General features: G+C 51.6%; 2 protein-coding genes across 5 annotated transcripts; both read left to right on the top strand.

Annotated features, from left to right (window-relative positions):
- The first annotated feature begins 7,737 nt into the window (after positions 1-7,737).
- Positions 7,738-12,894, top strand: ndufb3 (NADH:ubiquinone oxidoreductase subunit B3). The gene is made up of 2 exons (XM_038787919.1): positions 7,738-7,918; positions 12,602-12,894. The coding sequence occupies exons 1-2, from the start codon at positions 7,806-7,808 to the stop codon at positions 12,756-12,758; spliced, it is 270 nt and encodes an 89-aa protein (XP_038643847.1). The 5' UTR covers positions 7,738-7,805; the 3' UTR covers positions 12,759-12,894.
- A 4,590-nt stretch (positions 12,895-17,484) lies between these two features.
- On the top strand, positions 17,485-50,877 carry LOC119959854 (CASP8 and FADD-like apoptosis regulator). Of its 4 annotated transcripts, none has more exons than XM_038787915.1 (11): positions 17,485-17,584; positions 18,736-18,860; positions 20,449-20,877; positions 24,811-24,916; positions 29,847-29,988; positions 35,498-35,607; positions 38,769-38,868; positions 39,466-39,548; positions 40,376-40,454; positions 43,251-43,764; positions 48,188-50,877. In XM_038787915.1, the coding sequence occupies exons 3-11, from the start codon at positions 20,585-20,587 to the stop codon at positions 48,315-48,317; spliced, it is 1,557 nt and encodes a 518-aa protein (XP_038643843.1). In that variant the 5' UTR covers positions 17,485-17,584; positions 18,736-18,860; positions 20,449-20,584; the 3' UTR covers positions 48,318-50,877. The 4 variants fall into 4 exon arrangements, with proteins under 4 accessions (XP_038643843.1, XP_038643845.1, XP_038643844.1 ...); XM_038787917.1 differs by having other exon boundaries at positions 20,444-20,877; XM_038787916.1 differs by lacking the exon at positions 17,485-17,584 and adding an exon at positions 17,663-17,890 and having other exon boundaries at positions 20,444-20,877.
- The last annotated feature ends 19,935 nt before the right edge of the window (positions 50,878-70,812 follow it).

Here is a 70,812-nt window from a genome sequence, read left to right as displayed (position 1 = left end):
ACACTCCCCAGCCCTATCCCATTAAACCCTTCATCTAACCTACACACGGTGGCACAGTGGTTAGCACTGCAGTCTCAAGGCGTCGAGATCCCAGGTTCGATTCCAACCCTGGGTCACTGTCCATGTGGAGTTTGCACATTCGCCCCGTGTTTGCGTGGGTTTCGCCCCCTCAATCTAAAGATGTGCAGGGTAGGGGGATTGGCCACACTAAATTGCCCCTTAGTTGGAAAAAATGAATTGGGTACTCTAAATTTATTTTTAAAAAAGGAGTCAAGGGTTGATGCACGATCAATTGCACGAAAGACTCAGATTGGTACAACTGTGGCTTTATTACAGTCAGATGCGTGGCCTTCTGCTACAGCTGGCGAAATGGCTGATCAGAAGGAGGACACGCATATTTATACAGCTCCTAGTGGGCGGAGCCAGCCGGCAGGGGCTACTGGCGAACCTGTAGTGCAGGTCCTACCGTACATCCCCTAATACAAGTGCACAGTGGTTCACCACATTCACCCCCTGTTACAAATGAGTCCGGCGGGGGTGGCATGGAACTATATACAGTTTTGCAAATAATTTACAGTGGGGAGGGGATAAAAATGTCCATTTTGATAGTCCGGTGTCCGTCAGAGGTTCAGTCGATCCGGTGCTCTGACGGTTCGCTGGGGGCGACGTAACGGTGGCGGCGATGTCGGTGCTGGTGGTGCTGGTGTCGCTGACGTCAGTGCTGGCGGTGTTGGTGCTGGTCAGTAGTAGGATGATTCCGGGAGCGTGCCAAAATCTTCCTCGTCCTCTTGCATGGGCGGGGGAAGGAGGGATGGACCTGGTGGGGCTAATGCTGGTAGCGCCGGGGGAGGGGAGGGTGGCGCATGGGTGGGGGAGTGTATTGAAGTGGAACCTGAGGAAGTCAGGTACCTGAGGGATACAATATCTTGGGGGCCGTCGGGGAACTCCACGTTGAAATACTGGGGGTTGGCGTGGAGCAAGTGTATCCTGTCAACCAAGGGGTCCGCCTCGTGGAGCCGGACATGCCTACGTAGAAGGACCGGTCCTGGAGCTGCGAGCCAAGTCGGGAGCGACACCCCGGATGTGGACTTCCTAGGGAAGGTAAAAACACGTTCATGTGGCGTGCTATTTGTGGCGGTGCACAGTAGTGACCGGATGAAGTGCATGAGGACCTCCTGCCAGCGAGAGGCTGGGAAGTTCCTTGACCATAGGGCCAGCTGGACGGCCCTCCATACCGTCCCGTTCTCCCTTTCTACCTGCCCGTTTCCCCGGTGATTATAACTGGTCGTCCTGCTGGAGGTGATACCCCTGCTGAGCAGGAACTGACGCAGCTCATCACTCATGAGGATCCCCTGTCACTGTGGATGTAGGCGGGGAAACCGAACAGAGCGAAGATTGTGTTTAGGGCTTTGATGACGGTGGCAGACATCATATCAGGGCATGGGACGGCGAAGGGGAATTTGGAGTACTCTTCGACCACCCTGAGGATATACATGTTGCGGTCGGTGGAGGGGAGGGGCCCTTTGAAACCCACGCTGAGGTGTTCAAAGGGGCAGGAGGCTTTCACCAGGCGCGCGCGGTCTGGCCGGTAGATGTGCGGCTTGCACTCCACTCAGACCTGGCAGTCTCTGGTGACTGTCCGTACTTCCTCGACGGAGTAGGGCAGATTGCAAACTTTGACGAGGTGGTACAGTCGTGTGACAAAGGGTGTTGTGTAGGGCCCGGAGTCGGTCTACTTGTGTGCTGGCACATGTACCTCGGGATAGGGCGTCTGGGGGCTCGTTGAGTTTGCCGGGGCGATACAAAATCTCGTAATTATAGGTGGAGACCTCGATTCTCCACCGCAAGATTTTATCATTTTTGATCTTGCCCCGCTGCGTGTTGTTAAACATGAAGGCTGTTGGTCAGTGAGGAGAGTGAATCTCCTGCCGGCCAGGTAATGCCTCCAATGCCCCACAGCTTCGACGATAGCTTGGGCCTCTTTTTCGATGGATGAGTGCCGGAGTTCAGAGGCGCGGAGGGTGCGGGAAAAGAAAGCCACGGGTCTGCCTGCCTGGTTTAGCGTGGCAGCAAGGGCGACATCTGAAGCGTCGCTTTCTACTTGAAAGGGCAGTGTCTCATCTACTGCGTGCATCCCGGCCTTGGCTATGTCTGCTCTAATACGGGCGAATGCATGTAGTGCCTCGGCTGCGAGGGGGAATTGAGTGGACTGTATGAGTGGGCGGGCCTTGTCTGCATAGTTTGGGACCCAATGGGCGTAGTAGGAGAAGAACCCCAGGCAGCGTTTGATGGCCTTGGGGCAGTGGGGGAGGGGGAGCTCCATGAGGGGGCGCATGCGGTCGGGATCGGGCCCCAGAAGTCCGTTTTGGACTACATAGCCGAGGATGGCTAGGCGGGTTGTGCTGAACACATACTTCTCTTTATTATACGTAAGGTTGAGGAGAGAGGCGGTGTGGAGAAATTTGGCAAGGTTGGATTCGTGGTCCTGCTGATCATTGCCGCAGATGGTGACATTATCTAAGTACGGAAACGTGACCCGCAAACCGTAGCGGTCGATCATTCGGTCCATCTCCCTTTGAGAGACCGAAACCCCGTAAGTGACACCGAAGGGAACCCTAAGAAAGTGATAGAGCCGATCGTCCGCCTCGAAGGCAGTGTATGGACGGTCTGATTTACGAATGGGGAGCTGGTGGTAGGCGGATTTCAGGTCAATTGTTGAGAAGACCCGGTGCTGTGCAATCTGATTGACCATATCAGATATGCGTGGGAGGGGGTACACGTCGAGCTGCGTGGACCGATTGATGGCCTGGCTGTAGTCCACGACCATTCTGTGTTTCTCCCCAGTTTTAACCACTACCACTTGGGCTCTCCTGGGGCTATTGCTGGCCTCGATGATACCTTCCCGAAGCAGCCGCTAGACCTCGGACCTGATGAAGGCCTTGTCCTGGGCGCTGTACTGTCTGCTCCTGGTGGCAACGGGTTTGCAACCCGCAGTTAGATTGGCAAAGAGGGAGGGGGGGGTCAACATTGAGGGTCGCGAGGCCGCAAACGGTGGGTGGAGGTAGGGGCCCGCCGAATTTGAGGGTGAGGCTCTGGAAATTGCACTGGAAATCCAGGCCCAGCAATAGTGCAGCGCAGATGTTAGGAAGGACGTAGAGGCGGAAGCCAGTGAATTCTACGCCCTGGACTGTGAGATTGACTGTGCAGAACCCTCGGATGCGGATAGAGTGGGATCCGGAGGCCAGGGAGATCCTTTGATTGGCGGGGTGGACCACGAGGGAGCAGCGCCTTACCGTATCCGGGTGTATGAGCTTTCAGTGCTCCCAGAGTCCAGCAGGCAAGAGGTCACGTGGCCGTCGATTTTCACCGTTGTGGAAGCGGTGGCCAGGTTGTGTGGATGAGATTGGTCCAGCATCATCGAGGCGAGCTGCGGGTGGTCGTCAGAGGTGTCGGATGGACCCAGATCATGATGTGTAGTTGGCGTTCCAGCCCCGTGAGGAAGACAAGATGGTGGTGTCCGGAGGTCCTGTGAGGAACAAAATGGCGGTGCCCATTGCGGGGGCGGGGCAAGATGGCGGCGCCCAGTGGTCGCAGGTGGCCCTGTGAGGAGAAGATGGCAGTGCCCACTGGCCGCCCGCGGGTCTGGGAGGAGAAGATGGCGGCGCCCACTGGCCGCACGTGGCCCTGGGAGGAGAAGATGGCGGCGATCATTGTGCGTGCGGCAGTTGTGATTGTGGGCGCGATAGCGGCGACTGCGCGGGCCTGGCACACAGCTGCAAAGTGGCCCTTTTTACCACAAGACGTGCAAGTGGCGACGCGGGCTGGGCAGCGTTGGCGGGGGTGCTTCTGCTGACCGCAGAAATAGTAGCGGGGACCCCCAGGGTGCGCAGATTGGTGGGCGGCACAGGCGTATTGACTAGGAAGGGCCCGAGCCAGGGGTGTCATTTGTGGGGTCCAGGAGGGGTAGGACGGGTGGGCCGTGCTGCGGGACATTACGAGACGCAACCGTCATGGAGAGCGCTAAAGTTTTGGTCTCCGCAAGGTCAAGCGTGGCCCCTTCCAGTAGTCATTGTCAGATGGAGTCCGACACAATCCCTGTTACGAAAGCGACGCGCATGAGGAGATTAGAGTGTTTGGTGGCCGTAACGGCCTGACAGTCACAGTCCCGTACGAGTGGGATTAGGGCCCACCAGAAGTCTTCGATTGACTCACCGGGTAGTTGAGAGCGAGTGGCGAGTTCGTGCCTGGCGAAGATTGTGTTTTATTTCTGCGCATAGTTCTCTTTTAGGAGTGCCATTGTTTCCGCGTAATTCGGGGCGTCCTGGATCAATGGGAACACGCTGGAGCTCAACCTGGAGTATAAAACTTGAATCTTCTGAGCTTCCGTTGGCGCGGGGGTCGCAGCGTTGATGTAGGCCTCAAAACAAGCCAGCCAGTGATTAAAATCCTTTCTGGTGTCGGGCGAGTGCGGATCCAGCTGCAGGCAATCTGGTTTGATTCTGATATCCATGTCTTAGAAAATCTGACTGTAATAAATTGATGCACGATCAAGTGCACGAAAGACTCAGGTTGGTACAACTGTGGCTTTATTACAGTCAGATGCGTGGCCTCCTACTGCAGCTGGCGAAATGGCTGATCAGGAGGAGGACACGCATATTTATACGGCTCCTTGTGGGCGGAGCTAGCCGGCAGGGGCTACCGGCGAACCTGTAGTGCAGGTCCTACCGTACATCCCCTAATACAGGTGCACAGTGGTTCACCACAATGGTTATGGGGGAAAGTAGAATTGAGACCGAAATCAGATCAGCCATGATCTTATCGAATGGCAGAGTGGGCTCTGAATGACCTCCTCCTTGTCCTTGTGTTCTGGTGATGGCCCATTCGGCGAATGGCAAGGTAGGCCCAGCGGGAAGCTGTGGATTCATCTAACATGGAATCAAGCCTGAGATAGCGGCCGGTGAGCAGCAGTCGAGCAGCTATGAAGGGTTGCGGCGGGGAATTTGGGAGGGCAGAGTACGTGGGAGGAAGAAATGAAAGGAGAGAGAGAGATTGAAGAGGATCAGAAAGAAAATAAAAAAGAGGGAGGAAAATAGTAATTTGGAAATGGAAACGATGGGCTGGCGTCAAGAGCAGCAACCGAGGGCGGCATGTGGCCTAGTGTTAGCACTGAGGACCCGGGTTCGAATCCCGGCCCTGGGTCACTGTTCGTGTGGATTTTGCACACTGTCCCCATGTCTGCGTGGGTTTCATCCCCACAACCCAAAGATGTGCTGGTTAGGTGGATTGGCCACGCTAAATTGCCCCTTAATTGTAAAAGAAAAATAATTGGCTACTCTAAATTTAAATTTAAAAAAGAGCAGCAGCCAATGTGAGCACATGAATGGACATGTGAAATATAAGTTATGTAGGATGGTTATGTAGCATTAATTCAGATAAAACCATAGTAGTGAGCAGGGAATAGAGAGGAGATAAGAGGCGTTAAAATCCAAAGTTCCATGATGGATTAAAGTTGAAAATAGATGACTGGAGTCAGTGTGGAGTATTGACAAATCATTGTCCAAGTTCGGAGACAGCAGTGGCATCAAGTGAGGTCAAGAGACCATTTGAAGGGGAAAGTGGATGCATTGATGGATGAATTCCCATTGGGTGAAGATCTAGAAGGGGATGGAGAATCTGTTATAGGGTAGAAGATGACGATCACTGGAGGGATATAGAGAACTGCAAACAGCTCAAGGTCGTTCATCGGGCTCACATGAGTGGCCCGGATGAGCAGATTCTTTGGGGTGGAAATGTGCAAAGTGTGCGGGAGGACCAGCGAACCATGTCCACATGTTTTGGGCATGTCCGAAGCTTAGGGGATTTTGGCAGCGGTTTGAAGATGTCATGTCCACGGTGTTAAAAACAAGGGTGGCACCGAGTCCAAAGGTGGCGATTTTCGGGGTGTCGGAAGATCCGGGAATCCAGGAGGAGAAAGAGGCAGACGTTCTGGCCTTTGCTTCCCTGGTAGCCCGGAGACGGATACTATTAGCTTGGAGAGACTCAAAGCCCCCAAAGTCAGAGACCTGACTATCGGACATGGGTAGCTTTCTCTGTTTGGAGAAAATCAAGTTCGCCTTGAGAGGGTCACTGTTGGGGTTCACCCGGAGGTGCGAAGTCATCGACTTCTTTGCGAAAAATTAATCGTCAGCAGAAGGGAAGGGGGGGGGAGGGTAGTTTCGTTTAGAGTAGGGGGTTAATAAAGGTGGGACCTGTAAGGGAGGGCGACGTTTTTTGCACTATGTTTATAGAAGCAAGTACATTATTTATTTTGTTGTTGTAATACCAAAAATACCTCAATAAAATGTTTATTAAAAAAAACAGCTCGACAGGCACCGAAGCGTGGCAACCAGGGGCTTTTTACAGTGACTTCAGTGCAGCCTTAATGTAAACCTACTTGTGACAATAAAGATTATTATTATGCATTTAGAACCTTGTAGCACTGGGAAGGTCACACTGCCATCTGTTCCCCAACCCCATTGCCTGTTGCTATTTCAATTCCCTGACATTTTCCTGCTCCCATTCCCTTCAAATTTATTCTCCAATAACAATTCTCAATTATTCTCCAATTTCCCATTCAGAGAGAATGTCCCAATTCTTTTCCAGGTGTCAGTCTCATTCCAGGCACCAAATTCCTATTCCCATTTCTAATAACATTCCATACTAATCCATTGCACCCTCCAACCTATTTTCTACACCCAATTCCCAAACCGATTCCCTATATCAAACACCATTCCCAATCCCATTCCCTATATCCAACATCTGCCCCAATCACATTATCCAACACCATTCCCAATTCCTGCCCCCAACCCTATCCCTTTAGAATAGAATCATAGAATTTACAGTGCAGAAGGAGGCCATTTGGCCCATCGAGTCTGCACCGACCCTTGGAAAGAGCACCCCATTTAAGCCCACACTTCCAACCTATCCCCATAACCCCAACTAATCATTTTTGGACACTAAGGGCAATTTATCATGGCCAATCCACCTAACCTGCACATCTTTGGACCGTGGGAGGAAACCAGAGCACCCGGAGGAAACCCACGCAGACAGGGGGAGAACATGCAGACTCCGCACAGACAGTGACTCAAGCTGGGAATCGAACTGGGATCCTGGAGCTGTGAAGCAACTGTGCTAACCATTGTGCCACATTGCAGCCCCATGTTATCCAACACCATTCCAAATCCTTGCCCCGACCCATTCTCTTTATCCAATACTATTCACAATCTCTGCCTCGATCTCATTTCCTTTATCCGACACCATTCATAATCCCTGCACCAATCCCATTATCCAACACCACTCCCAATCACTGCTCCGGTTCCATTCACTTTATCCAACACCACTCCCAATCCCTGCCCTGATCCTGTTCCCTTTATCCAACACTATTCCCAATCCCTGCCCCAAATCCCATTCCCAATATCCAACACCATTCTCAATCCTTGCCCCAAATCCCCTTCCCTTTAACCAACACCATTCCCAATCCCTGCCCCAATTCTGTTCCCTTTATCCAACACTATTCCCAATCCCTGCCAACATTCCATTCCCTTTATCCAAAACCATTCCCAATCCCTGCCCCAAATCCCATACCCTTGATCCAAAACTATTCCCAATATCCTACACCAGCCCCAATCCCAAATCCCATCCCCAATATCCAACACTACCCTCAATCCAGTTGAATGAGTGGGCCTCAGTGCGCAGGCGCGGGGGCGACCGGACGTTTATCTTTGCTGTGGGCATTGTTTCCGGGTCAGTTGGAGGTCACTCTCACCATGGGAACCGGACCGGAGCTGCCGGATTCTCGGAGCTGGAGCGCGGAGGGGACCCCGCTGGAGACTGTGCAGGAGAGGCTGCAGCGGCGGGGCCTGAGGGACCCCTGGGCACGGTGGGTAACACACACAGAGAGAGAGAGAGGCCGGGGTTGGGGCTTCCCGCCTGTAGTCTCTGATCTCTGTGTGTTGTCTCCGACGGGACAGTGGTGTAAGGTTGTGTGAGATGATTATACCGAGTGTAGCACAGGAACAGCCCGTCTACTCCACACACAGCACCCCCACGCACGCAGCCCCCCCACCCCCACGCACGCAGCCCCCCCACCCCCACGCACGCAGCCCCCCCACCCACGCAGCCCCCCCCACCCCCGCAGCCTCCGCACAGCCCCCGCACAGCCCCCCACACAGCCCCCCCAACCACACACACACACCCACCCACAGATGTGTGGGTATTGTCTCTGGGCTAGGCATCCAGAGCACCAGGCTAATTCTCTGGGGACACAGGTTCAAATCCCACCATTGCAGCTGTTAGAATTTGGACTCCATTAATAAAATCTGGAATAGATATTGTGCCTCAGTAATGGTGACAATGAAACTACCATCGGTTGTTATAAAAACCCGCCTGCTTTACTAATTTACTTTTGGGGGGAAATCTGCCGTCCTTACCTGGTCTGGCCTACATGTGACTCTATGTAAACATACATTAGGAGAAGGAGTCGGCTGTTCGGCCCCTGTGCCGCCTCTACCATTTGATCAGATCAAGGTTCATCTGATTGTGGCCTCGACTCCACGTTCGTACAAGTCCCCAGTAACCATTTACTCCTTTGTTAGTTAAGATAAATCAATGACCCTGCTTCTCTCTCGCGAAGCGGTTCCAAAGACACTCAACCCTCCGAGAAAAACAAATTCTCCCCATTCTCTGTCCAGGTCTCCAGATCCACAGCAATGTGGTTGACCCATAACTGCTTCTGACTCAGTTCAAGGACTAGGATGGGTATAGAGGGATCTGGCACAAGGAAGTTCTGAGGGTTTTGCCAAAGGTTGGTATCATGACCGGTACAGGCTTGGAGGGCCTAAGGGCCTGTTCCTGTGCTGTATTTGTTTGACAGTCAGGGATGGGCAACAATGCTGACCCTGGGCAGCACGGTGGCGCAGTGGTTAGCATTGCTGCCTCACGGCGCCAAGGTCCCAGGTTCGATCCCGGCTCTGGGTCATTGTCCGGGTGGAGTTTGCACATTCTCCCGTGTTTGGGTGGGTTTCGCCCCTACAACCCAAAGATGTGCAGGGTAGGTGGATTGGCCACGCTAAATTGCTGCTTAATTGGAAAAAATGAATTGATTGCTCTAAATTTATATTAAAAAAACAAATGCTGACCCTGGCAGTAACACTCACATCACATGAGAATAAAGAACACATTTTAAAGAGTGTCATTCCTGGCTGAGTGGGCTGGCACTTTCATCTCTGAGTCAAATCGTCTCTGAATTCCAGGTTGTGGGTTGAAGTTCACTCCTAATCCATGCTGAATCATCTAGTGCAGAGCTGCATTGTCAGAAGTGCTGTCTATGTGATGTTAAACTGAAGCCCCTTCTTCCCCACTTGGGTGGAAACTAAATATCGTATGGATCTATGTTGAAGTGCTGGGGAGCTCTCTCCGCTGTTCTAGCCAATATTTACCCCTGAATTGACATCATAAAAAAACACAGGGGCAGAATGTGGCACAGTGGTTAGCACTGGGACCACGACTCTGAGGACCTGGGTTCGAATCCAAGCCCTGGGTCACTGTCTGTGTGGAGTTTGCACATTCTCCCCGTGTCTGCGTAGGTTTCACCCCAACAACCCAAAGATGTGCAGGTTAGGTGGATTGGCCATGCCCCTTAATTGGGAAAAAAAAATAATTGGATGCTCTAAATTTATAAAAATAAAATAAAAAAGCATTATCCGGTCATTATCTCTTTCTGCTTATGGAATCCGGCTGTGTACAAATTAGCTGTTTGTTTCCTACATTACAATAACACAAGATACTCCATTGGCTGCAAAGTATTTGAGATGGAGAAAAGTAATATATTAATGTGAGACTTCACTTTCTTTTTATGCCACTGTTTATGTTCCATTTGAGCCGCTTCCCACTCTCTTTGTGTTGCCCTATTATGTATTTTCTTTTATTTTCCTTTCATGTACTTAATGATCTGTTTGAGCTGCTCGCAGAAAAATACTTTTCACTGCACCTCAGTACACGTGACAATAAACAAATCCAATCCAGTCATCTAGCCTTATCGGCACATCGTCCTATTCACTTCTCCCTTGTGCTTATCAAGATTTCCATTAAACACCACATCCACTCCCTGCGGTAGCAAGTTCCAATTTCTAATTACTCTCTGAAAGGATGTTTCTTCTGCATTCTCGCTTGGATTTATTGGTAACTATCTGATGACCATGGTCCTTAGTGTTCCACAAGTGCACAGCGCAGTGGCAAAGTGGTTAGCACTGCTGCCTCACAGCGCCAGAGACCCAGGGATTCTAGGGTTCTAAGTGGAAACATCTTTATAGCAACCCAATTAAAATCTTTCAGAGCTGCAGGCTGACAAATCCCTGAGGTCTGATGGACTTCACCCCAAGGTCTTAAACCAAGTGGCTAGTGACAGTTGATGCGTTGGTTTAATTTTCTAAAAGCCCCTGGATTCGGGAATGATTTCTCGATGGGACTATAGAAAATGTAACTCTTTTATTAAAAAAGGGAGGGAGACAGAAAACAGCACTCTACAGGCCAGTTAACTTAACATCTGCCATAGGGTAAATGTTGGAAGCATTATTAAAAGATGTAATGAAAGGACTCTTCAATCAGGCAGAGTCAACATGGTTTTGTGAAAGTGAAATCATATGTCACAAATTTATTGGATTCTTTGAAGGAATTGCATATGCTATGGATAATGGGGAACCGGAGAATGTGCTGTACTTGGATTTCCAGAAGGCATTTGATAAAGTGTCATATCAAAGATTATTGTGAAAGATAAAAGCTCTTGGTGTAGGGGTAATATATTGGCATGGATAAGATTTGCTGGCTTCAAGAAAAAGGAATAAATGAGTCTTTTTCTGGGGTGGCGCAGTGATTAGCACTGCTGACTCACTGCGCCGAGGACCCGGGTTTGATCCCGGCCCCGGATCACTGTTCGTGTGGAGTTGCACATTCTCCCCGTGTCTGCTGGGTTTCTCCCCACAACTCAATGTTGTGCAGGGAAGGTGGATTGGCCACAATAAATTCCCCCTTAATTGGGAAAAAAAAGAATTGGGTACTCTAAATTTATTTTATAAATAAATAAATGGTCTTTTTCTGGTTGGTAGAATGTGATGAGTGGTGTACCACAGGCATCCGCCTTACAATTTATACAAATTACTTGGATGAAGAGACCAAGGGTATGGTTGCTAAATTTTAAGTGTGATATACCAGGTTCCATTCCAAGTTTAGCATCAGTTCTCTGCTTTTAATTTGTTCAAATTTATTCTTTTATGGGATGTGGGCACCAGTTGACAAGGCCAGTATTTTGTTGCGCATCCCTAATTGTCCTTGAGAAGGTGGTGGTGAGGTGCTACCTTGAACCGCTAGTCAGGTGCACCCACAGTGCTGTGATGGAGGGAATTCCAGGATTTTGACTCAGCGGCAATGAAGGAACGTAAATACAGTTCCAAGTAGGGTGGTGTGTGGTTTGGGAATATGCAGGCACTGGAATTCCCATGCGTTTGCTGCCCTTGTCTTTGTAGGTGGTACAGTTTGCGGGTTTGGAAGTGCTATTGAAAGAGCCTTGGTAAGATACTGCAGTGCATCTTGCATATAATGTGCACTGCTGCTATTGTGTGGTTAGAACATAGAACATAGAAAAATACAGCACAGAACAGGCCCTTCGGCCCATGATGTTGTGACGAACTTTTGTCCTAGATTAAGAACAAAGTAATCTACACCCATCATTCCACTGTAATCCATGTAACTATCCAATAGCCGCTTGAAGGTCCCTAATGTTTCCGACTCAACTACTTCCACAGGCAGTGCATTCCATGCCCCCACTACTCTCTAGGTAAAGAGCCTACCTCTGACATCCCCCTATATCTTCCACCATTCACCTTAAATTTATGTCCCCTTGTAATAGTTTGTTCCACCCGGGGGGAAAGCTGACTGTCTACTCTATCTATTCCCCTGATCATCTTATAAACCTCTATCAAGTCGTCCCTCATCCTTCTCCATTCTAGCACCCTCAACCTTTCCTCGTAAGACCTACTCTCCATTCCAGGCAACACAAATTTTGTTTGGAATATTTGGAGGTGACCGAGTTGCTGGTTGCCGAGCTGCTGTGAGCATTTGTGGCTGTTCTTCTTCCTGTGAACATGTACTGACCAACCCAGGTTGCTGATTCTTTGTCGGTTCAAACAGATTAAGAGTCTCATTAAGTCTCTATCAAGAGGAGCTTTTTGGACAAACTGCTACATTTTGGGTCCTGAAAGTGGAGAATTATTCCTTCATCACACTGTGGTGTCTCGCTTAGGTGAGCCCTTGACTGACTGCCTGTTTGTGGAGCGGGGGTGGGGTGGGGTGACATTGCCAAATTTAGTGTTGACCTCACCCGATATTCAAGTTTTGAGACACAAACTTCTGACAGCCTTCAGCAGTGGGGAACTCCATATGCCTTTTGCCCTTCTTGTCAGCTGTTTGAACAAAGAACTTCAGTGATAGTAGGGTTGCACCAACCAAGATTGACAAAGTTCATAGCCAACCTGTTAACCATTTTCTTTGTTGTCTTGTATCTTCACAGCAATGAGGCCTGGCGGTTCAGCGGAGGCTTTGCTAAACCAATTGCATTCAGTGATATCTTCTTTCGAGGCTTCAAGTGGGGATTTGCAGCATTTGTTGTGGCTTTGGGTGTTGAATATGCACTATTTTCACCCAAGAAGAATGGAGGACATCACTAGAGAATGAAGGCTAAAGAATATTGAAATTCTGAGGAACTTTCCGCATCTCCCCACCTTTCAACTTCGGGTGGTCTGTAACTATTGTATGAGATGAGAAGCAAACCTCTTGAGAATAAAGTAATGTATTGAATCAGTATTTGTGATCTCAATCATGTTTCTTTTGAAGTTTTTTTCTCCATTGATTTTATCTGCATTACCTGTTTTCTCCTGCATCTGGTGACTATCCTATACCTGTTCCAAGTGCTCATTCTTGTTTAACGAGAGGGAACTGCACCAATACTTCTGGGGTTCAGGTGTCTCTCTTTGGCCCTCTCCTGTGTCTCATTTACATTGCTGCTTCTCCGAGATGTCATCCAAAGATGAATCGGGTTCATTTACACCGATGACAGCCGACTTATACCTTGGCAGTACCTTTCTTGACCTCTCCAATGTGCTGTCAGAGTACATCCAGTACTCCATGAGCTGCAATTTCCTCCAGTTAAACATTTGGAAGTGTTGAGGCCATTGTCTTCAGTCCATGTCACCGGCTCAACCCCTCTGTAGCCACTGATCAGGCTGTTTACATCATCAGTCTCCCATTTGACCCTGGGGTGAACTTCACACCCCAAATCCATTCCAGCACCAACCGCCTACTTCCACCTCCACAACATCATCCATTTCAGCCCCTGCCTCAGTTTATCTGCTACTGAAACCCTCTTCCGTGCCTTTGTCGCCTCCAGATTTGTCTATTCCAATGCCCTTCTGCCTGGCCTCCCAACTTCCATATTGCATAAGCGTCCGTTTACCCAGAACTACCTATTTCCCGACATGCATCAAGTTCCATTCACCCATTACGTTGGGTTTACTAACCTACATTGAAACCAAGTCCCTGAAGGCACCTTCTATAAATATTTAATGCTTATGTTCAAATTCTTCTAATGGCTCAGCCCTTTTACTTTTTAAAATTTAGAGTACCCAATTATTTTTTTCCAATTAAGGGGCAATTTAGCGTGACCAATCCACCTATCCTGCACATCTTTGGGTTGCGGGATCCAGAGCCAGGATTGAACCTGGGACCTTGGTGCCGTGAGGCAGCAGTGCTAACCACTGCACCACCGTGCTGCCCTCCCTTTTACTTTTAAGCTCTTTGAACCCTACAACTGGGCAAGATCTCTGCACACTTCCAATTCTGGCCTCTTGTCCACAACCATTTACCTTCACCCCAGTGCTTAGCTATCTGGGCCTTCATTCCCACCGTAAACCTCTGCCTTTTCACCTCCTGATAAGAAACTCTAAAATCTTTGCCCAATCTTTTTGTCACCGATCCTTGTAATTTCTGTGTTTCCTGTCAATCATTTTGTTTGACATTCCTGCAAAGCGCTTGGTACTTTTTGTGACATTAAAATCACTATTTGAACATTGCTGCTCCTGCCACTGTCACCTGATGTCCTTAGGTCAGCGACATTGATAACACCACAAGACCACTTTGTAGAATATCATGGAATCTCTGCAGTGCAGAAGGAGCCATTTGGCCCATCAGGTCTGCACCAAGCCTCTGAAAGACCCCCCACACTATTCCCACAACCCTACCTAATTTGTACATCCCTGGACACTAAGGGGCAATTTAGCATGTCCAATCCACCTAATGCGTACATATTTGGACTGTGGAAGGAAACTGGAACACCTGGAGGAAAACCACGCAGATGTGGGCAGAACATGCAAACTCTGCACACAGCCACCCAAGGCCGGAATTGAACCTGGGTCTCTGGCACTATGAGGCAGCAATGTTAACCAGAGTGCCACCTACATGCCACTTAACTTATAGCTTTCTGATCTGTGTTTTTTAACATGCTCAGTCATTGCAGGAAGACAAACGTTGAAGGAAACTTTGCAAGTTTCCTCTTTCACTTTAATGGAATTCCCCTTCACATAAGCTGGTTATATCGTTGACCCAAGTGCTTCCCAGTTCTGCATCAGTAGATTGAATGTGGGAGTTTGTTAAGTGCATTGGCTATTCTGGCTACAAGATGTCCAGCCATTTGGTTGAGAGAGGGAATAAAATAATAAAGCCATCACGCTCAGCGTTTGGAGGAAGAAAGTGGCTGCACACCCGTTAATCTTTTGGTGCAAATCAGTGAGGTGACAGCAAGCTGTATGCAAGATTAAGTGGAAGTACAAGGCTCTGATCCTGCTCCCTGTGCACGATAGAAATGAAGTACAGGTCGTCAGAGGGGGGAGGGTGAAAAAGGGGAAAACATTTGTACAAACTGTATAGTTGATTGCTGGGAAGTATATTTCCTGGGGTGTTTGTGTTATAACCTGTTTTGGTACATGTAATAAAATACATGGAAAAAAAAGAAATGAAATACGGTGACTGAAGGGGTGTCATCACTTCTTTGCAGTTGCTTGGATATTTCTGACTGGCCTGAAGTGGTGGCTGTGGTGTGGATGCAGTGATCCTAAGATCACCTAGGCATGGAATTCCAATCCTGCAGTGAGGAGGCCTGGTCACCACAATGTTGGAAAAAAAGCAGGTAGATGGAGTTAAGGTAGAGATCAGTTATGTGAGTAAATGAAAGTTGGGGATAAATGAGTCATTTGAAGGCTGGTAAACTGACTAGGAGTGCCACAGAGATCAGTGCTGGGACCTCAACTACTTACAGTCTATATTACTGACTTGGATTAAGGGACAGACTACTGCAGCTAAATTTGTGGACAATGCAGAACAGATAGAAAACTAAGTCATGCGAAGGATACAAGGAGTCTGCAAAGGGATATGGGCAGATTAAGTGTGTGGGTGTATGGGTGAGGGGGTATTTGGGGCAAAGGAGTATTTGGAGCGGAGGTAATTAGGTCGAGTAGTTAGCATGCTGGGGTATTCAGAATGAGGGTATTTGGGGAGGGGTGTTTAGGTGAGGTGGTGGTTATTTGAGGTGGGGTATTCAGGTAGGGAATTTGGGAGGGGTATTTATGGTAAGGGAAATTTGGCAAGGAGTGTTTAGGGTGAGGGGGTATTTGGGGAGGGTATTTAGGATTACAGTATGTGGGGGCAGGGGTATCTAGGATATGTGCCCCTGGGTCCGAGCTGAGCCGGGTCCGTCTGAGCCACGTCCGGGCTCCTGGCTGAGCTGGGTTGGGGTTTGAGTACCTGGCTGAGCTGGGTTGGGTTTGGGACTCGGGCTGAGCTGGGTTGGGGTTGGGACTCGGGATGAGCTGGGTTGGGACTCTGGCTGAGCTGGGTTGGGGTTGGGACTCTGGCTGAGCTGGGTTGGGGTTGGGACTCGGGCTGAGCTGGGTTGGGGTTGGGACTCGGGCTGAGCTGGGTTGGGGTTGGGACTCGGGCTGAGCTGGGGTGGGGTCCGGCCTGAGCTGGGGTGGGGTCCGGCCTGAGCTGGGGTGGGGTCCGGGCTGAGTTGGGGTTGGGACTCAGGCTGAGCTGGGGTGGGGTCCGGCATGAACCGGGGTGGGGTCCGGGCTGAGCCGGGGTGGGGTCCGGGCTGAGCCGGGGTTGGGACTCGGGCTGAGCCGGGGTTGGGACTCGGGCTGAGCCGGGATTGGGGTTCGGGCTGAGTTGGGGTTGGGGTTCGGGGCTGGGTTGGGGTGCGGTGGGTTCGGGGCTGAGCCGGGGTGGGGTCCGGGCTGAGCTGGGGTTGGGACTCGGGCTGAGCTGGGGTGGGGTCCGGCATGAACTGGGGTCGGGTCCGGGCTGAGCCGGGGTGGGGTCCGGGCTGAGCCGGGGTTGGGACTCGGGCTGAGCTGGGGTTGGGACTCGGGCTGAGCTGGGGTTGGGGTTCGGGCTGAGACTCGGGCTGAGCTGGGGTTGGGACTCGGGCTGAGCTGGGGTTGGGGTTCGGGGCTGGGTTGGGGTGCGGTGGGTTTGGGGCTGAGCCGGGGTGGGGTGGGGTCCGGGCTGAGCTGGGGTTGGGGTTCGGGGCTGGGTTGGGGTGCGGTGGGTTCGGGGCTGAGCCGGGGCTGAGGTGGGGTCCGGGGCTGAGCGGGGTTGGGGATCGGGGTTGGGGATCGGGGCTGGGTTGGGGTTCGGGGCTGAGCCGGGTTGGGGTTCGGGGCTGAGCCGGGGTGGGGTCCGGGGCTGAGCCGGGGTGGGGTCCGGGGCTGAGCCGGGGTGGGGTTCGGGGCTGAGCCGGGGTGGGGTTCGGGGCTGAGCCGGGGCTGAGCCGGGGTGGGGTCCGGGGCTGAGCGGGGTTGGGGTTCGGGGCTGGGTTGGGGTCCGGGGCTGGGTCGGTTGGGGTCCGGGGCTGGGTCGGTTGGGGTCCGGGGCTGGGTCGGGTGGGGTCCGGGGCTGGGTCGGGGTGGGGTCCGGGGCTGGGCCGGGGTGGGGTCCGGGGCTGAGCCCCCGGGGTGGGGTCCGGGGCTGGGCCGGGGTGGGGTCCGGGGCTGAGCCCCCGGGGTGGGGTCCGGGGCTGAGCCGGGGTGGGGTCCGGGGCTGAGCCGGGGTGGGGTCGGGGCTGAGCCGGGGTGGGGTCCGGGGCGGGGTCGGGGCTGAGCCGGGCTGGGGTCGGGGCTGAGCCGGGGTGGGGTCGGGGCTGAGCCGGGGTGGGGTCGGGGCTGAGCCGGGGTGGGGTCGGGGCTGAGCCGGGGTGGGGTCGGGGCTGAGCCGGGGTGGGGTCGGGGCTGAGCCGGGGTGGGGTCGGGGCTGAGCCGGGGTGGGGTCCGGGCTGAGCCGGGGTGGGGTCCGGGCTGAGCCGGGGTGGGGTTCGGGCTGAGCCGGGGTGGGGTCCGGGCTGAGCGGGGTGGGGTCCGGGCTGGCTTGGGGTGGGTTCTGGTTCGGGCTGTGAGGTGACGCTTTCGGTTTCACTTTCTGCGGCAGCTGGAGGATCGGGGCCGGGGTGAGGACGGGAGGCTGGGCCGGGGTGAGGACGGGAGGCTGGGCCGGGGTGAGGACGGGAGGCTGGGCCGGGGTGAGGACGGGAGGCTGGGCCGGGGTGAGGACGGGAGGCTGGGCCGGGGTGAGGACGGGAGGCTGGGCCGGGGTGAGGACGGGAGGCTGGGCCGGGGTGAGGACGGGACCCTGCCCCGGGGTGGGACGGGGCGCGGTTACAGGTTCCCCCAGCCCCGCGATCCCCCCACGGCAGGAGGGAAGGCCGGATCGAGACCCGGACCGGGGACCCTCCTATTCCGCCGGCACGGGGATGGTAGGTGATGAGAAGCGAGGTTTGGGCCTTGAGCAGCCGCTGGCCTAGAGATTGGAGGCTCCCTCCTCAGGCCAGGGTACACGGACTGGCTGCTTCCCTTCCCGGAGCCTCAGAGGGGGGTTAAGATAATGAAAGGAGTTGATGGGGTAGGGAGAGCCCAGGATAAGGGGATATGACCTTTAAATTTAGAGTCAGGGAAGGGAGGGTGGGTAGAGTTGAGTACAGATAAAGACCGAACAGGTTGGAGAGGCCAAATGGCCTTTCCTATCCCCGTTAGGGGAGGCGGGAACCCAATGAGGCAAAAAGCAATGCGTAGAGTGAAAGTAGATGGACAAATGATGGGCCGAATGGTCTTTAAACCCCTCGGATACAGACCACGGGGCTTCAGTCAAGTCCCATTAGTTTTCCCATTTTTTTTGTCTAGTGACACTGATGGTTTTCTCTTCCTTCATTCTTTTTACACTTGATATTCTGCTTTTATTGCAATGCTTTCAGTGCCTCATACCGTGAAGGCAGATACAGGAATACAGAATTACAAAGATATATTTAGATGGGGAAAGTTAGGAGGAGGCTTAAGTGGAACATAAACCCTGGCGCAGAAAGGTTGGCCTTTCTGTGCCATATATCCTATGTACTGGTAATTATCATGGGAGACTGAGGCTGGCTGGAAAAGGATGGTGTAGAGTATTGGGTAAGAAATATGGGCAGGTTGCAGAGGAATGGGAAGCTTCAATTCCCTGACTCCAAACTGGGAATGTCCTGTTAGAGAGCCCCAGGCAGTCTACACCCTCCATTCGCCATCATCGCTGTAAACTGGTTAAATCAAATCTCTCTTTGTCCTCCAGGTGCAGGTTTCCCATTTAACCAACTATCAGATCGAAAGGGGGAAGGGCCTCTTATTCATAGCCTGTTCACACATGCAATGGGCAGAGCAACCATCCTTACGAAGGCAGTGCAACGTTGGGAGTTGGTGAGTAGAATGTGGCTTAACATCAGCACCAGCAAGGAACAGGGTACTTGTAAAAGATTGTCATGGGGAAAAGGTCTAATGAATTAGCTGAAACCAACACGAGTTATTACTGAGGTAGCTGTTAATGAGAGGGAGGGAGACCAGGGCCAGAATAAAATCGTTCTAATGAATAAAGAGGATAAACAACCACACAATAAATAATAATAGGGACAAAATAGGGCAGCATGGTGGCGCAGTGGGTTAGCCCTGTTGCCTCACGGCGCCGAGGTCCCAGGTTTGATCCCGGCTCTGGGACATTGTCCGTGCGGAGTTTGCACATTCTCCCTGTGTTTGCGTGGGTTTCGCCCCCACAACCCAAAGAGATGCAGGGTAGGTGGATTGGCCACGGTAAATTGGCCCTTAATTGGAAAAAATGAATTGGGTACTCTAAATTTATTTTAAAAAAGGGACAAAATAAACTGACTCCAAAACTGATCATTGAGGAATGAAATTGGAAAAAAAGAATGGCCCACTTTTCAGAGTCTAATGAAAAGGAGCAAGACAGGGGAGTGGTGTTGGGTTTTACTGAATATAGGAAATGGGAGTGTTAGAGAGAGCAAAACTGGGCAGAAAGATAGCAAATTACTGAAACAAGGTACAGGATATTGGGGGGAGATGAAAAAGCAAATTGGTGGGGAAAGAGAGATGTGGAGGGGTGTAGGGAGTTATTGAAAGAAGGACACAATATTAGTTGGGAGGGGGGAATTGACTGAAACTGGATATGAGATATTAGAGGAGGAGGGGAGAAGCAGTTGGAATTAATAGAAAATGGGTAAGTATAAATAAATGTTATCTAATTGTCATGTGTTAAATACAGAGTAAAGCTCTCTCCACACTGGCGCCATCAAATACTCCCAGGGCAGGTACACCATGGGGCTAGATACAACTAAAGCTTCCTCTACACTGTCCCCATCAAACACTCGCAGGGTAGGTACAGCACAGGGTTAGATACAGAGTAAAACTCCTTCTACACTATCCTCATCAAACACTCCCAGGACACGTACTGCACGAGGTTAGGTGCAGAGTAAAGTTCCCTCTTCACTGTCTCCATCAAAACTCTCAGGGCAGGTACAGCATGGAGTTAGATGAAGAGTAAAGTTCCCTCTACATTGTTCCCATCGAACACTTGTAGAGTAGGTAGAACCACGGGGTTAGATGCAGAGTAAAGCTCCCTCTGCACTGTTCCTTCAAACACTCTCACGACAGGTAGAGAATGGGGATAGATACAGAGTAAAGCTCCCTCTACATTACACATTAATATTATGACCTAGAATTCAAAATCCTAATGAAAACTGTGAAAAAATTAATGTATTCTCTTGCTGTTGTTGTCTGCTTTGTTGTTGACAATGACTGTGTACAATGATTGAGGCTTTGATGAGCTGGGTGCCGTGACGTGTGGATGCTGAAATGTAGCAATGACAGATCAGCTCAGCAAACACAGCTTTAGAATGAAATCTGGAGCATTATCCTTAATCCTGCGGTCCGTGACTCAGTGTTATAACCAAAAATCATTTGTGATCAGCTCACTGATGTTTATCTCCTAGTTTAGGTCTCTGAGTTTCGTTGGGTGTTGGAAAGAAGAAGTTGGTGGTGTCATCAGGGATGAGATCACAGCATGAGATAATCAGTTGGTGGAACCTTAGCTTCATGTGAGGAACACTTTGGGCTGCTTGCTTCAACGTTCTATGATGTTGAGCCAGTGCGATAAGGACATTAGACCATTAGCTTTGCAAATAGCTGGCGAACTGTCCCAGGACGAAAGGGCCACCGTAGCGTTTTTGTGCCTGGATGTACTCAAAGATTACTCAGCTATTGAGGAAGTGAAAGACCTCTTCGAGATCCTGAGCAAACAGAATCTACTGAGGTTTGAGCTCCTAGCGGAACTGATTTATCGAATAAAAAGGTTCGATATTCTGAAAAAAATGAAGGCTGACCCGGTGTCTTTTAAGGATGGTCATGGATACATATCTTCGTACAGGTAAAACTAATCTCCGAATAACGGCTTCTATTTATCCTCCTATTTGGTCTCCTTTCTGAAGAAAAGTTATAAATGCATTAGAATTGATTCAGAGAAGATTCACTCGCCTGATTCCTGGGATGAAGGGGGTTAACTTATGAGGAAAGGTTGGACAAGTTGGGCCTGTATCCCTTGGTGTTGGAAGATTGAGCGGTCATCTTGTAGAAACATATAAGATTCTGAGGGGAATTGACAGGGTGAATGTTGAAAGGATGTTTCCCCTTGTGGGAGAGATTAGAGACTGGGATGCGGTGGGGGGTGGGGGTGTTTAAAAATAAGTGGTCTCCCATTCAGGAAGGAGACAAGATATATTTTCTTCTCGAGTCTGTGGAATTCCTTGCCCCAGGAAGCAGGATACAGGGTCATTGAATATTTTTAAGGCTGAGTTAGATAGATTCTTGATTGATAGTCAAAGGGTGATGGGGGGGGGGGGGCGCACAGACAGGAAAATGAGGTTGATAATCTTTATTAGTGTCACACGTAGGCTTACATTAACATTGCAATGAGGGCAGCATAGTGGCGCAGTGGTTAGCACTGCAGTCTCACGGCGCCGAGGTCCCAGGTTCGATCCCGGCCCTGGGTCACTGTCCGTGTGGAGTTTGCACATTCTCCCCATGTTTGCGTTTTTCCCCCACAACCCAAATGATGTGCAGGTTAGGTGGATTGGCCTCGCTAAATTGCCCCTTAATTGGAAAAAATAAATTGGATACTCTAAATTTATTTTAAAAAACATTGCAATGACGTTACTGTGAAAACCCCCTAGTCACCACAGTCCGACGCCTGTTCGGGTACACAGAGGGAGAATTCAGAATGTCCAATTCACCTAAAAGCACGTCTTTTGTGACTTGTGGGAGGAAACCGGAGCACCCGGAGGAAACCCAGGCAGACACGGGGAGAATGTGTAGACTCCGCACAGACAGTGACCGAAGCCGGGAATCGAACCTGGGTCCCTGTGCAAAGCAGTTTTTTGCTGTAGTACACAATAGGCTGTAGTGAATAAATTCAAGTTACATCAGCATGGAAATTTGTCTTATTCCTCAGGCTGCAGTGCTCGCACTCACGGAATATCACAGTGCTCAAATTATCTTTTTTTGTGTGTTTGGGCTGCTCCGTGTCACCTTTATTGTCAAGGTGGGGCTGCAATGTTAGTGACTCAGCCGGGTGATGGAGTGTGGGACTGATCAAAACATCGATCTGTCCATCGGAACAGCAATTTCCCGTTCACTCCCCTTTGAGCCCGTTCCACCATTCATTTAGACTATGGTTCATCTGTCCCTTGACTCCATCTACCTGCCTTGGGTCTGTGTCCCCTAATCTTTCATGTGAGGAAGTGCTTCCCCTGAATTTTGGGCTTCTGCCCCCTTGTTCTGGATTTTCTCCACCAAAGGAATTGGTTTCACCTCATCTATTAATTTCTTTAATCATCTTAAACATCGCAATTGGATCACCCGTTAACCTTCTCTATTCAATGGAATATGATGTGGAGATGCTGGGGTGAGCACAGTAAGAAGTCTTGCAACACCAGGTTAAAGTCCAACAGGTTTGTTTTGAATCACTAGGTTTCGGAGCACAGCTCCTTGCACAGCTCCTTCCTCAGGTGAATAAAGAGGTGAGTTCCAGGAACATATATATAGTCGGGGAACACTTCAGCAGTCAAGGGCATTCAACCTCTGATCTTTTATTGCTCTTTTTAACTGGACAATTATTAATGATGATATTGCTTTTCAGAGTCGCCAGGTATCAAATGATACCACCACAAGGTTTTACCGGATATCGATCAAAGACCAAACAACCAGTTAGTTCAAGTTCAATGATAATTTATTTACACACAAGGATTACTTCGACATGCAACATAAAACACTACAAGCTAAATTACACCTAACAATACAACAACCTGTACTTAACATCAGGCACCCGGCTTTATGCAGAGGAACAAGGCTTTTGTTCGGATATTGCGTGGCTGGTTCTGGAGAAGTGGCTTCGTTTCTGCTGGGCTCATCCGTCTGGGAGCGATCGTTGGTCTTCAACTTGTCTTCTGGTTGTGATGCTGCACTTGGCTTTAGGCGTAGGTCAGAGCCAAGAGAGACCGAGCGCCGGGGCCAAGAGAGACTGAACACATGGCAGTGTCTCTCTTTATCCTTCTGGGGTTTCGCACTCTTTTGGGCGGTCCTTAGCTTTGGACCCAATAATTCGGCAGGCTTTGATTACTGCCTTCGATTTTGGCCAATAAAGGGGCGGGTGCCTTGATGGCGTGTCCTGAGCGGTCATTGACCTTGGCATTTTGGGCTCCCTGAGCAAAGGGAGTGGCGCAGATGAGTCTGTTTCTGTATCTGTTACCTGAGTACAGGTCTTTTGTTCTGGGGAAATGGGCCATTAGAATGCAAAGTAGCTGGGGGTTTCGATAGCATCTAGTTATCTGAGTTGCCAATATACATAAGCTCTGAGCATCTGAGTCCTGTGTTGACCATATTTCCCATGGATCTTTGCAGGTGGCCATATTTCCCGGGATCCTTTGTGTGGCCATCCCAAATGGCTACACTTCGGGTAAGCATTCTCCAAGGTGACCTTCAGGACGCGCGACAACACAGAATCGCCGAGCAGAAACTTATAGCCAAGTTCCACCCACATGAGTACGCCTCAACCGGGACCTTGGATTCACGTCGCATTACATTCATGCCTGGGCTTGTGAAATCGTACCAACTCTCCTGGCTTGAGACAATTCACACATCTTTAACCTGTGATTATTCCTCTCTCCAGTTGCTCTGTCTGGACCTGTAAAGACTTTATTACCTGCAAAGACTTTATTACCTGCAAAGACTCGCATTCAAAGTATCATCTTGCATCTTTGACTTTGTCTATATATATGTTTCTGGAACCCACCTCTTCATTCACCTGAGGGAGGAGCTGTGCTCCGAAAGCTGGTGATTCGAAACAAACCTGTTGGACTTTAACCTGGTGTTGTAAAACTTCTTACAATGGAATATGAGCCGTGTATATGCAGTATTTCCTCATAATGTAACCATTTTTGCAGTGGTGTGACTCTGGTGAATCTGTAAGGCACTCCTTTCAATGCCATTACATATTTCTACAGTGTTCGAAACTAACCACAATACTCTGACCAAGGCGCTAATATCTGTAACAGAACTTGCACACCTTTATATTCCTGCCCCCTTTCGTAGAACCATAGAATCCCTACAGTTCAGAAGGAAGCTACTCAGTCCAATCGAATCTGGATCGACCTCCCGAAAGAGCACCCTACCCAAGGCTCACGGCCCCACCCTATCCCCATATCCCCACCTAACCTTTGGACACTAAGAGGCAATTTATCATGGCCAATCCACCTAACCAGCGCCGGCCCTAGGGTTGCTGGCGACCCGGGCAAGCTGAACTTCGGCGCCCTTCGGGGGGGGGGGGGGGGGGGGGGGGGGGGGTAGGGTCGGGGGGGACGGATCGGGTCGGGGTGGGGGGGGGTTGGGTCGGGGCGGGATCGGGTCGGGGGGGGGGGGGGGGCGGAGTGACCTGGTATATGATCGGGACTCACCGATCGGCGGGCCGGTCTCTCTGTCGGCAGGTCTCTGACGCCGGTCACGCACTCGTTGATGGCGCCCCCTAGCACATGGCGCCCCGGGCGACTGCCCGAGTTGCCGGTACCTTGAGCCGGCCCTGCACCTAACCACATCTTTGGACAATGGGAAGAAATGAGAGAACGTGCAAACTCCACACAGACAGTCACCCAAGGCCGTAATCGAACCTGGTGCTATGAGGCAGCAGTGCTAATCACTGTGCCACGTTTCTATTAACTATTTAATTATTTTAGGGATTCAGGGCAATGGACTGTTGATGTGTTCAGGGAAGCTAATTGATGCTTTATATCTCTGTCTCTCTTTAACATAGGCAGTTATTGGTGGACATCAGTGAAAATCTCTCTCAAGAAGATTTGCAATCTATTTTCTTTATATTACGCTGTCAAATACCGAAAGGTCACCAGGAAGCAATGAAGGTAATTTGAATATTATAGTGGTTCTGCCCTGGGCTCGAGCCCATGGGTTGTAGGTGCAGCTTGTGTTACGGGGATGATAATGTGTTGTGTGCCAAGTTTGCCCATGGCGAGCAAACATTGTAAACCGCAGTGCCCCTTCATTAACACAGCCGATGGCTTTTCTTCTTAAATTCACGCTACAGAACAAGGAATTGCAGCTGGGCAGCATCTTAGCATCACTCTCAGCAATGCCCCAGATGACCTGCAGTCAAGTCAGAGCAAATGGATAACTGAATGCTGCAGTCATTTCTCTGCACTGCAAGATCCCAAAGACACACTTGTATAAAAATGAAGGCCATCTAATCTGCAGCACGGAAAACATGTATTTTATTATTGGCACCTCTTTCTGGAATCTCTTTGAAAGTCAAAATACGCAGCATCCACGATATTGCCATTTTCCATAAAGCCTCTCACGCTGCTGATTTTGTATCCGAGAACTGGATCCAGCATTTGATTCACCATTTGTTGGATTTAAAATATCCCGATTCAGAGAACCATCCTGAACACATTCCTTTCTCACATTCCTTCATCCTTACGTTCTCCTTTCTCTTTCCTAATCTAATTTTCCCATCCCATAGCACTAGGTTTTTTTTTATTATTGCGGGGGATGTGTGCATTGCTGTGCTGGAATTCCCCATCCCTGAATACCCTTGAGAAGGTGGTGTTGACCTACCTTCATGAATAGCTTCAGTCCATGTGGTGTTGGTACACCAAACATTAGTGAGCGAGTTCCAGGAATTTGACGGAGCAAAAGTGAGGGAACGGGGATATATTACTAAGTCAAGATGGGAATCACTTGGAGGGGAACTTACCGATGGTGATGTTTCCATACCAGTGGCAAGTAACATTCGTGCCACACAAGTGCCAGGCAATGGTCATCTCCAATAAGAGAGAATTTAACCATCACCTCTTGACATTCAATGGCATTACCATCACTGAATCCCCCACTATTAACATCCTGCAGGTTACCATTGACCAGAAACTGAATTGGGCCAGCCGCATAATTACAGTGGCTACAAGAGCATGTTAGAGTCTAAGGATCCTGTGGTGAGTAACTCGCCTCCTGACTCCCCAAAGCATGTCCACCATCCACAAGGTACAAGTCAGGAGTGTGATGGAATACTCCCCACTTGCTTGGATGAATGCAGTTCCATCCACACTCTAGAAGTTCAACACCATCCAGGACAAAGCAGCCTGCTTGGTTGGCACTCCCTCCACCACCGACAAACAGTGGCAGCAGTGTATATTACCTACAGGATGCACCAAGGCTCCTTCGACAGCATCTTCCAACTCTACCACCACTACCTTCTAGAAGGACAAGGGCAGCAGATACATGGGAACACCACCACCTGGAAGTTCCCCTCCAAGCCACTCATCCATCCTGATTTGGGAATATATTGCTGTTCCTTCATTGTCTCTGGGTCAAAATCCTGGAACTCCCTGCCTAACAGCACTGTGGATATACCTACACCACATGGACTGCCAAAAAGGCAGCTCGCCACCATATCCTGATGGGGCAGTAGTTGACTGAATTGAATTTGTCCTGCCATTTTGTGGCAGAAAGTACCAGGGTAATTTTCTACATTGCCAAGTAGGTGCCAGTATTGTTGGTTAGGGGCGTGCCTGGTTCAGGAGCATAAGTCTTCAGTAGTATTGATGGAATAGTGTCAGAGCCCATACAAAGCCCAAACTGCCTTTGCAGTATCCAGTGCACTTAGCTGTTTCTTGGTATCATGTAAAATGAACGAAGGCTGGCCTCAATGATGCTGGGGACGTCTGGAGGAGGCGAGATGGATCATCCACTTTGCATTTTTGGCTGAAGATTGTTACCAATGCTTCAGCCTTGCCTTCCTCAATGATGGGACTCCCCCATCATTGAGGAAGGAAATGTTTTGTGGAGCCTCCACCTCTGGTTAATTGTTGAATTGTCCACCACCGTTCATGGCCAGATGTAGCAGAACGAAGATCTGTTTAGGGGTGATAATGGAAAGCACTTCTTCACACAAAGAGTAGAGGAAGTCTGGAACTTTCCTCCAATAAACAATGCTGTTGCTGGGGGTCAGTTGAACATTTCAAAATGGAGGTGATAGTGGAATCGCTCAGCTCTGTCTAATGTATGTGACATGTAGCTCAGTCAGGACCATATTGAATTGTGGGGGGTTGGTTAGCTCAGTTGGCTGGAAGTCTGGATCGTGACAGTGTGGGTTCAATTCCTGTAGCTGCTGAGGTTATCCAGGAGAGCCTGCTCAATCTTGCCCCTTGACTGAGGTGGTGACCCCTAGGTTAAATCACCACCACCCAGCTCTCTTAAAAGGGGAGAGCAGCCATAAATTCCACAGAATCCCCACAGTGCAGAAGGAGGCCGTTCAGCCTATTGTATCAATTTTGACCCTCCAAAAGAGCACCTGACCTAGGCCCAGTCCCCGTAACCTTGCACATTGATCAATGGCCAATCCACCTAACCTGCAAATCTTTGGATTGTGGGATGAACCGGAACAACCGGAGGAAACCCACGCAGACACGGGGTGAGTGCAAACTCCACACAGACAGTCATTAAAGATCGGAATTGAATTGGGGTCTCTGGTGCTGTGAGGCAGCAGTGCTAACCACTGTGTTGCCTATGGTCCTCTGGGACTTTGGCGACTTTAATTGAATTGTGTAGCAGGCTCGAGGGGCTGTTAACCCTGCTCCGAGTCCTTATGAATACTTTACACAAAATGTTTTAAACAAGGTTAAGTATTACATTGAATGTACAGCACTGAAACAGTCCATTCGGCCCAACTGCTCCACGCTGGTGACTTTGCTTCACGCCATTTCCTCCCGCCCTGTTAGCGCTGCTGCCTCACGGCGCTGAGGACCTGGGTTCGAACGTGGCCCCGGGTCACTGCCCGTGTGGAGTTTGCACGTTCTTCCCGTGTCTGCGTGGGTTTCACCCTCTCAATCCAGAGATGTGCAGGGTAGGTGGATTGGCCACGCTAAATTGCGTCTTAATTGGATAAAAAAGAATTGGGCACTTTAAATTTATTTAAAAAAAGATTTCCTCCCTCCCTGTTGCATCTCAACCTATTAGCATAACCTTCTCTTCCTTTCTCCCTCATACACCTACTGTTGCGGGAGCTTCACACCTACAGTGTTCCTCACTCTCCAACTCATCAGACCACAGTTTCAGGTTTCAGTTCACAAACTTTGTTCCAGCTGTAGTAAGGTGCTAAGCATCCACTAGGTGACTTACCAGCTCCCCGATCAAAGAAAATAAAAAATAGTTATATCTTTTCTTATCTTTCAGGTAATTAACATACATCAATCAAAACAATATATTTGTTATGAAATTATCTATGTCCATTCACAATTAATAATTAGGATTACATAATGCATTACAAATGAGTATAATCACCAATCATAATCAAGGCACGTACGTAGTATAGTATCGGCGGGCGCCTGTCACTCTACCTCTCTATTAGCTGCAAGGCATACATAAGATAAAGTGGGCAGCACGGTGGCGCAGTGGTTAGCATTGCTGCCTCATGGCTCCGAGGTCCCAGGTTCGATCCCGGCTCTGGGTCACTGTCCATGTGGAGTTTGCACATTCTCTCCGTGTTTGCGTGGGTTTCGCCCCCACAACCCAAAAATGTGCAGGCTAAGTGGATTGGCCACGCTAAATTGCCCCTTAATTGGAAAAAATGAATTGGGTACTCTAAATTTTAAAAAAATACATAAAGTGTATGCCTGAGCTGTGTACCTCTACTCCCATCCCATTGTCCAGTGTTCTATGAGACCCATATGGGTAGCAGCTGCATACATGTGTGACTACATCCTTGATGCAATAAAAAAAATCCTTGAATGCTTATCTGTTGCTGTGGCAACTGGTTTCTGTCTGTGGGAGTCCACCAACTACAGTGAGCAGTAGCCCAGTGTTAGCCGCTTTGACAAAGAGTCATCGGACTCGGAACTTTAGCTCATTTCTCTCCCCACAGATGCTGCCAGACCTGCTGAGATTTTCCAGCATTTTCTCTTTCGTTAACCTTTCAAGTTTCTTTTAAACTTGTAAGATTTTTAACCCTTTCAGCTCCCTTTACCCTACGTAGCTTCCACTTAACTGTTTCAATGCTATTGTGTCAACAGAGGGAATTGGACTGCTTGTAAGAATGTAAGAAAGATTGAACTTTGATGTTTGATGTCAACGTCACTCCATTCTCCTATCCTTTGATTCCCTTAATTCCTAAAACTGTTTCAATCTCAGTCTTGAATATGCTCATCGACTGAGCATCCACAGTTCTGAGTAAAGAATTCCAAAGATTCACAACCCGCGAGTGAAGGAATTCCTCAATTCCGTCCAAAATAGCTGACCCTTTATCCTGAGACTATGACCGCCCCTCTGTTTCTACCCTGCCATGCTCTTTCTGAATTATATATGTTTCAATGGGACCATCTCTTGTGCTTCTGGAGAGTTAGCACGGTAGCACAGTGGTTGGCCCTGTTGCTTCACAGCACCAGGGATCCGGGTTTGATTCCCGACTTGGGTCAGTGCATGCGCGGAGTCTGCAGGTTCTCCCTGTGTCTGCGTGGGTTTCCTCCGGGTACTCCGGTTTCCTCCCAGAAGTCCCGAAAGACGTGCTTGTTAGTTGAATTGGACATTCTGAATTCTCAGTGTACCCGAACAGGCGCCGGAATGTGGCGACTGGGGGATTTTCACAGTAACTTCATTGCAGTGTTAATGTAAGCCTACTTGTGACAATAATAAAGATTATTATAGAATCCGTTCGACCCATCTCTCCTCAGGGACCTCTCAATCGTGTCCTGTGAATTGGGTTATGATTTGAGCGGGTTTCTCCTTGTTTGCCACTCAACTTGGGCTTTATTCCTGAGTTAATGGAAGGCTTTTATCTGTCAGACTTTCTTAGATTTAATCGTCGCACTGGAGAAACTCGCCAAGATTGATGTGAATAATTTGAAAGTGGTGGAGGATTGTCTGCAGACTATTGGGAGAATCGATCTGAGAAAGAAGATCTTAAAATACAATCAGATGCGTGAATGTGAGTAAGCACTTGGACATGCACAATCAAAGGAGAATGAACACTGGGGAGTGGGGTAACACTGGGGAGAATGAACACTGGGGAGTGGGGTAACACTGGAGAGTGGGGTAACACTGGGGAGAATGAACACTGGGGAGTGGGGTAACACTGGGGAGAATGAACACCGGGGAGTGGGGCAACACTGGGGAGAATGAACACTGGGGTGTGGGGTAACACTGGGGAGTGGGGTAACACTGGGGAGAATGAACACTGGGGAGTGGGGCAACACTGGGGAGAATGAACACTGGGGTGTGGGGTAACACTGGGGAGAATGAACACTGGGGAGTGGAGTAACACTGGGGAGGATGAACACTGGGGAGTGGGGTTACACTGGGGAGTGGGGTAACACTGGGGAGTGGAGTAACACTGGGGAGTGGAGTAACACTGGGGAGGATGAACACTGGGGAGTGGGGTAACACTGGGGAGTGGGCTAACACTGGGGAGAATGAACACTGGGGAGTGGAGTAACACTGGGGAGAATGAACACTGGGGAGGATGAACACTGGGGAGTGGGGTAACACTGGGGAGTGGGGTAACACTGGGGAGGATGAACACTGGGGAGTGGGGTAACACTGGGGAGAATGAACACTGGGGAGTGGAGTAACACTGGGGAGGATGAACACTGGGGAGTGGGGTTACACTGGGGAGAATGAACACTGGGGAGTGGGGTAACACTGGGGAGAATGAACACTGGGGAGTGGGGTAACACTGGGGAGCGGGGCAACACTGGGGAGAATGAACACTGGGGAGTGGGGTAACACTGGGGAGCGGGGCAACACTGGGGAGCGGGGTAACACTGGGGAGAATGAACACTGGGGAGTGGGGTAACACTGGGGAGCGGGGCAACACTGGGGAGCGGGGTAACACTGGGGAGAATGAACACTGGGAGTGGGGTAACACTGGGGAGGATGAACACTGGGGTGTGGGGTAACACTGAGGAGAATGAACACTGGGGAGTGGGGTAACACTGGGGAGGATGAACACAGGAATGGGGTAACACTGGGGAGGATGAACACTGGGGAGCGGGGCAACACTGGGGAGCGGGGTAACACTGGGGAGGATGAACACTGGGGAGGATGAACACGGGAATGGGGTAACACTGGGGAGAATGAACACTGGGGAGGATGAACACAGGAATGGGGTAACACTGGGGAGAATGAACACTGGGGGGTGGGGTAACACTGGGGAGGATGAACACTGGGGAGCGGGGCAACACTGGGGAGCGGGGCAACACTGGGGAGCGGGGCAACACTGGGGAGCGGGGTAACACTGGGGAGGATGAACACTGGGGAGCGGGGCAACACTGGGGAGCGGGGCAACACTGGGGAGCGGGGTAACACTGGGGAGGATGAACACTGGGGAGGATGAACACGGGAATGGGGTAACACTGGGGAGAATGAACACTGGGGAGGATGAACACAGGAATGGGGTAACACTGGGGAGAATGAACACTGGGGGGTGGGGTAACACTGGGGAGGATGAACACTGGGGAGCGGGGCAACACTGGGGAGCGGGGCAACACTGGGGAGCGGGGCAACACTGGGGAGCGGGGTAACACTGGGGAGGATGAACACTGGGGAGGATGAACACGGGAATGGGGTAACACTGGGGAGAATGAACATTGGGGAGTGGGGTAACACTGGGGAGGATGAACACGGGAATGGGGTAACACTGGGGAGAATGAACATTGGGGAGTGGGGTAACACTGGAGAGTGGGGTAACACTGGGGAGAATGAACACTGGGGAGTGGGTAACACTGGAGACTGGGACGTGCCAGTTTTACAGGAAACGCATCTGAAGATTAGGGATCAAGCTAGGCTTAGGAAAGGGTGGGTAGGGCAGGTATTTCACTCTGGATTATATTTGAAGACGATGGGGGTAGCGGTCTTGATAAATAAACGAGTAGCTTTTGAAGTGGGGAACATAGTGACAGACTCTGGGGGATGGTTTGTAATGGTAAGTGGGAAATTGGAGGGTATGCCGGTGGTATTGGTGAATGGTTATGCCCCGAACTGGATTTATGAGGCGGGTGTTGGGGAAGATTCCGGACCTGGACATGCACCGGTTGATAATGGGAGAGGATTTTAACACAGTTTTGGAGCCAATATTGGATCAGTCGAGTCCGAGGTCGGGGAGAGTATCAGCGGTGGAGGCTGGATGTGGGGCTGTTGACAGGTGAGGAGTTATGTGAGCGGGTGAGGGCTGCCATTCAGGGGTACGTGGAGCTGAATGACACGGGTGAGGTTTTGTCCGCCACGCTGTGGGAGGCATTGAAGGCAGTAGTAAGGGAGGAGTTTATTTTGATACGGGCACCCAGGGATAAGACAGAGCGGATGGAGATGGCGAAGTTAGTGGAGGAGATCTTGCAGGTGGATAGGAGATAATCGGAGGCCTGGTGGGCGTGAGTGGGGTGTTTGGGGATTTTGAGGCTGTATGCAGGGCAGCACAGTGGCGCAGTGGGTTAACTCTGCTGCCTCACGGCGCTGAGGTCCCAGGTTCGATCCCGGCTCTGGATCACTGTCCATGTGGAGTTTGCACATTCTCCTCATGTTTGCGTGGGTTTCGCCCTCACAACCCAAAGATGGATTAGCCAGGCTAAATTGCCCCTTAATTGGGAAAAATGAATTGGGTACTCTAAATTTATTAAATTTTTCAATTAAAAAAAAAGGCTGTATGAGTCGGAACTCTCAGCTGGAGTGGAGGGAATTAGGTGTTTTTTTGAGGAGCTGGAGTTCTCGAGGGTGGAGAGACCGGGAGCCCCCATTGGGGTGGTGGAGGGTATGGGGGCGATGCAGGCAGGGAAGGCCCGGGCTCGGACGCGTTTCCAGTGGAACTTTACAAACAGTTTTTGGGGGACCTGGGGCCCCTGCTGGCTAGTGTGTTCAATGAGATGAGTGAGCAGTGGGTGCTACCCTCCTGACGCTATTGCAAGCTTCGATCTCCTTAATTTTAAAGAGAGACAAGGATCCAGAGCAGTGTGGGTTCTACAGGCCAATTTTGCTGTTCAATTTGGATGCCAAGTTATTGGCCAAGATCTTGGCCTCAAGGATTGAGGACTGTGCCAGGTGTTATCGGGGAGGCCCAGACGGAGTTCATTAAGGGGAGGCATCTGTCGGCCAACGTCAGGTGGTTGTTGAATGTTATAATGATGCCCCCAGAGGGACGAAGTGTGGAGGTGGTGGTCGCCATGGATGCAGAGAAGGCCTTCGATGAGGTGGAGTGGGGCTATTTGTGGGAGGTGCTGGGACGGGTTGGGTTTGGGCAGGGGTTTGTGGAATGGGTCCGGCTGTTGTACCGGCGAGTGTGGGAATGAACCGGGTGAGCTCGGAATATTTCAGGCTGTATCGGGGAACGAGACAGGGATGTCCACTCTCCCCAGTACTTTTTGCCTTGCCTATAGAGCCATTGGCGATGGCGCTGAGAGCGTCAAGGGACTGGCAGGGGATAGTACGGGGTGGTGGGGGGGAGCATAGTGTTTCACTGTAGGCCGGACGACTTGCTGCTTTATATTTCAAACCCGTTGGAAGGAATTGGAGGGATTATGAGGATTTTGGCCGGTTCTCGGAGTACAAATTGAATATGGGAGAAAAGCAAGGGGGGGGGGGGGGCGGGGGGGGGGGGGGGGGGGGGGGGAGAGCTCTTCCGAATATAATAAACTATTATTGGGTGGCGAATATAGCCGTGGCTAGGAAGTGGGTAGTGGAGGAGGGGTCGGTATGGGCGCGGATGGAGGCAGCTTTTTGTAAACACTCTAGTTTGGGGGCACTGTTGATGGCGCCTTTGCCATTCTTGCTGGTCAGATATTCCACAAGCCTAGTGGTGGTGGCGGCCCTGAGGGTTTGGGGACAAAGGCGACAGCACCTGGGGATGGAGGGGGCCTCGGTTTGGGCACCGATTTGTGGGAATCACAGGTTTGTTCCGGGGGTGCTGGATGGGGGATTTTGTGTGTGGCAATGGGCGAGGATTGAACAGTTTAGGGATCTATTCATTGAGGGCAGCTTTCCGAGCTTAGTGGAGGAGTTTGAGTTGCCCACCAGGAATGGGCAGGTGAGGAATTTTGTCTGGAAGCAGGTACCGTCCTTTCCTCACCTGCCGTCCCAGGGACTGCAGGACAAGGTGGTTGCCAGAACAGGTGTAGGAGAGGGTAAAGTGTCATAAATTTACAAGGAGTTGATGGATTGGGAGGGAGCCCCGATAGGGGTAGTGAAGCACAAGTGGGAGGAACAGTTGGGTAGGCTGTTGGAGGCTGGGATGAGGGAGGAGGCTTTGAGGAGAGTGAATGTATTCTTATTATGCGGTAGGTTTACCCTTATTCAGTTTAAGGTGGTCCACTGGGTGCACATGTCTTGGCCCGGGTGAGCATGTTTTTTGAAGGGGTGGAGGATAGGTGTGCGGGTGGGCCCACGAATCATATCCACAAGTTTTGGGCCTGTCAGAAGCTTTGGGGATTCTGTCAGGGGTTTGCCGAAATCTTTTAAACAAAAATGCAATGAACAGATTGAGAAACTAATAGGAAAGGCTGATGAGGGCAGCACGGTGACGCAGTGGTTAGCATTGCTGCCTCACGGCGCCGAGGAACCGGGTTCGATCCTGTGTCCGTGTGGAGTTTGCACATTCTCCCCGTGTTTGCATGGGTTTCGCCTCACAACCCAAAGATGTGCAGGGTAGGTGGATTGGCCACACTAAATTGCCCCTTAATTGGAATAAATAAATTGGGTATTCTAAATTAATTTTTATAAAAAAGAAAGGCTGATGAAATGTCGGCCTTTATATCTGGAGGGAATACAAGAGAGTAGAAGTCATGCTTCAGGTATACAAAGCCTAGTTCAGCCACACCTGGAGTTATTGTGTTCAGTCCTGTTCAGTCTGAGGACGGCTATATTGTCCTTCGAGGGAATGCAGTGAGGATTTACCAGAATGATAACTGGATTGCAAGGGTTGAAACACGAGGAGAGATCACAGAAAATAGGGTTTCCTGGAGTTTAGAAGGTTAAAGGGTAATCCTTTAATTGAACCTTTCAAGATATAGTGTCGATAGAGAGACACTTTTTCACTAGTTGAGGAGTCTGGGGGTCAGGGAGCATCAGTTTAAAAAAAAGGGCCAAACTTTCAGGAAAGAAATTGAGAAACACTTCTTCATGCAAAAGATGTGGTAATTTATACAGTCACGATATAGCTTTAAACCCAGGATTGAGAGAGTTTGTCAACAAAGCTATCGAAGAATATGGGACGAAGGTGGAGTATACACAGGCCTGTAACCTCACTGACTGGTGGAACACGCCCAAGTGGTGAAATGGCCTCCTCATATTTCTAGGTTAGATGGATTAGAGGAAGCTACAGGTTATTTCAGAGGCTAGATTGGCGAGAGGGAGTTAAATGCTATTGCTGGGGTTAGATTGGTTCGAGGGAGTTAGAGGCAATTATGTTGTTAGTGATGTTACTGTTTGTAATCTCTTTCACTTCTCCTCAGCTCCAAGAGCCCATTCCATGCGAAGATCTGATGCGTATCAAAATGTTATCCCAATTTCTGTTCCCTGTCGGGAGCTGGGAATTGGCCCAGAAAACGTGGAACGAAACCGGGTAGGTATCTCGAACAGTGCTGAACCAGCAGTGCCTTGGAAATGTTTAAAAATACAAGGACATATTTTGAGCCTTCCAGCCACACCTTTGCATCTCTTTCTCATTATGCTGACCCTCACCCAATCTTTAATAATCAAGAGGGTGATTTATGTCAGAACCAGTACTCAATTGAGTTGGTAAAAATGTGTCTGTGTGGTTAACGGTGAGTGTATTTGCTGAAAATAGAAGTGTGGGGGAGTGTGTGTGTGTGTGTGTAGTGAGCGGGGGGAGCGTGTGTAGTGAGCGGGGGGAGCGTGTGTAGTGAGCGGGGGGAGCGTGTGTAGTGAGTGGGGGGAGCGTGTGTAGTGAGCGGGGGGAGCGTGTGTAGTGAGCGGGGGGAGCGTGTGTAGTGAGTGGGGGGAGCGTGTGTGTTTGTAGTGAGTAGGGGGAGCGTGTGTGTTTGTAGTGAGTGGGGGGAGCGTGTGTAGTGAGTGGGGAGGTGTGTGTTTGTAGTGAGTGGGGAGGTGTGAGTTTGTTGCGAGTGGGGGAGCCTTTGCGTAGCGACTGGGAGCCTTTGCGTAGCGACTGGGGGAGCCTTTTCGTAGCGACTGGGGGAGCCTTTGCGTAGCGAGTGGGGGAGCCTTTGCGTAGCGAGTGGGGGAGCCTTTGCGTAGCGAGTGGGGGAGCCTTTGCGTAGCGAGTGGGGGAGCCTTTGCGTAGCAAGTGGGGGAGCCTTTGCGTAGCGAGTGGAGGAGCCTTTGCGTAGCGAGTGGGGGAGCCTTTGCGTCACGAATGGGGGAGCCTTTGCGTAGCGAGTGGGGGAGCCTTTGCGTCGAGAATGGGGGAGCGTTTGCGTAGCGAGTGGGGGAGCGTTTGCGTAGCGAGTGGGGGAGCCTTTGCGTAGCGACTGGGGGAGCCTTTGCGTAGCGAGTGGGGGAGCCTTTGCGTCGCGAGTGGGGGAGCCTTTGCGTCGCGAGTGGGGGAGCCTTTGCGTAGCGAGTGGGGGAGCCTTTGCGTAGCGAGTGGAGGAGCCTTTGCGTAGCGAATGGGGGAGCCTTTGCGTCGCGAGTGGGGGAGCCTTTGCGTAGCGAGTGGAGGAGCCTTTGCGTAGCGAATGGGGGAGCCTTTGCGTAGCGAGTGGGGGAGCCTTTGCGTAGCGAGTGGGGGAGCCTTTGCGTAGCAAGTGGAGGAGCCTTTGTGTGTGTGTGTGTGTAGTGAGCGGGGGGAGCGTGTGTAGTGAGCGGGGGGAGCGTGTGTAGTGAGCGGGGGGAGCGTGTGTAGTGAGTGGGGGGAGCGTGTGTAGTGAGCGGGGGGAGCGTGTGTAGGGAGCGGGGGGAGCGTGTGTAGTGAGTGGGGGGAGCGTGTGTGTTTGTAGTGAGTAGGGGGAGCGTGTGTGTTTGTAGTGAGTGGGGGGAGCGTGTGTAGTGAGTGGGGAGGTGTGTGTTTGTAGTGAGTGGGGAGGTGTGAGTTTGTTGCGAGTGGGGGAGCCTTTGCGTAGCGACTGGGGAGCCTTTGCGTAGCGACTGGGGGAGCCTTTTCGTAGCGACTGGGGGAGCCTTTGCGTAGCGAGTGGGGGAGCCTTTGCGTAGCGAGTGGGGGAGCCTTTGCGTAGCGAGTGGGGGAGCCTTTGCGTAGCGAGTGGGGGAGCCTTTGCGTAGCAAGTGGGGGAGCCTTTGCGTAGCGAGTGGAGGAGCCTTTGCGTAGCGAGTGGGGGAGCCTTTGCGTCACGAATGGGGGAGCCTTTGGGTAGCGAGTGGGGGAGCCTTTGCGTCGAGAATGGGGGAGCGTTTGCGTAGCGAGTGGGGGAGCGTTTGCGTAGCGAGTGGGGGAGCCTTTGCGTAGCGACTGGGGGAGCCTTTGCGTAGCGAGTGGGGGAGCCTTTGCGTCGCGAGTGGGGGAGCCTTTGCGTCGCGAGTGGGGGAGCCTTTGCGTAGCGAGTGGGGGAGCCTTTGCGTAGCGAGTGGAGGAGCCTTTGCGTAGCGAATGGGGGAGCCTTTGCGTCGCGAGTGGGGAGCCTTTGCGTAGCGAGTGGAGGAGCCTTTGCGTAGCGAATGGGGGAGCCTTTGCGTAGCGAGTGGGGGAGCCTTTGCGTAGCGAGTGGGGGAGCCTTTGCGTAGCAAGTGGAGGAGCCTTTGCGTAGCGAATGGGGGAGCCTTTGCGTAGCGAGTGGGGGAGCCTTTGCGTAGCGAGTGGGGGAGCCTTTGCGTAGCGAGTGGGGGAGCCTTTGCGTCACGAATGGGGGAGCCTTTGCGTAGCGACTGGCGGAGCCTTTGCGTAGCGACTGGGGGAGCCTTTGCGTAGCGAGTGGGGGAGCCTTTGCGTCGAGAGTGGGGGAGCCTTTGCGTAGCGAGTGGGGGAGTCTTTGCGTAGCGAGTGGGGGAGCCTTTGCGTAGCGAGTGGGGGAGCATTTGCATCGCGAGTGGGGGAGCCTTTGTGTAGCGAGTGGAGGAGCCTTTGCGTAGCGACTGGGGGAGCCTTTGCGTAGCGACTGGGGGAGCCTTTGCGTAGCGAGTGGAGGAGCCTTTGCGTAGCGACTGGGGGAGCCTTTGCGTAGCGAGTGGAGGAGCCTTTGTGTAGCGAGTGGGGGAGCCTTTGCGTAGCGAGTGGGGGAGCATTTGCATCGCGAGTGGGGGAGCCTTTGCGTAGCGAGTGGGGGAGCCTTTGCGTAGCGAGTGGGGGAGCCTTTGCGTCGCGACTGAGGGAGCCTTTGCGTAGCGACTGGGGGAGCCTTTGCGTAGCGAGTGGAGGAGCCTTTGCGTAGCGAGTGGGGGAGCCTTTGCGTATCGACTGGGGGAGCCTTTGCGTAGCGACTGGGGGAGCCTTTGCGTAGCGAGTGGAGGAGCCTTTGCGTAGCGACTGGGGGAGCCTTTGCGTAGCGAGTGGAGGAGCCTTTGCGTAGCGAGTGGAGGAGCCTTTGCGTAGCGACTGGGGGTCCTGTGCAGAGTGAGTGAGGGGCCTGTGCGTAATGAGTGGGGGTGCTTGTGAGTGGGAGGGCCTATGCATAGTTAGTGGGGGCTCCTGTGCATAGTGAGTGGGGTGTGTGCCTGTGTTGTGTGCCAGTGTGGTTAGTGGGGTGAGGATGTGTATCTGTGTGTGATTAAGAGGTGTGTGTACTGGTGGGGTATCCGCGGCTGTGTGAGGGTTTCTGCCAATCTTTATGCCCCTGTTACTCTCACCTGCAGCCGGTGAGCACTCTGCTGCCAGCGTTTGCAGGCTGTCACACCAGTCAATTATTGAGACATCCTGTTCACTCAAACTTCCAAAGATCATCATTTGCCTCATGTAAGTAACACAAACTGAATCATGACATTAATTTCTGTACCTGGTCTATAGCAGCTGTTGCCTTTTAGCAACCCCTGTGTTATAATTCAGGGTTGTAAGCCATGCTCTATTTAGAATTTAAGGCTTTGAAGGTTGTGTCCTGAGAGAGAACTACACAATGGCTTAGGAGCCTCTGTGCTCTGATGTTGGCCTATCACTATGGTGATATGGTGCTGCAATCACCTCTTGGAGCCACATGAGCAAAGCCCATCCACATGCCGATTGCACACTGGTTAATGAAGTAATTATGAAATTGCACAGAACCTGCAATGGGGGAGAATACCTGACATTTCAGTTGGGACCACAGAGTGAAGCTTCAGACTCTCAGTCTTAGCCTGGCCGGTTTTGACCCACTGTTCAGTCGGCAGTGATGTTAACATGCTCTGCCACTGCCACCTCTAGTGACTGGAGCAGAATCTGCTTCCGAAACAATCTCGGCCACCTCAAAGACAGTCTAGCTTTATTCCCCATTTAGCTGGGATTTGGGGATTGACTGAAGAGTTAATTACAAAGTGGGATTAGCTGCTCCACTCACCCATATCTACTCTTACCCTGCAGCTGAAGAGCATCATTCAGAGACATTGAGTAACCCGGTGGGTGAATTGGCCCAGGCTGCAGCAACAGGATATGCAGCTCCACAGGTGAGAGAAGACACTCATTGATGGGCTGGGGGAGGTGTTCACACCTGTCAAGGGAAGGGGAATCAATGTTGAATGCAGTCCGTGTGTGTGTGTGTGTGTGGTGGGGGGAATATCAAGCAGGGGAAGAAGGGTTGGAGACGGGAGGAGGATCACGTCCAGGGACAGTGTAGGTGAAGCTCTTCTCGCAGGAAGATCACAATTCCAAGTGTAACCTTGGCAGGTGGTAAGACGAGAAGAGGATCACCCGCAAATATCCCACCAAGACTCCCCTATCCGCGGACTCCAGGGCTGCATGTGTGAGGTGGCAAGTCTGCTTCAGAGCAGCGAGAGCCAAGCCCTCTGAGTGAGGGGGGGATTAGGGATTCATTCGTCTTTACCACCCATCCCTCCCACCGCCTCTTGGCGCTCCAGTTCCGCTTCAGCGCTCGGTCTTCCCAACCCTAACCTTCAGGTCTCTGAGCCGGATGTTTTGTGGATTCAAAAAGTCATTTGCAGAGTCTTGAGCACAAATTTCAGACTTGCTGTTTCCTGGGTCCGGTACTGAGGGAGGGCTGCACTGCCGGAGGTGGCATCGTTCAGATGAAATATTAAACAAAGGCCCATGTTCACGCACGGCAGAATTTAGTGAAGACCAGGGGCGCTCTCTCCTCGCCATGTTCTGGCAAACATTTATCCCTCAACCCACATCTGTAAAGAAGCGTACCTTGTCATTCACCTCATTGCAATCTGTGCCAATCCCATGAGAGTGGCTGCAAAATTCTTCCTGAGGTTGTAAAAGGTGTTATATAAATGCAATTAATTCCTTGCGACTCTGCTCTGTGTTACAGAATGGCCTGGAGATGTACAGGGTGCAGAGTACACCCCTCGGACTCTGTTTAATCGTTGATTGTATCGGAACCGATGCAGGTAAGATACTGTTAACCTGGACTGTGTGGGAGGTCACTCGTGGGCACACCGTGAAGGTGGCGCTGGCCGAGAGATACACTGGGTGAGCTCAGCATCCATCCATGCTAACACGAATTCTTCAATATTAGTGCTTCTGACAGGAAGCACCGAAGGCTAGGAGCTTTTTACGGACAGCAGATTGGGAATGAGAAGCTCTGTCACAGACTTTTTACAACATGGAAAGAGGCCCTTCGGCCCATTGTGCGTATTCTTTGATTTCAAAGTGCTGGCGAAGATCTCACAGCCATGGGTGGGGGTGATTACCCAGCATGCTCGATGATGGGTGGTGGGCCAAAGCTAAGGGAATGTAATTTGAGAACAGTTTACAGACCGAACAGACCAATTGATGTTTTCTCCCTGGCTCTGATGGAACAAAAGATTTATAACTAATGTTCCCCATTACCAAATTTGTGCAGGCTAGGTGGATTGACCATGCTAAATTGTCCCGTAGTGTCCAAAATGTTCGGTGGGGTTACAGGGATACAGCAGGCACATGGGTCTAGGTATGGTGCTCCTTCAGAGGGTCAGTGCAGACTTGATGGGCAGAATGGCCTCCTTCTGCACGGTAGGGATTCTATGATTAGTGATTTCTTCCTCAATGCAGTTCATAGAACATACAGTGCAGAAGGAGGTCATTCGGCCCATCGAGTCTGCACCGACCCACTTAAACCCTTACTTCCACCCTATCCCCGTAATCCAATAACCCATCCTAACCTTTTTGGTCACTAAGGGCAATTTATCATGGCCAATCCACCTAATCTGCACGTTTTTGGACTGTGGGAGGAAACCGGAGCACCCGGAGGAAACCCATGCACACACGGGGAGAACATGCAGACTCCTCACAGACAGTGACTCAGCAGAGAATCGAACCTGGGACCCTGGCACTGTGAAGCCACAGTGCTATCCACTTGTGCTACCATGCTGCCCTATGCTACCGGACTGCCCATGTTCATGTAACCATGCCCATGTAACCATGTTCCCTCTCTTTTGCATCCCTTTCCTTCTGTACTGCACCCTATTACCGTGTATTGTACACCGTTCCCCGTGTATTGCACTCCGTTCCCCGTGTATTGCACTCCGTTCCCCGTGTATTGCACTCCGTTCCCTGTGTATTGCACTCCGTTCCCCGTGTATTGCACTCCGTTCCCCGTGTATTGCACTCCGTTCCCCGTGTATTGCACACCGTTCTCCGTGTATTGCACTCCGTTCCCCGTGTAGTGCACTCCATTCCCGTGTATTGCACTCCGTTCCCCGTGTATTGCACTCCGTTCCCCGTGTATTGCACTCCGTTCCCCGTGTATTGCACTCCGTTCCCCGTGTATTGCACTCCGTTCCCCGTGTATTGCACTCCGTTCCCCGTGTATTGCACTCCGTTCCCCGTGTATTGCACTCCGTTCCCCGTGTATTGCACTCCGTTCCCCGTGTATTGCACACCGTTCCCCGTGTATTGCACACCGTTCCCCGTGTATTGCACACCGTTCCCCGTGTATTGCACACCGTTCCCCGTGTATTGCACACCGTTCCCCGTGTATTGCACACCGTTCCCCGTGTATTGCACTCCGTTCCCCGTGTATTGCACACCGTTCCCCGTGTATTGCACACCGTTCCCCGTGTATTGCACACCGTTCCCCGTGTATTGCACACCGTTCCCCGTGTATTGCACAGAGTTCCCCGTGTATTGCACAGCGTTCCCCGTGTATTGCACAGCGTTCCCCGTGTATTGCACAGCGTTCCCCGTGTATTGCACAGCGTTCCCCGTGTATTGCACAGCGTTCCCCGTGTATTGCACAGCGTTCCCCGTGTATTGCACAGCGTTCCCCGTGTATTGCACAGCGTTCCCCGTGTATTGCACAGCGTTCCCCGTGTATTGCACAGCGTTCCCCGTGTATTGCACAGCGTTCCCCGTGTATTGCACACCGTTCCCCGTGTATTGCACACCGTTCCCCGTGTATTGCACACCGTTCCCCGTGTATTGCACACCGTTCCCCGTGTATTGCACACCGTTCCCCGTGTATTGCACAGCGTTCCCCGTGTATTGCACAGCGTTCCCCGTGTATTGCACAGCGTTCCCCGTGTATTGCACAGCGTTCCCCGTGTATTGCACAGCGTTCCCCGTGTATTGCACTCCGTTCCCCGTGTATTGCACTCCGTTCCCCGTGTATTGCACAGCGTTCCCCGTGTATTGCACAGCGTTCCCCGTGTATTGCACAGCGTTCCCCGTGTATTGCACAGCGTTCCCCGTGTATTGAACACCGTTCCCCGTGTATTGAACACCGTTCCCCGTGTATTGAACACCGTTCCCCGTGTATTGAACACCGTTCCCCGTGTATTGCACCCCGTTCCTTGTGGATTGCACCTCGTTCCTTGTGGATTGCACCCCGTTCCTTGTGTATTGCATCCAGTTTCTTGTGGATTGCACCCCGTTCCTTGTGGATTGCATCCAGTTCCTTGTGTATTGCATCCAGTTCCTTGTGTATTGCATCCAGTTCCTTGTGTATTGCATCCAGTTTCCTGTGCATTGCACCCCGTTCCCTGTGGCTAACACCTCATTCCCAGTGTTTTATTCCCCATTCCCTGTGTATGGCACCCCCATGTGTATTACGCCCCATTCTCTGTGTCTAACACCCCATTCCTTGTGTAATATTCCCCATTTGTGTGAATCTCTCCCCATTCCCTCTGTATTACACCCACTCCCTTTATAATGCTCCCATTCCTGTGTATTGACTTTGTGCTCCTCCTCTCGGTTGCTTTTTCCAGAATTATTGAAGGAAACGTTTGAGGCACTACAGTTCCGGGTCCTCCTCCACCTGTACGTAGAACTGGATGAGCTGAAGCAGATTCTGAGAGATACTGCGCAGCGGGAGGATCTGGCCGCCCTTGACTGTTTTGTGTGCTGTATTGTGAGCCGAGGGACAGTGGACTGTGTATTGGCGATTGATGGGATCAGCCCTGGCCTCTCATTTGACCAAATCCAACAGTACTTCAAAGGGCAGAGCTGTCGGGCCTTGCTGGGCAAGCCCCGCCTTTTCTTTGTTCAAGATTTCCTCACAGCCACGGCCAATTCTGACAATCTGTTGGAGACAGACACTGCTCAGATTAACAGAGAGATGGTGCAGGCTGACAGTCGCCCCTGGGAAGAAGTAGTTCCTCAGGAAGCAGACATCTTGTGGAGTTGCTGCCGTGTGTCTGAGCATGTGCTCATCCAGGCACCCCAACAACCATCATCATTTATGCGCTCGCTGTCGAACTGTCTGCAGGAACATCAACACAAGTGAGTATTGGAGAGCTATCAGGTACAGCAACTGAACTCTCAGCTCTGGTCACAGATAAACCCAAGGCGCGATTCTCCGCAAATGCGGAGAATCGTAAAGGCTGCCATGGGACAGGCCGTGACCCACGGCAGCCTTCACGGCCACTTCCGGGGCCGATTCTCCCCCCCGGGCGGGGCTAGGAGCACGGCACCGTGCGTCACGGCGGCGCGGCCTTGACGACGGTCGTCAAGGCCGCACGTCAAGCATCACGCCGGCTGATGCGGCCGATGACGTCAGCCACGCATGCGCAGGTTGGACAACACCAACCCGCGCATGCGCAGTTGGCGTCTTTCTCCTCAGCCGCCCAGCAAGACGTGGCGGCTTGATCTTGCCAGGCGGCGGAGAGGAAAGAGTGCGTCCGTTTTGGACGCTGGCCCGACGATCGGTGGGCACTGATCGCGGGCCTGTCCCCTCCCGAGCACAGTCGTGGTGCTCCAGTGCCAATTGGGCCCCTAGATGCTCCAAATGGGCATCTGGCGCCCGTTTCACGACGGCAGCGAGCAGGTGTGTTTGCTGCCGTGGTGAAACGGACGTGAAGGCCCGGCCGCTCGGCCCATCGGCCTCGGAGAATCGCCGCTCGCCGTAAAAAACGGGCGTGGGGAGGGAGAATAGCGGGAGGGCGTGTAAAATGTAGGGAGGCCCTCCCGCTATTCTCCCACCCGGCGTGGGGGGGCGGAGAATCGCGCCCTGGTCCTCCCTCAGTCACAGGTAATCCCAGAGCCCCCTCCCCCCCCCCCCCCCCCCCCAGTCACAGGTAATCCCAGAGCCCCCACCCCCAGTCACAGGTAATCCCAGAGTCGTCCCCCCACCCAGTCACAGATAATCCCAGAGGCCCCCCCAGTCACAGGTAACCCCCCCCCCGTCACAGGTAATCCCAGCATCCCCCCCCAGTCACAGGTAATCCGAGAGCCCCCCCGCCCCAGTCACAGGTAATCCCAGAGCCCCCCCGCCCCAGTCACAGGTAATCCCAGAGCCCCCCGCCCCAGTCACAGGTAATCCCAGAGTCCCGTCCCCCCCAGTCACAGGTACTCCCAGTCCCCCCCAGTCACCTGTGATGGAGGGGGACTCTGGGTTTATCTGTGACAGGAGGGGTTCTGGCTTTACCTGCAGGAGGGGGGGAGCTCTTGGTTAACCTGTGAAAGGGTTGCCTCTGTTTACCTGTGACGGAGGGGGGCTCTGGGTTTAAAGCCAGAGCCCCCTCCATCGCAGGAAAGCCAGAAACCCAGTCACAGGTAAACACAGAGCCCCCCTCCCGCTACCCTTCACAGGTAAATCCAGAGCCCCCCTCCCGCCACCAATCACAGCTAAACCCAGAGCCCCCCTCCCGTCACCAACCACAGCTAAACCCAGAGCCCCCTCCCGCCACTCATCACAGCTAAACCCAGAGCCCCCCTCCCGCCACCAACCACAGCTAAACCCAGAGCCCCCTCCCGCCACTCATCACAGCTAAACCCAGAGCCCCCCTCCCGCCACCAACCACAGCTAAACCCAGAGCCCCCCTCCCGCCACCAACCACAGCTAAACCCAGAGCCCCCCTCCCGCCACTCATCACAGCTAAACCCAGTCCCCCCTCCCGCCACCCATCACAAGTAATCCCAGAGCCCCCCTCCTCCTACCCATCATACCTAAACCCAGAGCCCCCATCCCGCCACCCATCACAGGTAAACCCAGAGCCCCCCCTCCCGCCACCCATCACAGGTAAACCCAGAGCCCCCCTCCCGCCTCCCATCACAGGTAAACCCAGAGCCCCTCTCCCGCCACCCATCTCAGCTAAACCCAGAGCCCCCCTCCCGCCACCCATCACAGCTAAACCCAGAGGCCCCCCCCCCCCTGCTACCCATCACAGGTAAACCCAGAGCCCCCCCTCCCGCCACCCATCACAGCTAAACCCAGAGCCCCCCTCCCTCCACCCATCACAGCTAAACCCAGAGCCCCTCTCCTGCCACCCATCACAGGTAAACCCAGAGCCCCCCCCCCCCGCTACCCATCACAGCTAAACCCAGTTCCCCCTCCCGCCACCCATCACAGCAAAACCCAGTTCCCCCTCCCGCCACCCATCACAGCTAAACCCAGTTCCCCCTCTTGCCACCCATCACAGGTAAACCCAGAGCCCCCCTCCCGCCACCCATCCCAGGTACCCAGAGCCCCCCTCCCGCCACTCATCACAGCTAAACCCAGAGCCCCCCTCTCTCCACCCATCACAGGTAAACCCAGAACCTCCCTCCCGCCACCCATCACAGGTAAACCCAGAGCCCCTCTCCCTCCACCTATCACAGCTAAACCCAGTCCCCCCTCCCGCCACCCATCACAGGTAAACCCAGAGCCCCCCTCCCGCCACCCATCACAGGTAAACCCAGAGCCCCCCTCCCGCCACCCATCACAGCTAAACCCAGTCCCCCCTCCCACCACCCATCACAGGTAAACCCAGAGCCCCCCTCCCGCCACCCATCACAGCTAAACCCAGTCCCCCTCCCGCCACCCATCACAGGTAAACCCAGAGCCCCCCTCCCGCCACCCATCACAGCTAAACCCAGAGCCCCCCTCTCTCCACCCATCACCGGTAAACCCAGTCCCCCCTCCCGCCACCCATCACAGCTAAACCCAGAACCCCCCTCCCGCCACCCATCACAGCTAAACCAAGTCCCCCCTCCCGCCACCCATCACAGCTAAACCCAGAGCCCCCCCTCCCGCCACCCATCACAGCTAAACCCAGAGCCCCCCTCCCGCCACCCGTCACAGCTAAACCCAGAGCCCCCCCCCCCCCCGCTACCCATCACAGCTAAACCCAGAGCCCCCCTCCCGCCACCCATCACAGCTAAACCCAGAGCCCCCCTCCCGCCACCCATCACAGCTAAACCCAGTCCCCCATCCCGCCACCCATCACAGGTAAACCCAGAGCCCCCCTCCCGCCACCCATCACAGGTACCCAGAGCCCCCCTCTCGCCACCCATCACAGGTAAACAAAGAGCCCCCCTCCCGCCACCCATCACAGGTAAACCCAGAGCCCCCCTCCCGCTATCCATCACAGGTAAACCCAGTCCCCCCTCCCGCTACCCATCACAGGTAAACCCAGTTCCCCCTCCCGACACCCATCACACGTAAACCCAGTCCCCCCTCCCACCACCCATCACAGGTACCCAGAGCCGCCCTCCCACCACCCATCACAGGTACCCAGAGCCGCCCTCCCACCACCCATCACAGGTACCCAGAGCCCCCCCTCCCACCACCCATCACAGGTACCCAGAGCCCCCCTCCCACCACCCATCACAGGTACCCAGAGCCCCCCTCCCGCCACCCATCACAGGTACCCAGAGCCGCCCTCCCACCACCCATCACAGGTAAACCCAGTCCCCCCTTCCCACCACCCATCACAGGTACCCAGAGCCACCCTCCCACCACCCATCACAGGTAAACCCAGTCCCCCCTCCCGACACCCATCACAGCTAAACCCAGTCCCTCCTCCCACCACCCATCACAGGTAAACCCAGTCCCCCCTCCCGCCACCCATCACAGCTAACCCAGTCCCCCCTCCCGCTACCCATCACAGCTAAACCCAGTCCCCCCTCCCGACACCCATCACAGCTAAACCCAGTCCCCCCTCCCGCTACCCATCACAGGTAAACCCAGTCCCCCCTCCTGACACCCATCACAGGTACCCAGAGTCGCCCTCCCACCACCCATCACAGGTACCCAGAGCCGCCCTCCCACCACCCATCACAGGTACCCAGAGCCGCCCTCCCACCACCCATCACAGGTACCCAGAGCCGCCCTCCCACCACCCATCACAGGTACCCAGAGCCCCCCTCCCGCTACCCATCACAGGTACCCAGAGCCGCCCTCCCGCTACCCATCACAGGTACCCAGAGCCGCCCTCCCACCACCCATCACAGGTACCCAGAGCCCCCCTCCCGCTACCCATCACAGGTACCCAGAGCCGCTCTCCCGCTACCCATCACAGGTACCCAGAGCCGCCCTCCCGCTACCCATCACAGGTACCCAGAGCCGCCCTCCCGCTACCCATCACAGGTACCCAGAGCCGCCCTCCGACCACCCATCACAGGTAAATCCAGGGCAAATCTGCTACTCCAGATTGGTCAGCCCTTCAATAACACAGCGGTTGAAAAAAAGCATCATAATCCTTGATTTATGAATAGAGTACAAAGAGCAGCAAGTTATATTAACCATTTTATAAAACACTGATTGGGTGTCAGCTGGAATATTGTGTGCAATGCTTGGCGCCAGTCTCGAGGAACGGTGACAAGACGTTCGAGACGGTGCCGAGATTTATTGTGCTGTAACAGTGTGTGGTCCAGGTGTTTATGGATCAAGTATCACGGTTTGTATCTCAGCTGTACATCTCTCTCTCTCGCTTCCATTCTGCAGCTGTGATTTGGTATCGATGCTAACAGAGGTGAACAGGCAAACAATGCTGAGAAACCGTCAACTAGCCGGTGAGGTGACTGCACCCCTGGTCCTCCGACACACCCTGAGGAAGAAGCTCATCTTCCCTTGAGGGCACTCACATGGCGCATTAATCATGTTTGATCATAAAATGAGACTGTCTTCATCACTAGATAGAAATCTCCTAGCAATGGAGCACGCCCATTTAAACAAGCAAGGCTTGAGGCATGGTCTCAATCAGGAGAGGATAATCAGGCCCACAGAGGGATCTAGGATGGGCAAAAGAGATCTTAGAGCAGGTTAGGGGGATTAACATAGGGAGAGATCTAGACTGGGGTAAAGGGAGATTAACAAAGGGAGAGATCTAGCCTGGAGTGGAGAGATTAACATATGGAGAGATCTAGCCTGTCAGTGGGATTGTCACAGGGAGAGATCAAGACTGGAGTAGAGAGACTAACACATGGAGAGATCTTGACTGAGGCAGTGGGATTAACGAGGACTATCACAGGGAGAGATCTGGATTGGGGTAGAGAGATTAACATGGAGAGCTCTAGTCTGGTATAGAGAGATTAACACAGGGAGCGATCTAGACTAGGGTAGAGAGATTGCACAGGGAGAAATATGGACAGAAAGAGAGATTAACATGGGACAAGATCTAAACTGAGTCAGTGGGATTATCACAGGGAGAGATCTAGACTGGTAGTGGGATTAACAGGAAGAGATCTAGACTGAGGTAGAGGGATTAATACATGGAGAGATCTCGAGTGAGGTAGAGGGATGAATGCAGGGATAGATCTAGCCTGAAGTAGCTGGATGAATACAGGGATAGATCTAGACTAAGGTAGTGGAATTAACACAATGAGAGATCTTGTCTGAGATAGGAGAGTTATCACAGGAAAAGATCTAGACTGGAATGGAATGATTACCACATGGAGAGATCCAGTCTGGTGTAGAGAGATTAACACAGGACAGATCTAGACTGAGGTAGAAGGAATAACACAGGAAGAAATGTAGCCTGGGGTAGAGGGGTTAATAGAGGGAGAGATATAGACAAGGGCAGAGGGATTATCCACAGGGAGTGATCTATCCAGGGGATGGGGATTATCACAGGGAGAGATTTAGTCTGGGGTAGGGGGATTAACATGGGGGAGAGGTGGGTTTCACCCCCACAACCCAAAGATGTGCAAGATAGGTGGACTGGCCACGCTAAATCGCCCCTTAATTGGAAAAAAATAATTGGGTAATCTAAATTTTTAAAAAACATGGAGGAGAGATCTGGATTGGGATAGAAGGATTAACACGGAAAGATCTAGGCTGGGTAGAGATATTAATACAGGAATCTACACGAGATGGATTAATATAGGGAGTTAGCTAGACTGAGGTAGAAGGATTAACACAGAGAATGATCTAGACTGGGGTATAGGGGATTAACATAGGCAGAGATCTAGTTTGGGGTAGAGTGATTAACACAGGAAGGGATCTAGACTGAGGTAGGATTGACACAGGGAGCGATCCAGATGGGTAGAGAGATTAACGCAGAGAGATCTAGACTGGGCAAGAGGGGATTAATACAGGGAGTGGTCTAGACTGGGGTAGAGGGGATTAACACAGGAAGTGGTCTAGACTGGGGTAGAGGGATTACCACATGGAGAGATCTAGTCTGGTATAGAGAAATTAACACAAGGAGAGATCTAGACTGAGGTAGAGAAATTAACGTTGAGTGATCTGGACTGGCGTAGGAGGGATTAATACAGGGAGAGACCAAGACTTGGGTAGAGGGGACTAACACAGGCAGGGATCTAGCCTGAGGTAGAAGGATGAACACAGGGAAAGAGCTAGACTTGGGTAGAGAGAGATTAATGCGGAGAGGTCTAGACTGGGGTAAAGGGAATTAATACAGGGAGTGGTCTAGACTGGGGTAGAGGGATTACCAGAGGAAGAGACCTAGATTGAGGTACTGAGATTAACACAGGGAGAGATCTAGTCTGGGATATGGAATTATCACAGGGAGAGTACTAGACTGGGGTAAGAGATTGTCACAGGAAGAGATCTATGAAATGAAATGAAATGAAAATCACTTATTGTCACAAGTAGGCTTCAAATGAAGGTACTGTGAAAAGCCCCCTAGTCGCCACATTCCAGCACCTGTTCGGGAGGCTGATACGGGAATCGAACCGTGCTGCTGGCCTGCCTTGGTCTGCTTCCAAAGCCAGCGATTTAGCCCTGTGCTAAACAGCCCCTATCTGGCCTGGGGTAGTGGGGTTAACATGGAGAGATCTAGACTGGGGTAAATGGTTAACACTGGATGTTGATCAGGTTGAGGGTGTTAATACAGGGAGGAATTTAGATTGGGGTCAGGGGATTAATGCAATGAGGGATCTAGACCAGGGTTGGGGGCTACTGCAGGGTAAAATTTGGACTGGGGTCAGAGGGTTAATGCAAGGAGGGATCTAGACCAGGGTCGGGATTAATATATGGTGGGTTCTAGACCAGGGTCGGGGAGTTGGAGGGGGACGCTAATGCAGGAAAAATCTAGACTGGGTCGGGGGTTAATGCAGGGAGGAATTAGAATATATGTCCGGGAGGAGTTAAGGATTGATGTGTGGGCCATCGGAAGCCTAGAATGCTGTATTATGCTTCATCACTTAATAAAATAACTTACTCAATGTGTTCACTTTGAAGTCTTGCAACTGTCACCATCATCATTGTGTTTTTCAGTTTTGAGTCCTGATGGATAATATGAAAAGACTCCATTAAGTATCCCAGAGTGAGATAATAATCTTTACTGTCACAAGTAGGCTTACATTAACACTGCAATGAAGTTACTGTGAAAAGTCCCTTTATATGTAGTGTAGATAATAAGACTTCCTGGATTACTGGCTACAATTCTGGGCCATGGTACCCTGACGCCTGGGTCTGACTATAATTCTGGCTACTGCTGTGGCCTAGAATACATATGAAATAGAAGCTGGGGAGTAGGCCATTTGGCCCTTCAAGCTTGCTCTGCTGTCAGTAAGATTGTGGCTGAGCTTCCACCTCAACTGCATTTTCCAGCCCATTCCCCAGATCCATTTGATTCCCTTAGTGCCCAAAACTGTTTTGAAAGGTTCATAATCCTCTGAGTGAAGACATTTCTCCTCCGCTCAGTTCAAAATGGCTGATCCTGAGACTGGTAATCCGCAGCTCTCGCCTCTCTAACCAATGCAAATTACCTCTAAAACTTTCAAGATAAGGGGAGTAAAATGTTATACATAGTACTCTAGGTATTGTCTCACAAAATAGTGATATGACTGCAGCAAAAGTGTCATTGTTATATTCTGATCCTCTGACAATAAAGGCTAACATAGCATTCACCTTCCTAATTGCTTGCCCTGGGGGAGATGGGACCTGTATAGACCAGGGGTGGCACTGCTGCCTCAGCGCCAGGGACCTGGGTTCAATTCTGGCCTTGGGTGACTGTGTACAGTTTGCACATCATCCCTGTGTCTGTGGGTTTCCTCTGGGTGCTCCAGTTTCCCCCCACAGTCCAAAGATGTGCAGGTTAGGTGGATGCTAAATTGTGCTATAGTGTCCATGGGGTTACGGGGTTGCAGAGATAGGGCGGAAGCCCGGTTCAGGTGCTCTTTCAGCGGATCGGTTCAGACTCAGATCAAATGGCCTCCTGCACTGTAGGGATTCTTTGATTCTATTCTATGACCTACACAGAGTGGGGTCTGAGTTCCATGTGGGGTGATATGCTAGTGCGATTGGGGAAGATTCAAACAGACTAGACAGGTGTGCAAATCAGGAGACATCAGAGAGGAATACCAAGGTGCACAAGAGCACTGAGAGACAGATAGTACTAGAATAGGGAATAGTAAGTTGTTAGATAGGTTCAGAGTAAGGGAGGATAGAATATCGTCTAAATCAGGTTTACAATGCACGCTTGTGGATGCAGGAAGTGTGGGAATTTGATTGGTGAATTATAGTCACAATTGCCACATGGAATTATGTGTCTAAAATAGAGACCTCGCTCAAAAAAGGGCAGGACTGGGTATTAAGGAGCAGTACAGTGGTTAGCACTGTTGCCTCACGGCGCCGAGGACCCGGGTTCAATCCCAGCCTCGGGTCACTGTCTGTGTGGAGTTTGCACATTCTCCCCGTGTTTGCGTGGGTCTCACCCCCACAACCCAAAGATGCGCAGGTTAGGTGGATTGGCCTCACTAAATTGCCCCTTAATTGGAAAACAAAAACTGGACATGAGGATTTGAAAAAAATAAGAAAGAAAAGGAGGAGGAGTAGGCAATATTGATCGAGAATATTGCAGTGTTGGAGGGAGAGAGAGATTGACCCAGAGGGGTCAAGGACAGTATCTTTCACTAGAGCTAAGGAAAAAAGGTGCAATTACATTGTTCAGTGTAGTCTATAGTGGGAAAGATGTACAGAAACAAATCTGCAAGGAAATTACAGAGAGGTGCAAGAACTATAGTTACAATGGACGGCTTTATCTGAATATAGACTGGAGGAGGAGTAGTGGAAAGGGCAAGAGTTCCTAGAACGCATTCAGGAAAATATTCCACAGCAGTATGCTTCCAGCCTGAGAAAGGAGGCCCTGCTGGACCTTAACCTTGGGAATGAGCTGGGCCACATGGATCGAATGTCAGCAGGAGAATATTTAGGGGACGGTGATCGTTGTATCATCAGGTTTCGACTGACTATGAAAAAGGACAAAGAACATTTCAATGGAATAAGGATGTATCTGGGCCGAATAAATTGGAATCAAAGATTAGCGGACAAAACAGTAACTGAACAATGGGAAGAAGAGGGAATTTGGGCGCAGTCAAGGTATGTTCCCACAAAGGAGATAGATGAGCTTCCTGGATGATGAAAGAGATAGAAATTAAGAAGAAAAAGTGAGCTTGTGACAGATATCAGGTGGATGAAACAGTCGAGAACCTGATTAACATAGAAGATTCAGAGGGAAAATGACTAAGCAATAAGGCACCGAAGAGAGAGTATGAAAAGAGATTGGCAGCTAGGTGCATGGATAGTAAAAGGGGTGGACCCAAAAAAGGGATTCATACATGATTCCCGGCTGGGTCACTGTCTGTGCGGAGTCTGGACGTCCTCCCCGTGTGTGCGTGGGTTTCCTCCGGGTGCTCCGGTTTCCTCCCACAGTCCAAAGATGTGCGGGTTAGGTGGATTGGCCATGCTAAATTGCCCGTAGTGTCCTAAAATGTAAGGTTAAGGGGGGGTTGTTGGGTTACGGGTATGGGGTGGATACGTGGGTTTGAGTAGGGTGATCATTGCTCGGCACAACATCGAGGGCCGAAGGGCCTGTTCTGTGCTGTACTGTTCTGTGTTACATGGTGGCAGAGGACATAGTTGAGGTATTTCACAGAATGGTTACAGTGCAGAAGGAGGCCTTTCGGCCCGTCATGCTATCACTGGCTCTCCAAATGAACAGCATAGTTTAGTCCCATTTCTTTGCCTTTTCCCCGTACCCCTGCACATTGTTTCTATTTAAATAATCATCTAATGCCCACTTAAATGCCTCGATTGAACCTACCTCCACCACACAGGCAGCACGGTAGCATTGTGGATAGCACAATCGCTTCACAGCTCCAGGGTCCCAGGTTCGATTCCGACTTGGGTCGCTGTCTGTGCGGAGTCTGCACATCCTCCCCGTGTGTGCGTGGGTTTCCTCCGGCTGCTCCGGTTTCCTCCCACAGTCCAAAGATGTGCAGGTTAGGTGGATTGGCCATGATAAATTGCCCTTTGTGTCCAAAATTGCCCTTGGTGTTGGGTGGGGTTACTGGGTTATGGGGATAGGGTGGAGGTGTTGACCTTGGGTGGGGTGCTCTTTCCAAGAGCCGGTGCAGGCTCGATGGGCCGAATGGCCTCCTTCTGCACTGTAAATTCTATGAAACACTTCCAGGAAACGCCAGACCCCAACCACTCGTCGTATGAAAAGGATTTGGGGCTGGATTCTCTGATTTCCAGGCTACATCCAGAGGGTCCGTGGCGTTTTACGTAAAAAAAAATCAGTGTCGCCACAGCACTGATCCTCCGACCAGTGAGGGGCCAGCAGCCGCATTGCGTAAATCGCCCGGCCTCCACAGCAAAAACAACCGGAGAATGGCTGGGTCCGTGGCCGTGCATGCGCATGGCGGCAACCTGCAGTGGTCGCGTCGTACAACATGGCACTGGCCGTGCATGGATCCGCCCTGCCAGATAGTGCCCCCTGGACACCCCCTCACCCCCCACCAGTACCCCCAGCTTTTGCTGGTCAGCAGCATGACTCCCACAGTCCGCAGTCACCACGCCGGGTTCCCGACCGCTGAGGCCACACATCCCCCGCACGGTCGGGAACTCGGCCCATTGGGGGCGGAGCTTTGTTGAGGGCCTTCAGCTGACATCCTGAGGGGGTGGAGCATCCGAAAACAGGCGCCGCCCCAATTTCATAGTGAAAAGGGATTCTCCGCCCAATCGCCAATTATGAAATCTGTCAGGGAATGGAGAATCCTGCCCTTTATGTATACTTTGCACCTGCATTTACCAAGGGAAAAGATGCTGCCCCGGTGAAAGAGAAAGTAATTCATTTACCTTGAGGGGTTTAAAATTGATAATGAGATACTGGATTGGTATTAGATAGGCTGTCTGAATTAAAGTTAATAAGACACTAGGACCTGGACCTGGCAGTCCCTTCCTAACAGCACTATAAGTGTACCTACACCATATGGACTGCAGCGATTCAAGAAGACAGCTCACGACTACCTTCTCAATGACAATTAGAGATGGGCAATAAATGTTGGCCTAGCCAGCGATGCCCACATCCCATTAATGAAAGAAAGAAGATGCATTCAAGGATACTGAGAAAAGTGAGAGTGGAAAAGTGAGCGGCATTGGCCATATTTTTTTAGACTTAGAGGTGGTGTCAGAGGACTGGAGAATAGCAAATGTTATACCCTTGTTCAAAAAGGGGTGTAAAGAAAATTCTAGCGACGACAGGCCAGGCAGTTTAACTTCGGTAGTAGGGAAGCTTCTGGAGGAGGCGGTGGGGGAACACGAGGAGCAGCTTGCCTCAATAGCAGCGGTGATGGGGCTGATGCGAGATCAACAAAGGAGGCTGCAAGGTAAAGTGGAGGATTTGGAGAATAGATCGCACAATCAGAATGTAAGGATCTTATACCTGCCGGAGGGCAGTGAGGAAGCGGACGCAGGCGCACATGTGGCGTGGATGTTCGAGAAGCTGCTGGGTGAAGGGGCATTTGCTCGGCCCCTGGAGGTGGACCGGGCACACAGGGCACTGATGAGGAAGCCGCGGGGGAACCAGCCGCCGAGGGCGATGGTGGTGCGCCTGCACCGGTTGCTGGATAAGGAATGGGATTTGAGGTGGGCCAGGCAGACGTGACGCTGTGCGTCTAGGAGGACATTGAAGGAGGATATTGAACTCTGGAGGAGATGTTCCTGTTTTGCATTTTTGTGGTTTGTCTGGATCACTTTTGCACTGGGTTAGGGGTCGTTAGTTTGTTCTGGATTTGTTTTATTCTTGATGGGGGATGGTAGGTTGCTCTTTTCTTTTTCGTTGGTGGGGATTGTAGGGCGCGATTCTCCGCCCCCCACGCCGGGTGGGAGAATAGCGGGAGGGCCTCTCGACATTTTTCACGCCCTCCTGCTATTCCCCCCCATGCCCGACCCACGCCACGAATCAACGCTCGCCGTTTTTACGGCGAACGGCGAGTCTCCGAGGCCGATGGGCCGAGCGGCCGGGCCTTCCGCCCGTTTCAACACGGCAGCAAACACACCTGCTTGCTGCCGTCGTGAAACGGGCGCCAGATGCCCGTTTGGGGCATCTGGGAGCCCGATTGACACGGCAGTACCACGGCCGTGCCGAGGGGGGCATAGGCCCACGATCGGTGCCCACCGATCGCGGGCTGGGCGTCCGTAACGGACGCAATCTTTTCCCTCCGCCGCCCCGCAAGCTAAAGACGCCACGTCTTGCGGGGCGGCTGAGGGAAAAGACGGCAACTGCGCATGCGCAGATTGGTGTTGTCCAACCTGCACATGCGCGGCTGACGTCATCGGCCGCATCAGCCGGCATGACGCTTGACGTGCGGCCTTGACGACGGTCGTCAAGGCCGTGACGCACGGGGCCGCGCTCCTAGCCCCGCCCGGGGGGGAGAATCGGCCCCGGAAGTGGGAGTGAAGGCTACCGTGGGTCACGGCCTGTCCCACGGCAGCCTTTACGATATTTGCGGAGAATCTCGCACGTAAAGTTTGCACTGGGAGGACGGTTGAGTGAAGGGAAGGGGAATCAGTGGTGGGTAGGATGCTAGGCGCCATGGGTGGGAGCTACCAGGCTAGCTGGGCAGGCTTGTTCACAGAAGCGCAGTGGGGAGTGAGCAGTGGTTAGTGTGTTGATGGGGGTTGTTATTTTGCTATTGTGTGGGGGGGGGGGGGGGGGGGGGGGAGGGGGGAAACTGCTGACAGGGGAGGGGTTGTTAAAGGTGACATGGGGAGGGTCAATGACGGTGGGCGCCAGAGGGCGGGGCTAAGGAGGTGCGACACATGGGCTGGGGGCTGGCCCAGGAAGGGCTATGGTTGATTGGTGGGGGGGAGGGGGGATTGGGGTGGGGGAGGTGGGGTGGGGTGTAGGGAGGTGGCCCCCTGACCAGGCTGTGCACCCCCCCCCCCGACCAGGCTGTGCACCCCCCCCCCCGGACCAGGCTGACCACATGGAATGTGAGAGGATAGAATGGGCCGGTCGAGAGGGCCCGTGTGTTTGCGCATTTAAAAAGCTTAAAGGTGGATGTGGCAATGATATAGGAGACACACCTGTTGGTGGTGGATCAGACTAGGCTGAGGATGGGGTGGGTAAGGTAGGTATTCCATTCAGGGCTAGATTCTGATTAACATGCACGTAGCGTTTGAAGTAGGAAGCGTAGTGGCGGGGTCGGGGGGGGTAGATATGTGATGGTGAGAGGGAAGTTGGAGGGGATGCCGGTGGTGCTGGTGAACATTTATGCTCTGAACTGGGATGATGTAGAGTTCATGAGGTGGATATTGGGGTAGATCCCCGATCTGGATTCGCATCGGCTGATTATGGGAGGGGACTTTAATATGGTTATAGATCCAAGGCTGGATCGGTCGAGCTCGAGGTCAGGGAGGGGGTCGGCAGCTGTGAAGGAGCTAAAGGGGTTTATGGAACACATGGCGGGGTGCATCCATGGAGGTTTGGGCGGCCAAGAGCGAAAGAGTACTCATTCTTCTCCCATGTACACAATGTGTATTCCTGAATTGACTTCTTTATCATGGATAGGACTTCGCTGACTGGGTGGTGGACGTTGAGTACTCAGCGATTGTGGTGTCTGATCATGCCCTGCACTGGGTGGAATTGCGCGTGAGTAAGGGGGGGGGATGTGCAGCGCCCTTATTGGAGTTAGATGTAGGGCTGAGGAAGAGGTGTGTGAGCAGATGAGGGAGGCCATTCAGAGGTATGTGGGGATAAACAATATGGGGGAGGTTTCGGTAGCTACGGTATGGGAGGCGTTGAAGGCAGTGGGGAGAGGGGAGTTTATTTTGATACGGGCACACAGGGAGAAGGTGGAGCGGGTGGAAATGGATAGATTAGTAAAGGAGATTCTCCAGGTGGACAGGAGGTATTCGGAAGCTCCCGGAAGTGGGCTGTTTTAGGAGCGGCAGAAGCTTCTGATGGAGTTTGGGTTGCTCCCTACGGGGAAGGCAGTGGGGAGTTGAGAAGGGTGAGAGGGCGGTGTACGAATATGGGGAGAAGGCTAGTAGTATGCTAGCACAAAGGGGGAATATGATCTTGGTCCCGGAGGGGGTGAATGGGGTGCTTAAGGACTTTTACAGCAGGTTATATGAGTCGGAACCCCCAGCCGGGGTGGAGGGCATGAGGTGGTTTTTGGAGGAGTTGGAGTTTCTGAGAGTGGAAGAAGAACTGGTGGAGGACCTAGGGTAACCCCTTGCTCCCTGGCCTCATCAAACACCCTTACCAGCAAAGGCCGCAGCACTCCCGAAAACCTTTTATTGGGCTGGTTGAAATGGTGGAGAAGCTGGAGGCCATGCAGTCAGGCAAGGCCCCAGGGCCGGACGGGTACCCAGTGGAATTTTATAAAAGGTTTCCGGGAGTGCTGCGGCCTTTGCTAGTAAGGGTGTTTGATGAGGCCAGGGAGCAAGGGGACCCCCCCCCCCCCCCACCCCCCCCCCACCCCCGACAAAGTCACAGGCTTCAACCTCTCTCACCCTGAAGTGGGAAAAGGACACAGAACAATGCACGTTGTTCAGACCAATCTCCCTATCAAATGTTGATGCCAATATCTATTGGCCAATATCCTGGCCTTGAGAATACAGGATTGTGCGCCAGAGGTGATAGGGGAGGATATTGACGGGGTTTGTGAAGGGGAAACATTTGGCGGCAAACATTAGAAGGCTGTTGAATGTGATAATGATGCATTCCGAGGGAAGGGAGGTGAAGATGGTGGTTGCCATGGATGTGGAGAAGGTGTTTGAGCAGTTGGAGTGGGAGTACCTGTGGGATGTCCTGGGGCGGTTCGGGTTGGGCAGGGTTTTGTGGACTGGGTCCGGCTGCTGTACCAGGCACCGATGGCGAGCGTGCGGTCAAACCGAGTGAGCTCGGACTATTTCAGGCTACACCTGGGGACGTGGCAGGGATATCAACTCGCCCCATTGTCATTTGCCTTGGCTATTGAGCCACTGAGAGCGGCAAAGGACTGGCAGGGAATAGTACCGGGGGGGTGGAGTATAGGTCTCGTTATATGCGGACGACCTACTCCTGTATATTTCTGACCCGATTGAGGGATTGGCAAGATTATGGGGATCCTAGGGGATTTTGGCCAGTTTTCGGGGTACAAATTAAATATGGGCAAAAGTGAGGTCTTTGCGATTCAGGCAAGGGGGCAGGAGAGGAGATGGGGGGGGGGGGGGGGGGGGGGGGATGCCGTTCAAGATGGTGTGAGTGAGTTTTGGTATCTAGGTGTCGCGGGAGTGGGAGCAGCTACACAAGCTAAATTTGGCTCGGTTAGTGGAGCAGATGAAGGGGGACTTTCGAATGTGGGATATGCTCCCGTTGTTACTGGCGGGGAGGGTGCAGACAGTAAAGGTGACGGTTCTCCCGAGGTTTTTGTTTGTATTTCAGTGCCTACCTATTATGATCCCCAAAGCTTTCTTTAAGAGGGTGAATGTGGTGATCTCTGGGTTTGTGTGCATGGGTAAATCCCCGGGGGTTAAGAAGGTGCTGTTGCAATGGGGTCGAGGGGATGGGGGTCAGGCCCTACCGAATTTTAGAAACTATTACTGGGCAGCGAACGTAGCAATGGTCAGAAAATCGGTGTGGGGGAGAGTCGGTATGAGAGCGGGTGAAGGTGGCATCATGTAGTGGCACAGGTTTAGGGGCACTGGTAACGGCACCTCTGCCATTCTCGCCCGCTCGGTGCTCCACAAGCCCGGTGGTGGTGGCTGCCCTGAGGGTGTGGGGACAGTGGCGGAAGCATATGGGGGTGGGGGGGTGTTGGTATGGACACCAATTTATGGCAACCACTGGTTTGCACCGACTGGATGGGGGGGGGTTTGGGGACTTGTTTATCGATTGGGGCTTTTCGTGTTCGGAGGAATTTGAGCTGCCCGGTGGGAATGGGGCGGAGGCAGGTTTCAACTTTTCGACCTCTTCACACCTGCTGCCCCAAGGGATACAGGACAAGTAGTGTCGAAAACGGGAGTGGTGGAGGGGAAGGTCTCGGAAATTTATAAAGAGCTCATGGAATGGGAGGGAGCCCCGATAGGAGAGGTGAAGCGTAAGTGGGAGGAAGAACTGGGCAGGTAATTAGAGGCAGGTCTGTGGGAGGATGCCCTGAGTAGAGTCAGCGCATCCTCGTTGTGTGCCAGGCTCAGCCTGATACAATTCAAGCCGGGCCATAGGGCGTATATGACTGTGGCCTGTATGAGCAGGTTCTTTAAAGGGGTGGGGGATAGGTGTGTGCACTGTGCGGGAGGGCCTGCAAACCATGTCCATGTTGTGGACATGTCCGAAGCTCGGGGGATATTGGCAGGGATTTGCTGAGTCAAAGGTATTGAAGGTATGGGTGGTTCCGAATCCAGGGGTGGCGATTTTTGGTGTGTCAGAAGGATCCAGGGGGCAAGAGGCTGATGTTTTTGCCTTTGCCTCCCTTGTAGCCCGGAGATGGTTCTTATTGGATGGAGGGACTTGGAACTCTCGAAAACGGGGGTATGGGTCAGTGACATGGCCAGGTTTTTCAGGCTGGAGAAGATCAAGTTCGCCCTGAGGAGATCGATGCTGGGGTTTGAACGGAGGTGACAGCCGTTTATCGACTTCTTTGGGGAAAATTAAGCTGTTAGCAGAGTGGGGGGTTAAAGGAAAGAGGGAGGCATGGAGGCTGGTTAAGGTAGGAAATAGTAGGAAAGCGGGATTGGGGCATTATGTATGTAAGCCATGTTGGCTGGTTTGGTGGTTGGTTGGGTGGGTATTATTTACTTTGTTGTTTTTCCTCTTGAAAATTGTTAAAATTATATATGCCTTAATAAAAATATTTTTTAAAAAAAGGGACATAGCAATATGGATATGAAATTGGCTTAGTGACAGGAAAACAGAGTAATGGCTAATGGATGTTTTCTAGGCTAGACTAGACCTCGGTGTACAGGGTACAATTTCAAAATTTGCAGGTGATTTGAAACTTGGAAGTGTTTTTTAAAATAAATTTAGAGTACCCAATTATTTTTACCAATTAAGGGGCAATTTAGCATGGCCAATCCACCTAACCTGCACATCTTTGGGTTGTGGGGGTGAAACCGACGCAGACATGGGGAGAATGTGCAAACTCCACACGGACAGTGATCCAGGGCCGGGATTCGAACCCGGGTCCTCAGCGCCATAGGCAGCAATGAACTTGGAAGTGTTTTGAGGAGGATAGTGTAAAACTTCAAAAGGGCATAGACAAGTTGGTGGACGAGGTTCAATGCAGAGAAATGTGAAGTGATTCATTTTGATGGGAAGAACATGGGGAGACAATATAAAATAAAGGGTACAATTCTAAAAGAGGGTGCAGGAGCAGAGGGACCTGGGTGTATATGTGGATAAGTCATTAAAGCTGCAGGACAGGCTAAGGTACAGATAATAAAGCATAGGCTTTATTAATAGGGGCATAGAGTACAAGACTAAGGAGGTTCTGTTAAACTTGTATCAGACACTAGTTCGTCCTCCGTGCTCAATTCTGGGTGCCACATTTTAGGAAGGATGTGAAGGCATTAGAGAGGGTGCAGAAACGATGCACAAGAATGGTTCCAGGGATGAGGAATTTCAGTTATGAGAATAAATGGACGACAATGGGACTGTTTTGCTTGGAGAAGAAACCGTTCCCAACTGTGGTAGGGTCGAGAACAAGAGGACTCAGATTTAAGGTAATCATCAAAAGAAGCAATGGAGCCTGTAATGGAAAATTGGAAAAATATGACATTTGAAACATGAAAGTAACACTGAGACTTTTAATGAAAGGGAGAAGTCCCACAAGGGGTTAACTGCAGCAGCCTGTTTGAAATGCAGACAGTTTCACAGACGTGAAGGAAAACAGATAGGAACAATTCATTCTGATTTACAAGTTTAAAAAAAAGGTAATTTGTTCGGCTTAAATTCTTAAGTTATATGAAAGGGAACAGTATTTCACAATTCTTTAAGCAATGAATTGTTTTATTGAACAATGAAGAAAAACAGCCAGAATCTAAAGTTTAAAATAAGGAACAACTGTTAAGCGTGAAAACTTGTTGACACCAGTAATAAGACGAGACAACTGATTTACAAATAAAGAAAACTAGAAGGTGACAAGGTTACACTATAACATACACCATTTTTGACATTAAAACCTTTTAGAAAATGGCCGAGCCAGATAAGGATAGAGTCAAAGGGGGTAACCTGAACATGACATTAGCTTGACCCAAAGATGACCCAGGTTGAGACTGAAAGAATCATTAAAAAGACATAAATCTGGAAGGGTGCAGACGAAGACACAGACAAATTTATTACATGTCAAGCAAAGTGAGAAAGTTCAAAGTAAGTAAGGGCGAGCTGGTGGAATGAAGATGCGCTGTTGCAAAGGCCCCACGCTTCTAACCGATAGGCTCAAACAGCAGAAGGGTGTCATTTGTAAAGGTCAAGCTGCACGAATTGCTATAAAAGCTCTGAAAAGTGAGCAGAAAAAGAGAATCTTCCTCGGTGATGGGACAAGGAGCATCTGAATGAAATGAAAATCGCTTATTGTCACGAGTAGACTTCAAATGAAGTTACTGTGAAAAGCCCCTAGTCGCCACATTCCGGCGCCTGTTTGGGGAGGCTGGTACAGGAATCGAACCGTGCTGCTGGCCTGCTTGGTCTGCTTTCAAAGTCAGCGATTTAGCCCTGTGCTAAACAGCCCAAACCGAGCAACTCAGAGACGAGAACAGAAGACCAAAAGTTAAAGAAAACTGATTGTCAAGATAGACTTAAAAGTCTTGCAACTGGTCCGAACAGGATAAGATCTTTTTACCTTTCTGTAAAAGTAGATTTTATCCTTTTAACTTGAAAATAAAGTTGAGTTTGAATTGATAACCTGAAAGAGTGGTTATTATTATTATTAGAAAGTTTACTTTACTTTACTGAGCAAGCCGGACCCCTATGTAAGCTACTAAGTGGTAAGTAGATAAAATATCTTCTATGAAGATATGGGTTATGCCGGGGGATAACTTGAAACACTAGTTTGACCCGAATAGCACCCATCTAAGTCTGCATAGGAGTCAGGGAGTGAGAATCCCTGTTCACCATTTAGAGCTAACCGACCCTTTTTTTATATTGGGGGAATTCTAAGAATAGTGGTGAGGTTTCAACTTCATGGCGCCCAACGTGGAGGCCTGGAATATCAGAAGTTTCTAGGTGACGAGAGCCTAGAATATTAGAAGTTTCTAGGTAAAGCGAGGCTAGAATATTAGAAGTTTCTAGTTAAGCGGGTGGAGGTTAGAATATTAGAAGTTTCTGACCGACACAGGGAATAGAATATTAGAAGTTTCTAGTTCCCAAATAACGGTTAGAATATTAGAAGTTTCTAATCGGCACAGCGGCTAAAATATTAGAAGTTTTTAGTCTGTGTGTGAGTCAAACTTTACCGGCTGAGTTTAGTTTGGAAAGTCATGTGTGATTGACGGAGAAGGATATTCTGTGGATCGAGGGGACATAAAACTCAGTTGGGTGCGAGTGTTAGTAGACTAGAAAATACTAACCCTGAGTAAAAGTCTGCAGGACGGCTTAGTAACTAGTACCAAGTGTCCTGCATCCATCACTGGTAGAAGTAGGCCAAAAATAAATTCTCTTTGGAGTCAGGCAGATTGTGAGGGTAAAACCTGGAGAAATAGGGATGCCGAGAAACCTTTGGGGACCAATCAATCGACCTTTAACGAACACAGGAGGATAGTGCTTTAGATACCTTTGCTATAACTACCCACGATGGGTACTGTGGTGAATGTGATTCACACTATATATAGTTGCCAATATCACTCCATGTATATATGTTCGTTATCTACCTGTTGTAAGATCAATGCTGTATATAGTTGCCAATATAACTCCGTGTATAGATGTTCACTATCCACCACTGTAAGTGCAGTTGCACTATCCGACCACCAGGGGGTAGTCGCTCTGGGAGTACGCGGGAGTTTGTACTGGGCTCCTCCCTTGGCTCCGCCCAGGACTCCTCCCCCGGGACCGATGTATGAAGATCAGTGCCTTAGAGCCAGCCTGCCAGTCATCTGGAGTTCAACGACGAATATGCTGGCTCTGTTGTAAGTGTATTAAAGCCTCTGTTCAGATCCAACTACACGTGTTCGCTGAATTGATGGTTCCATCAATTTAATACACTTAAGAAGCTGCCGAAGTAAAGCATGGAATCCGCTCTAAAACCAGGACGTCTAGAACTCGATCTGCAGGATGCAGAGGCGAAAGAAACCTTCTGCCACTGGCTGAAATGTTTTAAGGCCTACCTGGCCGAAATCAGCACTGCTGAAACTACGGAGGAACAAAAGCTCAGCCTACTGCACGCGAGGGTAAGCCACAGAATTTCTACACAACTAAATCCAGCCGGTTCCTACACCGCAGCTCTGGCGATTTTGGACAAAATGTATATTAGGCCCATGAACGAGGTCTTTGCCCGCCATGTGTTCGCGACTCGCCGACAACGGTCTACTGAAACTTTAGCTGAATTAGCACGCGAGTTGAACAATCTCTCAAATGACTGCAATTACCAGGCCGTAACCGCGGCCGAACATAGGGAGCTTGCTGTGTGGGATGTTTTTGTAGCGGGCCTTCGATCTAGCTATGTACGCCAGAGACTATTAGAAAATGGGGCCCAGGGCTTAGAGACTACCATAGAAGCTACTATCACGATGGAAGTTTCCTTCCGCAGCCTCAACTTGTTTCCTGCGGACCACGCTAACCCCGCATGGGCCCCCAACCTGAGGACCCCCCAAGCCTGTGCCACAAGGCCCCCCAGCTATCGCGCTGCCACAGCCGGTCGCCCTACTGTTCCAGCCAGCTACTCAGCTCCCCAAACCAGTTATTCAACTGCTCCAACCTGCCACTATTCAGCTCCCCAAACCAGTTATTCAACTGCTCCAGCCTGCCACTTCTGTGGACAAAGCCAGCACCTGCGGCAGCACTGCTCAGCCCGATCCGTGACCTGCAGCAGCTGCGGGAACAAAGGCCACTATGCTAAAGTGTGCCTCGGCAGAAGGGCCCCAGCCCTCAACACCCCAACAGTCCAAAAACATCACCCCCAGCACCAGCAGGCCTGCGGGGCCCGAAATGCTGTGGCCTACGCTCAGGCTCCGCCCCCTCCCACCACGTGCGATCCATGGGGGCCGCCATCTTGGCAAACCTCCACCATGCGGCCGGCCACGTGCGATTCATGGGGGCCACCATCTTGGACGCCATCTTCATCACCACCCTCCACGTGCGATCCACGGGCCCGAGCTGCATCCCCAGATTCAAACAGCTCATCGGAGAAGTACAACCTCCCTGGGCAGTCACCACATGGCCCGCAACTCAGCGCAGTGTTCCTGCATCAAGCTCGCCAGAACGCAGCGGCATCTACTCAACAGGACGCCCGATCGGAAGAATTCGACTCCTCCGGGCACCCACCACGCGGCCCACAACTCAACGCGGTCACCCTCGACCAATCTCGTCCCAAGCATCTGAGAAATTCGATGACGGAGGTCCAGATCAACGGGTACAACACGTCGTGCCTCTTCGACTCCGGGAGCACAGAGAGCTTCATACACCCAGAGCTGGTAAGACGCTGTTCTCTCCCTATTTATCCCGTCAACCAAACTATCCCCCTCGCTTCGGGCTCCCATTCCATCCAAATCCCAGGCCGCACTACAGCAACGCTAACGATTCGAGGCGCTAGCTATTCCAAATGTAAACTGTATGTCTTGCCCGACCTCTGTGCGCCACTCCTCTTGGGCTTGGATTTCCAATGTAATCTCAAGAGTCTCACCCTCAGCTTCGGCGGGCCCCTGCCCCCACTCACTATCTGCAGCCTCGCCACGCTGCGCATCGCCCCCCCCTCCTCTCTTTGCCAGCCTCACCCCGGATTGCAAACCGGTAGCCACCCGCAGCAGGCGGTACAGCCTGCAGGATAGGGTATTTATCAGAACGGAGGTCCGAAGGCTGCTCATTGAGGGGAATATAGAGGCCAGTAACAGTCCCTGGAGAGCTCAGGTGGTGGTCGTCAAGACCGGGGAAAAACTCCGCATGGTCGTCGATTATAGCCAGACCATCAATCGCTTTACGCTCCTATACACGTATCCCCTCCCCAGAATTGCAGACATGGTAAACCAGATCGCCCAATATCGGGTATTTTCCACAGTGGATCTGAAGTCTGCATACCACCAGCTCCCAATCCGCCCGGAGTACCGCCACTACACGGCGTTCGAGGCCGATGGCCGCCTCTTCCCTTTCCTCCGGGTTCCCTTCGGCGTCACTAACGGGGTTCCGGTATTCCAACGAGCAATGGACCGAATGGTAGACCAGTACGGGCTGCGGGCCACGTTTCCGTATCTGTATAATGTTACCATCTGCGGCCATGACCAGCAGGACCACGACGCCAACCTCCACCGTTTTCTCCAGACGGCCCAAAAATTAAACCTTACATATAACAAGGAGAAATGTGTGTTCCGCACAAACAGACTAGCCATCCTCGGCTACGTCGTGGAGAACGGAGTCCTGGGCCTAGACCCGGACCGCATGCACCCCCCTTAGAACTCCCCCTCCCCCATGGCCCCAAGGCCCTCAAACGGTGCTTGGGGCTCTTTTCGTACTACGCCCAGTGGGTCCCCCAATATGCGGACAAAGCCCGCCCACTCTTCAAGGCCACACTATTTCCCCTGTCTGCTGAGGCGCGCCAGGCCTTCAGCTGCATCAGGGACGACATCGCCAAAGCAGCCATGCGGGCGGTGGATGAATCCACTCCCTTTCAGGTTGAGAGCGATGCCTCAGAGGTAGCGCTAGCAGCCACTTTAAACCAAGCAGGGCGGCCCGTTGCATTTTTCTTCCGTACCCTCTCCGCTTCAGAACTCCGACACTCCTCAGTCGAGAAGGAAGCACAAGCCATCGTGGAGGCTATCCGACACTGGAGGCACTACCTCGCAGGTAGGAGGTTCACCCTCATTACCGACCAACGGTCGGTCGCCTTCATGTTCGACAACTCGCAAAGGGGCAAAATTTAAAATGACAAAATTCTTCGGTGGAGGATTGAACTCTCCACCTACAATTACGATATCAAATATCGACGGGGAAGCTAAACAAGCCCTCGGATGCCCTATCCCGCGGGACATGCGCCAGCGCGAAATCAGCCGCCTAAAAGCCATCCACGATGACCTCTGCCACCCAGGGGTCACCCGGCTCGCCCACTACATCAGAGCCCGAAACCTGCCTTTTTCCAACGAGGAGGTAAACACGGTCACCAGGGACTGCCCGATCTGTGCGGAGTGCAAACCGCACTTCTATAGACCAGACAAGGCCCACCTGGTCAAGGCTTCTAGGCCCTTTGAACGCCTTGCGATCGATTTCAAAGGGCCACTCCCATCCACTAACAAAAACATTTACTTCCTTAACATTATTGATGAGTTCTCCCGATTCCCCTTCGCCATCCCATGCCCCGATATGATCTCCCACACAGTCATTAGGGCCCTGCATAGTGTCTTCACCCTGTTCGGTTTCCCCAGCTACGTGCACAGCGACCGGGGTGGGTCCTTTATGAGTGACGAGCTGCGTCAGTACCTGCTCGACAAGGGCATTGCCTCGAGCAGGACTACCAGTTACAACCCCAGGGGGAACGGACAGGTGGAGAGGGAGAACGCAACGGTCTGGAAGACCGTCCTACTGACCCTCAGGTCCAGGAAGCTCCAAGTTTCCCAATGGCAGGAAGATCCACGCAATTAGATCCCTCCTGTGTACAGCTACCAACCAAACCCCCCACGAGCGGCTCTTCATTTTTTCCAGGGGCACTACCACAGGGGTCTCACTTCCGGCGTGGCTGAGGACGCCAGGCCCGGTTCCCTTAAGGAAGCACGTCTGGGCGCACAAGACCGACCCCATTGTTGAAAAGGTGCGCCTGCTTCATTCCAACCCACAGTACGCATTTGTTGAGTTCCCGGACGGTCGCCAGGACACAGTATCCCTCCGGGACCTGGCACCTGCTGGATCCAGCCCCCCATCTATCCCAACCGAGGAACTCCTTTCCCTGTTCCCTATGCGGCCGCCCCCTTGCGCCCCCGATTCTGCGAGCTCACCCCACCAGTCCCGAGTGCCAGCACCAGCCCGCCCCCTGGGAGGTGTATGAGGCTCAGACAAGACTCGCCCCGGAGCCGGCAACTGTACCCCAGACATCGACGCCCGCCCAGCCACCGCAAGAGGCTGCAACCCCGGTGCTCCGCAGATCAAAATGGACAATTCGTCCACCGGACAGACTGACTCTTTGAGACATCACCCCCGCCGGACTTGCTTTTTTTAACAGGGGTGAATGTGGTGAATGTGATTCACACTATATATAGTTGCCAATATCACTCCATGTATATATGTTCGTTATCTACCCGTTGTAAGATCAATGCTGTATATAGTTGCCAATATAACTCCGTGTATATATGTTCACTATCCACCATTGTAAGTGCAGTTGCACTATCCGACCACCAGGGGGAGTCGCTCTGGGAGTACGCGAGAGTTTGTACTGGGCTCCTCCCTTGGCTCCGCCCAGGACTCCTCCCCCTGGGACCGATGTATAAAGATCAGTGCCTTAGAGCCAGCCTGCAGTTCATCTGAAGGTCAACGACGAATAGGCTGGCTCTGTTGTAAGTGTATTAAAGCCTCTGTTCAGATCCAACTACACGTGTTTGCTGAATTGACCATCAGGTACCATCAGGTACTTATCCCTTAATTTCAAGTCTCGGCTGAAAGGGACCACCAGGAACAGAAAAACTAAAACAGTTAAAAATCCGAAAAATGGCAATTAGGGTAATACTCTTGCTTTGGAATACGGGCGAGAGAGATGGAGCAATGGAACAGAGGTGGAAAAAATTAAAAAGGCAAAAGAACTCTTGGGAGAAAACGATTTATCAGGAAGGAGACATATCATTCTTTGTTAGAGTACCTAAAGCCCTACAGAATAGAGATCCGATCGGGATTCTTAGAATCAGATAGCACTGAGAAAACAGTAGGGCTGCAAACGAGTGCGCTACGTGAAAACAGAGGCAAAAAGGAGCAGATGGAGATTTTAAAAATCCGACACCAAGGAGGAAAGAAAATACAATTAGTGGCAGGGGATTTTGTGAATGCCAAAGAGAATGTGCAGGTCAATCCTTCCAATAAAGAGGGGAAATTAGGAGCAGGAATATCGGGGGTATTAGCTCACAAGTTAAATCCGGAGCTACAGCAGAAATTGGATGAGGAAATAGCAGAAAGAGGGGAGTTTAGAGAAGGGATAACGAGACCCACAGTCCTGAGCTGCGGGATAAAGATTACACATGTAGTATCATTGGACAATTCTGGACAAGCGTATACTACAGCAGACAAGTCAGTGATAAATCAAGCATCCTAAGACATAGCGTAGGGAGAGATGTGGACATGGCATTGTTAGGCGATGGAATATTCCGAAATAACTCAGGAGAACCACTGAGAGCAATAATGAGGGCGTGTGCGTTATCGCCACTGGTTAGTATGGGTCAGATAATCAGGATTTGGAGACAGCACTGGCCACAAGTCCTTTTAGACACAGCAGGACAAAGGCAGCGGTTTGAACAGCACTTCAGACAAGTACTATCATCCCTGGCAGAGATAGATGGAATACACTCCAGTGCCCTAGACAACCAAGATAATCAGAGCCCCTTTGAGGATTTTCCCGAAGGATACCAGTATCAATACCCAGATTTGGCACAGTTTAGAAGGGATAATTGGCCCAGTGAATCTAGCTCACATAATGAAGGAACTTTCATAGATTATTTTAATCCACATGAAAGTGAGGAAGTACAAAGCATAGCTGGGATTGCTGTGCTCCCTTTATTGGAACAGGATGAAGCATCACCCTCTTCAGAGAATGAGGAAAAAATGAAGCCGAGGAAATGAACAGGGAATAGAAGGATTTCAATACCAGTGGACAAAGGGGATTACAGCGATTCCTGGAAACAGCGGCAGCCTCCCACATACCAATCAGTAAATGAGGAATTACCGTATTATATGTATAATCCGATAGCGCAAAAAGTACACAGCAGAGATCAAGAAGGATAGAATGAAGAAGTCATATCTAGGGGACTTACGATAGGAGAAATATTAGGAGGTAGTCAACAAATTGACTCTACGCAACTGTTGGGGTTACCACACGTAACTCCCAATGCTACGTCGACGCTATCACCAAGAAAGCACAACAGCGCCTATACTTCCTCAGGAAACTAAGGAAATTCGGCATGTCCACATTAACCCTTTTACAGATGCACTATAGAAAGCATCCTATCGGGCTGCATCACAGCCTGGTATGGCAACTGCTCGGCCCAGGACCGCAAGGAACTTCAGAGAGTCATGAATACCGCCCAGTCCATCACACGAACCTGCCTCCCATCCATGGACTCCATCTACACCTCCCGCTGCCGGGGGAAAGCAGGCAGCATAATCAAGGATCCCTCCCACCCGGCTTACTCACTTTTCCAACTTCTTCCATCGAGCAGGAGATACAGAAGTCTGAGAACACGCACGAACAGACTCAAAAACAGCTTCTTCCCCACTGTCACCAGACTCCTAAATTACCCTCTTATTGACTGACCTCATTAACACTACACCCTGTATGCTTCAACCGATGCCAGTGCTTATGTAGTTACATTGTATATCTTGTGTTGCCCTATTATGTATTCTCATGTATTTTCTAGTATTTTCTTGAATTTTGTTTAATTCCCTTTTCTTCCATGTACTGAATGATCTGTTGAGCTGCTTGCAGAAAAATACTTTTCACTGTACCTCAGTACAGTGACAATAAACGAATCCAATCCAATCCAAAGCGAAAATTTGGCAA

This window comes from Scyliorhinus canicula, chromosome 2 (assembly GCF_902713615.1).
Source record: "Scyliorhinus canicula chromosome 2, sScyCan1.1, whole genome shotgun sequence".
NCBI lineage: Eukaryota > Metazoa > Chordata > Chondrichthyes > Carcharhiniformes > Scyliorhinidae > Scyliorhinus > Scyliorhinus canicula.
Note: the sequence above shows the minus strand (reverse complement) of the source record. Positions and strands in the feature narration are given on the sequence as shown.

Excerpts from the sequence above, each read along its gene's own strand:
- ndufb3 (XM_038787919.1), top strand. The coding sequence starts at position 7,806 with ATGGGAACCGGACCGGAGCTGCCGGATTCTCGGAGCTGGAGCGCGGAG. Across the intron at positions 7,919-12,601 it reads CTGAGGGACCCCTGGGCACG|CAATGAGGCCTGGCGGTTCA; the intron begins GTGGGTAACACA and ends GTATCTTCACAG.
- LOC119959854 (XM_038787915.1), top strand. The coding sequence starts at position 20,585 with ATGATGTTGAGCCAGTGCGATAAGGACATTAGACCATTAGCTTTGCAA. Across the intron at positions 35,608-38,768 it reads AAAACGTGGAACGAAACCGG|CCGGTGAGCACTCTGCTGCC; the intron begins GTAGGTATCTCG and ends TCTCACCTGCAG. Across the intron at positions 38,869-39,465 it reads AAGATCATCATTTGCCTCAT|CTGAAGAGCATCATTCAGAG; the intron begins GTAAGTAACACA and ends CTTACCCTGCAG.